The sequence below is a fragment of the Euwallacea fornicatus genome, chromosome 13 (genome assembly GCF_040115645.1).
Source record: "Euwallacea fornicatus isolate EFF26 chromosome 13, ASM4011564v1, whole genome shotgun sequence".
NCBI lineage: Eukaryota > Metazoa > Arthropoda > Insecta > Coleoptera > Curculionidae > Euwallacea > Euwallacea fornicatus.
Genome location: NC_089553.1, coordinates 38908 through 110737, shown reverse-complemented (window position 1 = coordinate 110737; position 71830 = coordinate 38908). Strand labels below are relative to the sequence as shown.

The window sequence follows — 71830 nt, the reverse complement described above, 5'->3', positions numbered from 1 at the left end:
TTATGGTCTACTATCTCCCATAAGTTCTCTATCGGATTCAGGTCGGGACTTTGGGCAGGCCACTGCGTTACATTTACCCGTTGCTCTTTTAAATATTTTTTCATTATTTTTGCAGTATGCTTCGGGTCATTGTCATGTTGAAAAATCCATGACAATGACATGTTTTCCTCTGCAAACGGAAGCATATGATCCATTAATATCTCCAGATATTTAAACCGGTCCATAATGCCCTCTATTTTTACCAATGGTCCCATTCCAAACCCGGGAAATGATCCCCACACTAATACGTTACCCCCACCAAATTTAATTGTGCCTTTAGTGTACCTTGGGTTGTACCTTTCATTTGGAGGACGCCTGACATATCGAATTTCATCCGACGAATACAAATTAAATTTACTCTCGTCAGAGAATAGCACAGTTTTCCATTTTCCGAAACTCCAGTTAAGATGGTCATTTGCAAAACGGAGCCGGACCATCCTGTTATTCTTAGAAATGCAGGGTTTTTAGCGGGTCTGCGTGCATTCAAACTTTTTTCTTGTAAGCGTCTTTGAATCGATCTTACAGAAACACCAAAGACACTACATTCCTGTGCAATATCAACTGCTGTTTTATATGGATCCCCTTTCGAAATGCTCACAATTTCATTGTCTTGAACTCTTGTTGTCTTTCGAGGACGACCTGTTTTTGGAGGACTCACCACACTTTTGCGAATCTTGTAGGCACTCAATACTCTACAGATTATAGAGCGATTAAGATTTAATTCTTTAGCAATTTTACTTTGGAACATTCCAGATTCAAACTTGGAAACAATTAATTATTTCAGTTGTACTGAGAGAGATTTACCACGAGGCATGTTTGCTGGTTTTCACTAATAATACTAAACACAATAACTCAAAAGTGTTTGTTAAAAAAAGACGTCAGAAGGAATATTTATATATTGTTGCTCTACTTTTGTCCGGCACATTTATTTGTTTTTGTTGTTAAATGCCTTGAATTCAGGAATAAACTTATAATTTTTTGCATTTCAGCGTTATTTCTAGATACCCTAACATCATTTTGATATTACCAGTTTTTGAATAAGTCGTACTACCAAACCTTGAATATTTTCAAGAATATGTTTGTTGCTCCACTTTTATCCGCTACTGTATGTAGCGCTTGTAAAAAGGATTGTAACACATTTATAAGTTTTATAAATCTGATATTTAAAAACTTATATGCTTACGTAGTATAACAATACTTATTATTCCGTATGGTTTTAGTTAAAAAAAGGCATTTAATGCATTATTTTCGAGGTTCATATTTTTCACCCGTAACCAGGTACCACTGCTAAGATATATTATTTTCAAATACAAGATACCCATTGTAACTTATGAAATGAAAGGTAATTCAATAAGGGATACAACTTTAACTCAGCGCTGAAATTGAATCTACAGTGTCCTTAAGAATTACTTATTAAATACAAAATAGAAAAACTCACTATTACATCAAACAAAATTTAAATTCCTCCGATAAATGTCCAAACTGGGCTTCAGAACACTTTGGCAATGACTCTGGCGTTCATCGAACTCCTATTGCATTGTCCAGTATTGTTTCTGTTATAAATTTTAATTCTGTCTGAATTCTAAGACATAAATCATTCAAATTTAGTAACCGAAACCTTTTAAGGTGTCCTACAAAAAAATTTTATGGGCGCAAGATCTGGAGATCGTGGCGGCCATTCTATCACGCCTCTTCTACCGATCAATTTTCTACGGAAAATTTCATCAATATACTCTTTCACAGTCGTGGCATAATGTGGTGATTCACTATCTTGTTGGAACCGAATATTATGGACTACTTGTTTCCCATTTCCTTCAGGAAAAATAGTGACAATTGGTGGAACTTGGTATTTCGATATGTAATAAGTGCAGGTATGATGCGTTGCTTAAGTTTCGTTCTATAAAAATGGACCGATAAACTGGTGGCCGATTATATACAGTAGCGACCAAAAGTTTGGAAACTTTTTTTAAAATCAAGTATTTAATAAAAACGCCATCGCTTCTTTTTTAAAATATTTTAAAAATGTAATATTTTTAAATAAAGATCAAGTATTTATACAAAAGTAAACAAATGTTTCAGTCTAAATATAATTACAAAGAAAAGTATTATTCCTGAATGAAAAAAGTTTGTAAACCATTTTCTAAAAACTAAAATACCAAATAATAATCATTTTAAAAATAAAAAATAACAATATTTCGTGACATATGCCTTGGCTTTAATCACAGCTAAGCATCGTTTATGCATTGATTCCAGAAGCTTTTGACAAACACTTACAGGAATTGCCTTCCATTTCCTTTGAAGAATTGCAAATAATTCTGCACTATTAAATAAGTCGGAATTACGAATTCTCTTTCCCAATTCATACCAAAGGTGTTCAATTGGGTTAAGGTCAGGTGATTGAGAAGGCCATTTTAAAACATGCATAAATTTTTCTTCTAACCAATTTTTCACTAAACGCGAAGCATGTTTTGGATCATTGTCGTGTTGAGAGATCCATTGTAGAGGCATTTCCCATTTTGCAAATGGAAGCATATGATTTTCCAATATTTCTTTATATTTAAACCGGTCCATAATGGTATCAATAGCTACTAGAGTGCCCACACCAGATGAAGAAAAGCAACCCCAAACTAGGACATTACCGCCGCCATGTTTAACGGTAGGTATTTGATATATTTTTTTAAATCTCTTCCTTGCTGGTTGTCGAACATGCTGTATTCCATCACTTCCGAAGAGTTGGAATTTACTTTCATCACTGAACAAGACAGTACCCCATTTTGCGACTGTCCAATCTAAATGGTCTTTTGCAAACTGTAAACGGGCTTTACGATTTTTGTTAGATATAAGTGGTTTCTTTGCAGGTCTTCGTCCAAATAATCCTAGATTATTTAGTGTTCTTTTTACAGTTGTTACTGACACTACGATGTTATATTTTGTGGATAATTCTTTATTAATATCAACAGCGGTCAATCTAGGATTTCCATTTGATAACTTTTTGATGATTGCTTCTGCTTTTGCTGTTAGCTTTTTAGGTCTTCCACTTCTACTCCTATTAGCAGTGGTATTATCATTGCGATACCTGTTCAAAATCTTGGAAATACTGCCTTTTGGTACTTGTAAATTTCTTGAAATGTCGATTAATCGCTGACCACTTAAATATAATTTCACTATTTTATTTTTCAAATCACTCGAAAAACATTTAGATTTAGGCATATTGCTAAACTGATCGAAAATAATTTGCGATATTAACCCAATACAATCGAATAATACTCTGTTTTTGAATACAGTTTCCAAACTTTTGTCCGTCGACAAACTGCAAATATTCAATAACAACATTCTTTAGAACCATAAACAATTTTTTTCTTACTGGTATTTAAGAATGTGAATTTATGCTTATCAATATTCTAAAAAAAATGAAATTGCCCTTAAAAATTTTGAAATAATTCAAAATTAAAAAAGTTTCCAAACTTTTGGTCGCTACTGTATATGTATACATCCAAACATTGAGTTGTTGAGGATTTTGTGTATGCAAAGTCTGCATCCAGTGAAGATTGTCTGTAGACCAGTAGCGACAATTATGTCAATGAATAGATCGATTTGTGCAAAACGTTGCTTTATCCGAAAATTTAAGTTTAGAAAAGAATTTATTATACTGAATACCTTTTTTAGATAAACTCTAAATATTTCTTTTTCAGATCAAAATCGTCAGGTGTCAACTCATGGCTAAAGGAAATTTTGTGTAGATAATTTTTTTCTCTTTTTAAAAGATAGCTTCCTGTTGTTGCAGATACATCAAATTCATCAGCAAGTTTCCTGGTAAACCGCATGGAATTTTCACCGATAGATAAAAGAATGTCTAGTGGTTTATCCCTACCAATTGCTTTTCGACGTCTTCCATTGTTGGAAATTATGAGTATATTTAGTGGAAATTGGGATTAACAAAATAAGAATGCAGTAACCGACTTTACTTATAAACGGCAGAAGCACTACTGCGGTACGAGCATAGTGAAAGATTACAAGAAATATTTTTCTTTTTATATACATGTGAATCAGCTTGGTGCATAAGTTAAGTGTTTGGTTCAAAATACAACTTTTTTAAAAAGATTTATTTTCATAAAATTTACAAATTGACGTTCTAATAGGTACGACACTCGAGAACTAAAGAAGTATTGCATTTAGGATGTACGTGCTTTTATAGACAAGAACATGCAAACTTAGCAAAATGCTTATTTTGGTCACTTTTACACAGTGGATACAAAGTAGCGATGAGGAATTTTATGGTACGTGTTTACTTTTGATGAATTCAAGGATTCGTTCCCATTTATTTGTTAGATCTGGTTGCCATATAACTCGTGCACAATATGACTCAACCATACCGAAATTATTATTTATCTATTACTATTTAGATTCGAGTTTTCTACGTTGATTTGTAATTTAATAACTTTAACATGCATGTTTTGGAACAGGTTTCATACTCTCAGTTTGTTAAAATACTTGTTTAATCCTACAATCTACACTTCTATCAATAGGTCGGTATGGATTCCATACCGACCTATTGATATATCCATACTATAGATATTTCTTATTAAATATGAGACATACTTCTTAGTAAATGTTTTTTGAAATCTTTATAGCCCCCCTCCCCCCCAAAAAAAATATTAATTTTTCGTTTCTCAAATAAACGATCAATTTTTTTGGTATTCTAATTGTGAAAGATGTCTAACAACTGATTTGAATTACTAGTAAATTCTATGAAAAGCAAAATTTTTTGTATCTAAAAAATTATTTACCTTGAAGACGATTTGGAATCTCTACGTCTTTTTGTAATTTTTTTAAGTCTCTTTCGAAGTAAAATAAGAATGGATTGTCTATCTGGGAAGCAAAAATGATTTTTTTTTTAAGATATGACAACTGCGGATCTAATTTTAGTTTTGAGTATATCGTTGTGTCCCTTATTAAACTATGTTCCATTTGATATAACTATAATGGGTACCTTTCCACTTCAAAATAATGAGTTGGTAGATGTAGCTGGTAGGATATTTAAAAATCGAAAATAATGCATTAAATGTTAAAGTTGCAGGTGTTTAAGTCATTTATTTTAAATATCAAGCTTATGAAAGTTATAAATATGTATGTTGGAATACTTTTTACAAGCGCTGTAATTGGAAGAATGTCCCTTTCATTAGACATTCTCTACGGTCCTATTTGTTTATCAATCAACCTTCGAACATTACACAATATCACGCATTGTATTATGTTCAGTTTATGGTAAAATTGCTTGTTGATTGCATATCTATTTTCAGAAAGGGAACATTTTTTAAATATGCCTTAAATGTTGCTTGCTAAATGATTATTCCTTCAGATTCTTCGAGGATCACGTTTCTTGATCAATTAATTTTTCTACTTCACACTGTATACCCTAATTGTCTCTATATCCGGCGTAGCGGCCACTGTAGTTTTCCTATGAGAGAAATAAAATTTTTATAATAAAGTTTCGGATTTGGCCTGAAAAATTATCATCTTGGAGACGTTTGCTGTGATTTTTTTCTCCAATTAATTTGTTAGTTTTAATCAATATACCAGTTTACTGTAAAATAGTGAATGTTGCTTTCCCCCAAGAGTAATATTTTTTCCCATTTACATCTCAAATTTTGCTTGAAAAACGCCTCTTCCGGCAAATTTTAGCTAGAGTTCACAGTTCTCAAGAATCAACTTATCAACTTCTCTCAGTATACTCTTATAAAATAAAGTCAATATGTGGCAAACTGAAGAATGTAGTTCTACTGTCAGAGGAATCATAATTTTTTAACTTTTGTACCTACTTTGGCCTGAAAACATCGGTTTCTTTGCAATGAGTACCATAAACCTGTCCCTCCATCAATCAACTGGTCTATTTCACCTAACATACTTTGTTATAGTGCCCTCCAATTTGTGACAAAGCGGTGACTGTTGCTCAGCTACTACAGGAGCAACAATTTTTCAAATTACGTCTAAAAATCGGTTTAACAAATGCCCTCTCCTTGACACATTTTTTACGACCCTCTTTTTGACTCAATAAACCTGGTAATTTCGCACGATATACTTTGTTATAGTCACCTTAATTTACGGCAAAATAGAGAGTGCAATTTTACTACTAAAAGAGTCTCGCATTTTTTAATTAGAACTTAAATTTTAATAGAAAAATTGCCCTTCTTTCAGATTATGACTGCAGCCCCGTTTCGTCGTTAATCAACCTGTCCATATCGTGCATTACACTCTGTTATAGGCACCTCAATTTATGACAAAATGGTGACTGTAGAGTTCTACCAGAGGACTAATAGTTTTTCTATCACGTCTCAAATGTGCCTAGAGAAATGTGTCTATTTTGAGATGATTGCTAATGCCCTGTGTGTGTTGTTTATTTATCGTCAATCAACCTATGAAATTCGCACAATACCTATACTTTATTATGAGGCCGCAATTGCCGACAAAATGATGATTGCCGTTTAACTACCAGAGGAGTAATAATGTTTTAAATAATAGCAATGTTGTGAATTTTATCTAGCAGAAATGTACCTGTTTCCGACAGCCGGTTTTTTCCAGCAATCACTAATAATGATGCATGTTATGTTCTAAGAGATGTGGAAATATTACGTCCAAAAATAGCGATTATGGTTTCAACACAAAATTAGGAGTTTAATTATATTTCAGTCAAATTATGCGATCTATTGACAAATTATCGCAATTCCGATCCACAGTACCAAATTTTTTTTGCTAAATTTAATATAGTCGGGCCATTTCAAGGGAGATGTCCCTCATCCGTCGACCGCCTCTTCGACCTTTCCCTGACCTCCAGCGTGAGCTATTGCCATCAAACAGACCTCAACATTCCTCGAAATGAGAATCGAAACATAAATTATTTGCGTCGTTCTTCATTAGGACAAATTAATTTTAAACTCGCCCTTTAGATTAACACGAGGGCCAAAATAAAATTACGACCCGGACGACAAACGGGAACGAATTAAAAAGTCGGACAGTCGCTTTTTAAAACAGATATCCGTCAAAACTAATTATGAAATATACGACGGACTGTGGAATTCGTTTTGGGGTGGCGGTTTTCAGGGAGGGGGCAAAAACTCACCATTATTGCATTATGTCGACTGAGAACTTTCCCGAAATGGAAAGTTTCCCGTAATTCACACTTTTGACTTTTTATTGGTTCTGCCTTAAAATTAGATCCATGGCCAATAAACAATCGGAATTTACACCGCATCCCAATTATATTTATGCGACACCGGCGCGGCATTAAATTCGGTAGCAGGAAAAACTGTCCTGCAGCCGCATCCTGCGAGGATTGGCCAATTGCATGGTTCGTTATCTATTGCTCCAGGCTCCAATTTGACCCAATGTTAATTGTAGCAGGGCTTAAATGGTCTCCCCAATCGAATTACGTCTGTCCAGATACGGAAATTCGGTGCCAGCACTGTTTATGACCGGTTTTAAATTAAAATTTCAACTGGGAATTGCGATAGTTCTGCTCGATATGGTCTCGCTTTTAATCCCATTTAATTTTTTAAATACCTCGGGAGCGTGTATGCAATGTAATATTGGTTTTATTATCAATGAATCGCTGATTATAGACATTCAAAAATCCATAAATTCAGGGCAGATATCAGTAATGTATTGATAAAATGAACATAAATCTGGAGCACAATTAGGAATAACAGTAGTTAATTGTAAATGTCTTGTCTTATTCATTAACAGGCCTGCTTCCGTTAGATGACAAATGTTCGACCTGTGGGTTATCTCTAGTTATCCTTTGAATGGTCTCATGCCGCCGTATGAGGTAATAAACCGTTTTAAAGCAAATCAATGAGAACGGAATATGTGCTCTTGGAAAGTCACCCATTATGAAAATTTCATGTTCAGGCTCGAGCCCATTAGAGCAGAGCACACACGAGAGGCGGTGTGCAATGGTAATGGCTCAATGGAAAGAACAGCTGGAATGAAAGATCAATACGTCGAAAATGTACACGGTAATAAATTACAGACTCTTAATAGGGTGAGAAGGATTGATCGTGGTCGTCTTTTTAGCATTGGATCAAATTAGCCGAAAAGATGAAAATGAGGAAATTTATATCTCGCCCGAGGAGCTTAAACTTATGGCAGAAGCCAAAGTACAGATTTATAAAACCCTGACCTTCTTGCTACTTAAAATTGGAGAACTGCAAAAAGAAACCTACAAACTAAAATCTAGATAGACGAACATGTAGAGAAGCAAATGGACATGGGCGCTCAAGCGGTGTGACTCAAAACAAATCATTCAATGAAGCTATTGAGAGGAACCCGCATAGTGAAAATACGTCTTGTAACAAAGACAGTGGTAATAAATGAAGCACCAACAATCGAAAACCTAAAACACCAATATCAAAAGGTTCTGTAATACAAAAAACAGTGAAAAAGCACGAAACATTTTATCACATTGATAATGTGATTAACGCTGGTGAAGCAATGAAGAAGTTCAAAGACTACATAAACATTAAGGACATCAAGGACAGGAAACAACAAATTGATCATGGACAGGGTATCAAGTTAATGGTTACATGGGAGCGGCGAGAAAACTGCAGCTAGCAGGGCCAATGTGGAAGATATCAATTTAAACTGAAGGAAGTGTTTATGCTAACTGAAAAATATTCATAAACAAATCAGTTGTAGGAGGAATTGGATAGGCCAATTAATGAAATTTTGGAAAAATAAAAATATTCAATAATTGAAAAATTGAAGATTGTCACAATATATAAAATTTTTCAAAGGAGAATCAGTTCAAATCACGTATCGGCTTATACAAGGGGTTAAAAATAATGGTATACATGAGTATTGCGTGCTAGAGGGTACAAAATAGAACTATTCGGATAGACTTGCGTTCTCCAAACGTTGCTTGTTTTAACTCTAGAAGGTCAGCAAATCATTAATTTCTAGACTTTGACGAAAAAAGAAGCTGTTTCTGCTCATTGCTGTAGCTGAGATATGGCGTTGGCATTGGTTGTACTTCCGGTAAAACCAAATGAGGAACGGTATTCGAGTTTGAGAAACGACTTATCTCTTATTTTGCAGGTTGTTCTTCCAACCTTAGGACAATGTTCTTGGTTTATGCCGTGTGACTGTCGCTCATTATCCTATATATGTAAAGGACACCCTAAATACGAATTTTCCACATGGATAGGTTGGTCGAGGTAGCGAACATCTGTGACCCCCGAGAAATCCCGATTTAAATCCATTAGATTTCTTTGTAATTATTTTTTAACAATTGGAATACAAATGCATGTCCAACAGCAAAGAGGAATAGAGATTATATTCGAAAAGGTATAAATATTAATCAGAAACAATATCCACGTCCTGTTCAAGGTGCGAAAACATTTTGGTGTAGGAATTCGAAAAATGTCTCGATGTAGTCGGTCGACATTTCGCACCGCAAACGCGAAACATTTATTATATACGAGTTTATGGTAGCCAAAAACCGCCCTAGGATCAATTTCAACTTTACAAATCAGAAACTGGGAGATTTATCCTCAACATAAACAACTAAATTATTATTTAAATATTTATTTTATTATTATTTCACTCCGTCCACCCACTAGTGAAATATTCCTTTATCAGATATTAGTAGTCAACCGGAATTTACAGTACTCCCAAGATAATGGTGTTGAGTATGAAGATCCCGTAAATGGTAAGAGATACGCTGTCAGTTAAATTGTGTCATTTGAAGTAGTCGAGCTACGTAGACATTTGAAACGGGCGCAATGCTTGTGAAAGCACTCAAAATGCAGATTTTTACAAATCCACGAATAGCTTTCAAACTCATAAAGATAAACATGAAAAAGTAAGGTTCAAACTTAAAAGAATCATGTGGAAAAGTGGAATTTAACAGTGATTTTTTTACAGAGGATTTGGGGAGCACAACAAATTCGAAAACGATCCGAGGGGCCCCAAGAACCGATTTGGACGAAGACAAATGGACTCGAACACCTCCCCGACGAACGATAAGGATATTAACAGTGTCTAGCGGGCATACGGTGCCCCACCTTATCATGCCCCTATTAAATTTCATGTATCTGACGGGGATCTGCATATAAATCTGCATTACCTCAAATACTGAGGGTGCGAGGGGTAATTTGCCCGCGAACACACAATAGAGAGAGAGCGAGTTGATTGTTTTTTTTTTTGGTCATCAGAAGTCCCAAACACTCTGTGTCAAATGTCTGAGGTGTGTACAGTCTCAGGCAATCGCATTCGAGGCAATAATGAGTGGATTTTAATGATCCTTCGCAATTTCATCTTCATGTAATTCAAACTGGAGTAAAAAGAAGCAAACCTCAGGTACTTACGATTTCTTAATTTGCAGCAAAAAAATAGACACGTAATTAAAGTGGAGAAAGGAAGCTAGAACCACATCCTCCGTGATTTTTTGCCTCCAGTCGCATAGATGAGGTTGGTGAGGCAAGCAGCCATTAATCATAAACTGGCTTGCATGTCGCGGCCAGCGAAAAAACACACACAAAAGATTTCGTTTTAATTCTTCGGCATAGCCTATTGCCGCTAAAATAATAAATTTATTGTAGCCTATAATTAACAAGCCATAATTCTGCTTATAAAGGCAGCGAGATTAAATTAAGATTAATTTACTATTCACCTCGCTTTAAAATAGAATTATATGCACGCCCAGATACGTACCTGAGACCTCTTTGGGGGTTGATTCAAGATTTTGGATCGACAGCACCAACGTGACACACGTTTGCATTTTGAACTGATGGTTTTTAATTTTGACCCAGAGATTTTATAATTAGCTCCCACTGCATTAAGAAAGAGTGAATGGCGACTGATGGAACTGTTTTGGTGGTGCTTGCAAAATCGAGTATATTGTGGTCGTGAACGCGATTCAATGGACGGGGTCAAAATTTTCACACACACCATCGAACAAATGGCGGAATTTTCCCCGGAACGTCGAAAGCGTCGACATGTGATTCATCCATCAGAAACATTTGATTCTTCCCTAAAAACTTCATCTACAATTTCTATAGGTCTGTTCCGTCCAAAAACCTTTAGTGGTTTCCTGTATAAGAAAAACATTTCGAATATTAATTTAACAACCCATTTGACTAAGGAAAATAATTTTTCAACAACTTAGAACACGACAGGAAGTGGCGTGCACAACAACCGATTTTCCCGATCTGACATCGGATAAGACGGTGATTTTTGAACAGACCTAATGACTCAATTGCGGGCAAGTTTCTTTCATGCTTAAGAAAATGATAGGTTGCGACACCGTTATGCCCTTAATGAGGGCTGCTTTAAAATAATCAAGGAAACCGATCCTAATGAAATACGAATAGGTAACTTGTTTAGCTTAATCAGGTGTTCGTGTAGAGTAAAGCACGCCACTGATTGGCGGTGTCGGGATGTGTCGATCAATCAAAAGTTGATTAAAATTTCATCCGATGCGTCAATAAAAACACCAAATTTGATCGGATCTAAATTAATATCTGGACCAATATTGGGTTTGGGATGGTAGGAAATAACTATACGCCCTCATAATTATGTTCTGGACCTCTTGTAGGTTTTACCGAATTAATAAGCTAAAAAGCTGTTTAAAAAGAAGTTTTTCCAGTAAGTAGAAATCAGATCAAAGGCGGTTTATCGATGAAGTAAAGGTGTAATTTGCATATCTAAAAATCTACAATGGTCTGTTAAAACATATTCAGATATGACGTTATTAAGCTCTTAGCATGAAAGCCTATCGATCCATGTGGATTATTGGTTACACTAACTTATTTTTTTTAACTAAAATTTCTTCATTTATGCACCGAAGTACTGAAGTGAGCGTATTGTCCATCACATAAATACCTAGTAAGCGCCGATTGTGATTTGTCAGGTACAGGTCTGTAGACCTTCGCGCTTATGAAAATAATGTGCGTTCACTCTACTACCCATTTTCTTGAGTTTCTATTTCGAATTTTTTTTTCTTATTTTCGCTATCACACTTGTTTATGTCATCATAGTTTAAAACCCGCATTTTTGTCCACAAAAAATGGTGATATTTGCGTCAACGGAGAAAATAAAACACAACAACAAATTTTATGGAATAAATAATGGATTTATTAAGTATTTGAACTATTGTTTCATATTGATATCAATTTGCAGTTTACCGCGCCCTTTAGGGTATTATAATGCTTCGATGTTGCAGTGAAAAATGCAATTTTCACCAAAAAATGGAACTAAACTAAGCCGTTCTCTATATTTCCCTTGTAAGTTTATGGTCAGCCGAAGAAATGTATCTAATTACACAAGGATTATTCGTGAGGGTATTTACACAATTTATAACAGTTATTTCCATGTTTTCAAACAGCTACTCTAGTTATTTTATGTGTCTAACAGAAGGTACTCTTTTACTCTATTTTTATAAATATTACATTATTCAAGGTGCAAGTTATCATTACATCCAAAAAAGCATTTCTATATTTACAATATAATGAAATAAATTATTAATATTAGTACCATCTTTAGGGATATGTGTTTGTACAAATTTACATAATTTACTCAAAAGCATTATAAATATCTCGTATATTACGTTACACAGATAAGTATCACAAAATAATTCTTACACTAACTTTACATTGAGGAAATGTTATTTAATCCTTTCTCTCAGTGTCTTGTCAGCCCAATTCATCCAAAAAACCCACACAATAAATCATACATTTATCACACAAAATGACATTTTCTTATTATTGCACAGTTATTGTTAAAATTACGCCAAACGTTGGATATGTAATAATCGAGTCAATTGAGTGTTACTTACTAATTTCCCGAAAGAAAAACAAAATGCCCATTCTAATTGCAACTATATACATTTACACTCAGAACTCGATTTAATCTCTTTAACTCCGTTTAATTAACACTAAACTTTCAAGTATTGTTATTCAGTAACGAATCTATGCTGAAATTAAAGGGGTTCAGTCGTTGCCGGCTCTTGTCGTCTTGCTCGTGCGCTGTCGACGACAAGTCCATGCCGTTATCACTGTTGTCGTTCAGCGAGGGGGTGAACCTCGAATTGTCACCGAAGTTTTCTGATTCGGCGCCCGAATCACCTACAACATCAATCTCACTGTCACTGTCCAAGGTGTCTGAACCCCGTTGAGCTAAGTATTCCCGTTTTAGGGCTACAAGATCTACAGGAATACCTGAAACAAAAAGTTAAAGAAGTCAGTTAGTTATTGCGAGAAAAAAATGAGTACATTCAAAAGTGGCGCCATCTTTTACTGAACACATAAAAAGAGTTGGCACAGATGCCCAAATCTATCCAAAATGGCGTAAGTTGGCCATTTTGCAATAGTTACATGTACAGTCGCTCAAAAAAGTATTCGTACAGCGGGAAAAAAATTCTGTGACCCATAATTTTCGACTGATTTTGTTCAAAATTTGTATAATGAAAAATCAATCCTAAACTCAGTTTAGGTGTTCGAGCAAGTTTTGAAAATTAAATTTTTAGAGTGCTTTTTATGGTCTTAAAAAAAAGTCCATTTCGAAAACTTCTTGTGCGGTGGAAATTTTTCAGTAGGATTTTAATGATCCTGTAGAGGAGATTTTTCTACGTATATCCTGAAAATTCGATCAAAGTCAGACCACAAATAAGGGAGTTGCAGCTGTTTAAATTCGCCAAAAATGTTTAATTTTATTATTTTGCGTGAGAATCGTCACTTTTTGGCGAATTTAAACAGCTGCAACTCCCTTATTTGTGGTCTGACTTTGATCGAATTTTCAGGATATACGTAGAAAAATCCCCTCTACAGGATCATTAAAATCCTACTGAAAAATTTCCACCGCACAAGAAGTTTTCGAAATGGACTTTTTTTTAAGACCATAAAAAGCACTCTAAAAATTTAATTTTCAAAACTTGCTCGAACCCCTAAACTGAGTTTAGGATTGATTTTTCATTATACAAATTTTGAACAAAATCAGTCGAAAATTATGGGTCACAGAATTTTTTTTCCGCTGTACTAATACTTTTTTGAGCGACTGTATGTCATTCATGTACATTGAAGAAGCACTATACGAAAAATTTGTTTATTAATAATATACCGAAGTTCTAAAATGGCGGGGGCAAATATCCTAGATGGTGTATTAGAACCATATGACAACTCGTCAAAAAAATACACATAATCCTTCATCATTGTTTCCTTTATCGCGTAATTCGTGATGAAAAATTGCTTGGATTTTGAGTGATTTTGATTTTTTATAACTAATGTGCCGAAGCTCCACTAGATGGTGTTACCGTCAGCAACAATACGTTTCGTAACCTCTATCCAATCTCCTGTTTGCTAGTCTTTGGTTTAGACTATATTGACAGTTTACACTGACCTTTAGCTCTCAATTTCCTGGCTTGCCTTTCCAGAGCTTTCTGAAGTTTTTTCCTGCGTCTCGCCCTCTCTCTAGCTCTGAGCTCTGCAGGAGGGATTGGCTCGCCAGAGCAAGATTGGGGATGAGCGTTGTGCGCAGGCCGACCCGGTCCCTTCTTGGTGTGCTCCTTTTTCCGCCATTTTGCTCGCCGGTTTTGGAACCACACCTGAAACAAAGAGAAATCATAATTAGGTTTGATCAAGAAGTGGTAGTTGATTTTTTGTGCTGTAGTGATCAAATTTGTCAAGGAAGCAATGGAGAAAGAAAAGGAAGTATTAGGAACGTTTTCTCGGATATTTTGGTGCCCTTTCAAATCTTCTGAATTGCTGAGAGTTGCTTTGGGGTTAGTTCGAGTCCTCTTAAGAGTTACCTAGTATGTATTTTTGAAAATTATAAAAACAGATTTGTTGTTGTTTGGCAATGTCTGGGTGTAAGAACGGTAAAAACTAATAAATATATATTTTTTTCTTTTTATGATCTGATCTAATAAGTATTTTGCGATTATTGGTGTATTGATTACTCATACTGCAAGATATTATCGTTGCAATTTCAGACCATTTTTGATGATTTGAGGTTCATATTTGGGTCACGTACCAGGGTTTTTGAGGAACAGTTTAACTTTGGTAAATGCACTTATCCTTAGAAACGTTTCATTTTAAGCTAACTGTATCAATTTATGTATTATTGAATAAGCGTTTCTGGTGTCGATAAGGATATGGTTAATATGAAGCCTTTTCGTGCCAGAATAATTCAAATATTGAATTCATGTTGGTTTATGAAATGTGGAAAAATTAATCACATTTCGATAAAAGACTTGCACATTTGCTAGTCTATTCTGACTGGCAAAGGGATTCCGACAATGCAGTAAAGCGTAGGAGGTAATTATACTTATGTCGACAGATTGGGAAGATTTTTCAGGCATTTTTTCAGTCGAACATAACTTGACCCTATGATGATTTCGTATATTTTGTCAGTATGGTAACTTAATCGTCGTTTTCTCAAGCAAAAGCTCCAACAAGGGCAAAAATCCCTAGTGATTCCTCTTGTCTCGGTGGTGTGTCATGATTTTGCTAACATTTATGAATCTCCTACTTACAAACAACGTTTGTCCGATTAAACATGAGGTCTTGCTCTACTGTATATGCAAAAACGAGAAAAGTTTTGAGTAGTTCCAAATTTCACAGGGATTTCTATATCGATGAAGTAGGGTACTAGATACGGCATGTAATTCGCTGCTTTATCACCTGAGTTTACTTTCAAGGTAAAGTTTTAAGAGCGAAAAGTATCCCCAATAACAAATTTCCAACTTTTTCTATTCGACAGTTCCTTCCGGAACTTCATTCCACCATCAATTCGAAAACAATAGACGTATCTGGGTAGGGATTTATCCCCCAAGATTACCAGTCAATATTGGAAAGTTAGCGTGTATCAAAGGCCGATCTGGCAGTCCGGGCAATCGATCCTTCGGGAGTTTGGTTTTGGCGGCCGATTCGGGGCTTTTTAACCCCCTCCCGACCTCGAGGTAACCCTTAGCCTAGACGCCCCAGGGGCGTAGGCCACTTTTACCTAGACCAAGAAAATAATTACCGAGCTCGGTAATTACGGTACCCCAAAACTACCGCAACCGTCGGGTTTTCGTGAAAGCAAATTAATTTTATTTTAGAAAAAGCCTGATATAATACCTGTTATTAAAAAAATGTTAGGCGCAATTTCGTGCGGTTTTAGAGAGGAAATCTGGGCCCAAAGTCGAAACTAACGACCCACTTAGGTTCGGCCTAATGAAGTTATTTTAAAAGGCGGGCGGTGGGCTGAAATCCTTCGAAGTGTTAGACCAAGTTTGATGATGTTGAAAATGAGTTCTTCTGCATATGCAGAAAAGGTTTTGGTCCACTGTATATAATGAGCCAGAAATTAAAGCCTAGTGGCTGTGTCAAGAGCGCGCTAATATTATACAGGGCGTAATACGAAAATAATTATAGATCCGTAGCGCAGCGTGGCCGAAAAAACGAACGAATTAATAACACTAATATGCTAACAAAAGCGGAATTGTAACAAAATAATCAAGTCATTTAAAATCCATTTTCCGTAAGTAAAATATACACGGAAAGGCGTGATAAAAATGCAAATGGTTTGTCATTTAAGATCGATTTGGGTTTCATGTTGTGCGGTTTTAATATTTAATATCCGTTCAATGCTGAGTGTTATTCCTTATTTCAATACTTTTCATGCGAATCGGCAACGCTGGATGAATGCATCATAAATGTCAATTGTCTTTTTATTTTTAACAGCGAGCCACTTATATTTTTTCGACATTAACAAATACAAAATCATCAGGCGCCCACATCAATTGTCTTGTTAATATTACACGATTCACGTTTTTTTGCTCTGTTGCCAAATTGTAATTTCGATTTACCGCTAACTGCTTCGACTAAGCGGTGGGGGGCATTACTGTGCGTTTCTTTCTCTGAAATTTTGCAGAATTGGGATTTTCTTATTTGTTAAATTAGACAGGTGTCATATAAAAAGGCAATACTGCACCATCAAACATACCAGTTGATTTCTTATTTTCGACAGCCACAGTGGTGCTTTGTTTTCTGACAAAGCAAGTCATCAAGTTATGTTCATTGCCTTGACGCTACTACGCGCTATGCCCTTTTTAGCGTATCGCTAACTTGGAGATTCTATTAGCAACTTTTAACGAAATTATGAGTTGCTATTTGAAATGAATGGGCTGTATGAGTACATATACGTATTTTGATATTTATCTCTCGAAGTATTTGGAAGTAATTATTGTATCATTCACTACGAAAATGCATTTTTTTTTGCAACAGCAAATCATCACCCCAACGTTATTATCCATATACAAAGAGCCTCATATTTCTAACAATACTAAGTTCAATACACAGATTGGGCTGAATAAAAATGCACTCTACAAGAATCTCCTAAACCATAAGAGATAGGTAGGTGGTTAAATTAGAGAAAAGTTGCAGCTCTTCATGTTTTTCAAATTTATAATTTCAGATTTAAACAATTCCGAATGGACTCGAAGTTATTTGAGAAAAACCGATTTTTAGCAACTCCGCTTTTATCGTTTTCTGATTTTATTTTAAGAGATACATATGTTAAAATGAATTTGAAATTTTCATTGCCACTTTTTCTCCTCTATAAGATAGTGTTTCGTTTCTTCCAAACCATCATCAACTTTGTTTTTTTAAATAGTTTATAAATTTTATTTTACGGTCATTACATTTTACTTTTTTTCTTAATCCAATGATACATCACTCTTATTATTTATCAAATGGATTTGTCCAAAAAGCCTCATTCTCCGTTTTCCAACATAACATAACTTTTATTCGACATAGAGGGTGGCTTTGAAAATAAACGCAAAAAAATGGTTTTAAATAATATCTTTTTATGTTCACATATTCCACTCTCATTTTCCAAACATAAATAAAACAGATTAACAATTTCTTCCATAACACTATTTGAAACCTCTGGAGTTATCTTTCTTATTACGTCGAAATGTAACCTTCAACTCATCAATTTGGGAAAGTCTTAAAGCAATCTTAATTTTTAGGGATCCTCAGAAGAAAAAATCCATTGGTGCAACATCGGGAGATTGCGGTGGCCAGTTTATGGGACCCTTACTAGAAATCAAATTATTTGAAAAACGGCCTCTTAAATATTTAGTACCACACCTATAGTGGTGAGGAAGGGCCCCATTGTTAGAACCACATATTGCGGGTAACTACTAAAAGAAGGTGGTCCAGAGTATTTTCAATTTGGTTTCTTAAAAACTGTCCGTATTTTTCAAAATTTAGAGTTCTGTGATAAATTATAAGTCCAATAATTTGTGTTCCCAGAATACCACATTATATATTAAATCTAAAGTGCTGTTGATATCCGGATGTTTGAGCGCGATTTTCATTTTTTGTGGCCCAATAATGATGATTTTTTCGATTGAAGATGTAATTGATTGAAAAATAACTCTCGTTTGTCCACAAAATCTGATAAGGAAAATGATAGTCTTCATAACATTGTCTATGTAACCAGTCGCAAAAGATTCTTCTATGCTCGAAGTCTCTAAAAATCAAACTTTGAGAGATGTAATACTTATAAGGATGGCATCTTTGCTTACGAAACACTCTTTGCGCTACTGTTTTGTGAAGAGCATGGTCATTTCCAATACTTCGAAGATTTACGTTATTCTGTTCTGCTACCGCAAGTAAAACCGCAATTTCTTGTTGAGCTTTAAAGCTTTTTTGGAACTGCAGCACTGGTTTACTAAATGAACCATATTTTTTTAAATTAGTAATTTATTGCTTGAATATGGACCGATTAGGTTGACGTCGTTCGCCATATTTTTGAAAATATTGCTTGGGAACATTTTTTGAAATTTTTAATATAACAGCAAAGCAATCGTAATTTATTTTCTTTGGAATAATGCTCCGTTGCTGTAAATTTTACTGCATGAAAATACAACACAAATCAACAACTACTAAACAATTATATTTTAATATAATTGACAAGTATTGGTTGTCACTAGGTGATAGATCTATACAAATTATTTTCAAACCACTTATCATGTCGAATAAAAGTTACGATGTGTTAAAAAAGGGAGAATGACAATTTTTGGGCTAAACTATTTAATAAATCGTGTGATATATCGTCGGATTCAGAAAAAAAGTAGAATTTACTGCGCGTGAAATAAAAAAAGTTGACTACTTAAAGAAACAAAGTCGATGATGGTTTCGAGGAAAAAAAACGTCGGATAGGAAATCTAAAAACATCATTTAGCAGAGAAGAAAAAGAATGGCAAATTTATTTTAACATATATTTTGAAATGAACTCAGAAAACAATAAAAAAGGAATTGAAAAAAATCAGATTTTCTCAAGTAACTTCGGAGCCATTCGGAATATTTCACATTTGAAAGAAAACAGAAAGGGGCATTCTCTAATTTAAGGAGTTCCTATTTCTTATGGTGTACGCGATTCCTCTAGAGTTCATCCGAAATAACCTGTATAATTTTTTACTAAATTAGAGAAAAAAGCAGATAAGAGAATTTTGCACCGCTCATAGCTATAATAAAATTGTAGTGAAATATACAGGGAGGCAAAAAAACGTTAACTTTATCTTCCATTTGATTAAATAAAGCTACTTTCAAAATTTTCTCTGAATTCTATGGTCGATTTTTATCAATTGCCTCATCGCGTGTTTTTTTCCTAGCACAGTTTTTGAGATAATGACGCCTACAAAATTTTAGATTTTTCTCGTTTGAAAAGTCGATAAGGTTGGTTCAATGTGTGCATTCAAAGTAACAAAGTGGCAAGTCTAAACATGCTATATTAGGTGTAATTAATAACGAAATCCTTGAACAATCAATTAATCTCTCCAAACAAACAATTACACACGGCCGTGGATTATTAATTGCGAATTGGCGATTTTGATTTATGTGTCAATCTAAAAGTAAAATCTATACGCGCAGCGGGTAAAATTAATAAACAGAGCGTAATTACAATTACCTACGATAATGTGAGCCTGCGGCAATTAGGTGCACCGATCATGGCGGTACTAGATTGAAGAGTGATGGTAACGTGAGTAAGGTAATAGTGCTATTTGGATAATTGCTAAATACTTAAATGAATATTATGGTTTTAATTAAACGAACAAATTGTTAGGATTAGATCAAAGAGTGATAAACCTAAACAAATTTGTTATTTCGTGTTCGATAAATTTATTCACTGATTAATTTGAAATTGAAAGCCTTACGAATCGAACGTTCTTCTTAAAAGAATCAAAGCTTGGCAACATTGGAGCCCGGTTTACATTTTCTCTGTCCTTGTCACACGCACAGGGCTCGGAGATGTGTCAGCCATCTTGAGCCATTGTTAACAAATGTTAAAATATGAAAAAATTTTCCTAAGTTTTGTAATTATGTATTGAGTAAATATTGTGTTGAATGTTAAGTTTAATTAGAAAATTTATTTTGCGTGAATTTACACAATAAAGAAAATAAATTCGCGCTCGCTTTGCAATGAATGTTATCAACCTCTGCCTTAATTACACTGAAAAGATTCAACCATCATGAAAGAAGAAATGACTGATGCGGGGATGCCACTTTTAAAAATGTGTAAATATATTCCGGAGTTTTACGATTAAGCATTATACTGTTTTGTTTACAGTTAGCGAATTAAGTAAATATTGTACCGAATATTAAGTTTCATTAGTGAAGAAATAATGAGTACCTCTGTTTTGCCTGAAGTTAAGCAATAAAGAACATAAATTCGCTTTTGCCTTGCAATACAGGAGATCAACCATTGCTGTAATTACTCAGGAAAGGTTTAGCTCTCTTGAGGGGGCAAATGACTGATCCGGGGGTGCCATTATTTAAAATGTACAAAAATATTCCCGAGTTTTGCAATTATGCATACTAACGTATCGATATAGGTAGTGAATAAAGTAAATATTGGATTGAATGTTAAGTTTAATTAGCGAAGAAATAATGAGTACATTTATTTTGCCTGAAGTTAAATAATAAAGAAAATAAATTCCCTCTTGCTTTAGAATGCATGTGATCAACCACCGCTTTAATTACACTGAAAACGTTCCTCAGGAGATTAAAATAAAAAAATAATAAAGATGTTAATGCTGCAACGCTTGATCTTAATTACTTGATAGCCCTTGTAGCTGATTGATGAAGACAAGGATACTTTGTCTTAGTACTTGTTTGCGGTATTATACAAGTGTATCACACGCCTAATAACACAGCTGCTAAACCGAATATAAAATAACAAAACATTCGATATTATAATAGTCCCAAACACTTTAAAGGCAATTTTCAACGTGGCAATTTATAACCATTAATAGCAGCGCTGCTTAAAATTCAATATCCAATAAATAAGGCTACAAATTGCGGGTACCTCCGAATGACCCTCAGTGTAGAAACCAATAAGATATTAATCAAGAAGCTTGGCTACTTGGTATAGGTATAACTGGGAGGACTGGTTGCTTGGCTGGCTAATGGTTAATCGTTCTGCATGGAGGATGCGTGTAATTTTGGTTTTACGAGAAGACAGGTAAAAGGGAAGCGAAAAGGATTTTTCTCTTTCTTGTCAGTGAGGAAATTGTGTTTAGCAAAAAATCTGAATGTTGACCGGTGAAGATTACGGGAAACTGAATATTGAAAGATGAACATTAAAAAGCGTCAGATAGAATTATAAAGCTACTACCTTGGCAGCATGTACATACAGTGGGGGCCATAGAGATAGGACCACTACTGGTTCAATTTTGAATATGGAAAAAAGTTTATTGCAAGTTATTCTATCTCGTTCGAAATACGGTCCTAAATTTCTACAAGGTTGGTAATTATGTGTGTCAATAGAAACCAGGGGAATTACCTTATACTAGAATTGTACCAGGTCTGTAAATATGAAACCGGAATTTGCCTCCAAATATCCCTACTGGTCAATATAGGTACTACCTTGTCGTGTTATTAGGGTACTACATCTCTTATTTACATCTGAGAATGATTTTCAAATCATAACAATACAGGTTCAATACTGCAGTACAGTTTGCAATGGCTTTGAGTATGTCGAATTTTGTGCCTACAAATTACGATTTGCGGACAGCATTGATTTTCTGTTACCACTTGAAAAAAACGGCTGCAGATTCACATCGCATGCTTGTTGAAGCTTACGGTGAACGTGCCCTTGGAAAATCACAGTGCTATGAGTGGTTTGAAAAATTCAAAAGTGGCGATTTTGACCTCAATAACGAAGAGCGTGGAAAACCAGCTTTGTTAGATGAGAACGATACTCAAACGCAACAACAATTAGCGAACCAATTAAATGTGACACGAGAAGCCATTTCCATTCGTTTGAAAGCTTTGGGAAAAATTCAGAAGATAGGAAAATGGGTTCCACATGAAGTCAATGAAAGACGGCAAGAAAATCGAAATACCACTTGCCAATTGTTGCTTACCAGGTATAACGGAAAGTCATTTCTTCATCGAATTGTGACTGGTGACGAAAAATGGATCTATTTTGAGAATCGTAAACGTAAAAAATCATGGGTAACTCCAGGCGAACCATCAGCATCGTCAGCAAGACCAAATCGATGTGGACGGAAAACAATGCTCTGTGTTTGGTGGGATCAAAAAGGCGTAATTTATTATGAGCTGCTAAAACCTGGAGAAACAGTTAATACTGAACGTTACCGACAACAAATGATGGACTTGCATCGAGCTTTGTGTGAAAGACGACCAGAATATCAAGAACGGCAACACAAGGTGATATTGCTCCATGATAATGCACCATCACACACTGCAAAACTGGTGAAGGAAACGATTTGGACGTTTCATTGGGAAGCACTATCGCATGCGGCTCATTCACCCGACTTGGCACCATCCGATTATCACTTCGATGGTGACGATCGATGGGACACGCTCTTGCAGAACGGCACTTCACCTCTTACGAAACAGTTCAAAAATGGCTCGATGAACGGTTTGCCTCAAAAGAACAACAGTTCTTCTGGCGTGGCATCCACAAATTGCCACAGAGATGGGAAAAATGTATATGTAACGATGGGAAATATTTCGAATAAAATATTTTTTATAATTATTGCGCAGCTAAGTTATGCTTTTTATTAAAAGATTCTGGTTTCATATTTACAGACCTGGTACTTCCCCTGTTTCGTTTAGACAGTCAAAATTAAGGTGGTCATAATAATAGGACCAGTGCATTAAAAACTCGTTATTTTTTAAAAAACCTTCATAATTGCTCATTCATTAGAATAGCAATTGAAAGGTAAGTCTAATTAATTATTTCGATGCATTTTGATGCGTTTTAATAATTAATATACAAACAGATGGGGCGTAAAAACTACTGTTCTTTAACTGAAAGAACTAGAATACAAACACTCAGAGATGAGGGCAATTTCCTTTGTCAAATTTCTCAAAAAGTAGGAAGATCGAAAACGTTAATAACAAATGTCCTTAAACACGAAGAACAACAAGAAAATCGCGGTCGTAACAGGAAAACAACCATTTTGATCGACCGCCGAATAAAGCGAGAATTCCCAAAAAACACTTTTTTAAGTTCCAAAGAACTTCAAAAGGACCTAAAATTGGAAATAAGTTCCAGAACTATCCGAAGACGATTGCAGGAAGTTCATTTACATGGCCGAGTGACTCGGAAGATACCGTTGTTATCAAAAACAAACAAATTAAAAAGAATAAAATGTGCGAAAAATCATCTTCGCTTTGAAAACGAAGATGATAACATAAAATGGTGCAAAATGTTCTTTTTTCAGATGAAACAAAAATTAATTTGTTTGGTTCGGATGGTCGACGGTACGTGAGGAGGCCACCAAAACAGGAATTGCTTCCAAAACATACTCTAAAAACTCTTGAACATGGAGGTGGTAATATAAAATTTGCTCCGGTTGCTTCCCTTGGTTCGGTGTTGGTCCTATTTATTGGATAAAAGGAATCCTGAACCAAGAGGAATACCTTAAAATAATGAAAAATATTATGCTGCCATATGCTTCGGAAGAAATGCCATTAATTTGGAAATATCAACAAGGCAATGATCCGAAACATACGGCTAGGCGAGTGAAACAATTTTTTCAAAATAAAGCAAGTTCTGTTGTGCCGTGGCCTTCGCAATCGCCGGATCTAAATCCCATCGAAAATCTTTGGGTACACCTTAAGGCTGCTGTGAGGAGTCATCAGGTCAAAAATAAAGAAGAACTGTGGTCCATAGTCCAACGGGAATGGGAAACTATTCCTGTGAGCTCTGCCAGCGTTTAATAAGATCAATGCCTAAAAGATTAAAGGCAGTGATTGCCTAAAAGGGAGAAGCAACCAAATGTTAAACTTTAGGCCATATTCAATTGCTAATTTTGTTTTTTTTTATCATGTTTTACCAGTCATATTTTTATGACCACATATTTATGTTGTTTTTATTGTTTTATTGAAGATTTTTATTTATTTTTCGTTAAATTATATTTTTGTATATTGTTTTCTTTATTATTAATTGTATTTTAGTTTTTTTGTTCTAATTTTTATCTCTTTACTGATAAAAATAAAAAATTTAAATTTTTGAAGTGGTCCTATTTCTATGGCCACCACTGTATATATATATTTGCACAAATATTTTGATAATTGAGAATCAGATAGCTGCCCCTCTTACAATTAATTTTCCTAAAATGAAAAAGATTCATTCTCAAAATTTCACCTTTAAAAGACTGCCAGGTTGATCCAAATTAATCAAATTTCTGCTTCAAACCTGAACTTTTATTTAATCAGCTAATCATAGAAGGTATGTTTGACGCGGTCAGTCAGGAAATAGGATCGGTTCCATTGAGCACTCTGTATGTTGACATTTGGGAATATTATGGTGTGAATTCCTCTGTAAATTTTCTAATAGCTAATTTTATTGGCTTTCAAGTTAATTAGGCCTTTATGAGCCATGAGGCCAGGATTTTAAAATTTTAGGAGTAATTTTCGCTATGTTTGGGTTTAGTAAATTGGTCATTCATTAACGCGAATTTATCTACAGAAGTGCTTATTTCTCTTCTTTTTCGAGCCAAACAAGGATTAATACAAGCACTTTTTCAGTGCTTTTTAAATAAGATTTTTGAAATAATTTATTTTAATTCCAGGTAAAATCAATTTTTCTCATAGGATACCCTGTATTTTATTGAATATTATCATCCTCAAACGACGTTTCTTAAACACACTTTCCTATACAGGGTGTTTCCTAACTACGTGTAAAAAACTTAAAGGCGTAATCTTCGACTGATTTTGAGTCAAAAATGTCTAATAAACATATGTCCGCAAATGCCTTGTTTCCAAGATACAGGGTGTTGAAATGTGACAAGAAAAAGAGATTTTATTTCCAAAATGACTCATTTTGGGTGTTTGAATTTTAGAAAAACACTTACCATCAGCAAGGCCGTAAACAAAAACCATATTGGCCATTTCTTGATTAGTGTAATTAGGTATTTGAAAAATTTTCAAAACTGAGGTATAATCTGATTTTTGGGACACAGAACTAAATTCTTTCACTTTAAAGAGTAAAACACCAAAATAACACTGACTATCTTGTTTACAGTAGTGGAAGTAGCAAAAAAAACTAACAATAAACAAGTTAGTAAATACCACCAAACCTTTAGAAACCTTTAAAACCTTTTTCAACGTCTTTCAGTCAACACCCTGTATCTTGGAAACAAGGCATTTGCGGACATATGTTTATTAGACATTTTTGACTCAAAATCAGTCGAGGATTACGCCTTTAAATTTTTTACACGTAGTTAGGGAACACCCTGTATAAGACGTGCTTTACGTATTTTTTTAGGCTAAAATATTTTCACACTTACTGGAAAATGGCAACATAGCAACTTTCCTTTGTCAGCTCAACATGGATGGCCTATTTCAGAAAGTTGTGGGTAGAAAAAGGATAGAGAAATGCGCGAACGTTTTTGTTGCGTTGCCACCACTTCAATTTCTTCCGCAGAACTTTTGAGGACCATCAGGAAGATACTTTAAATTTTTTGAAATAATATTAATTGAATCCTGTTCACTGTTTGTGTGACATTTCTATGTTTTATATGTATATTTTCCCAACATGCCAACGCTAACTTATAAAACCTTTGTTAGAAAATTTTTAGCACCCTCCTAAACAACCTTATTACCAACATTATATATTTTACCACCACCATCAAGTAAATACTAAGTTCCGAGGACTATAAATTTCCCAATCAATTTATATGTATATCGCTCAATTACGGCGCGGCAATAAGGGCTTTGTCGGGCCCTAAAATAGGGCCTAGGTGCGAGCAGGCTCGCCACTACACGCCATAGAGCCGGCTGCCAACCTGACGACCTCAAATTACCATGTTAATTACCATCGCAAACCTGGCACGGCTATGCAGGCCTGGATCGGCCCTTAAAGGGTCTCGTTTATCAGTACTGTTAAAATGTAGCGATGATTGGCAATTAAACAAAGTAGATATCGGCCGGCCAATCGAACTGTAGACCACGCCTCTGTATGTAGTATCGCAGGACTATAAAACAGCAGTCAAGTTTAACGATGATTAAATGGTCGATAAGGAAAGGTCACAGGATGTTAATAGCGGTCAAATTTAGGTGCTGATTTGCGTCGTCATCATGTCTTAAATTTGCAAATATTCCGTATCGGACTTTCCGCTATTAACTCGGAAATCCACCCCTGTTTGTTGGCGTGCAGGTAAGTAATATTAGCCAAACTGGCATGCTAATTTTCATTAATTCCTGCCCAGGTCGGTGTCTTGTTTTCTCTCTGTTTCACCGCCTTTAATGGCAGCAGTTATGGTAATGCCTCAGATAAAGACATCATAACACTTGCCGTAACGATTAAAAAACTACTTTCTTGAAATGGAGACGAGACCCTCAAGAGAACAGGTGCTAATTTTCTACACCTTCCGACTTGGCACGCCACTGAGCTTTTCTTGCTCGCTCTCCCGATAAATCTGACATGGGTTTTCTCCCTTTTTGGCTCTGAAAGTCTGACTTTATATTCGATTTGCGCAAATAGACCCTTTCGACGAGGGCGTTTCTATACGAGCCCTTTTCGCCATCAATTTGCTTTTTATTCGCTTTGAATTTTCTGGCTTTGCGATTTTATTTTTATTCAAATTTCATTGCCCACGAAAAGGAGAAGTTTATCAGTGTCTTTTGAGTTTTTATCCATTTCCTTTTTAGGATGAAACAAAGGTAAAGAAGGCTGGAATATCCATGAATGTCTAAGTAAAGTTGTGTTAATGAATTTGCGGACGGTAACAATCAGTTGGGTACTCCGATTCGGTACTTGGTACGCTACTGAATTTTCAGAAACCCAAACGCCTTTATTTAGAATTTCTTCTTCAGTGGTGAAATAAACTGTTTAACGGTACTAATTATTTAAGTTTTGGTTTCAGAAAATATTGATGATTACAGTGCATTATACAGTTAATGGGATAAGTCACGCCACTGCTTGATAGAGAAACAATTTGTCCATTCTGGCTTTAACAGGCACTTGAAGATTTAACACAACAATAAATGTCGTAACAGCCTCTTCTTACATTTAATATTCTCGTTTAAATCCCACTTTCAGAAAATTGTGAAAATTACATAATCGGTTCTAATACGCTTTTAATTTTTAAGGAATTAATTTTCTAATTATTTTTAATATAATAGCGACGTCTATGCTTGTGGTCTCACACGTGAATAATCAGTGGAGGATTAGGATTTTGGACTTAAAAAATATTAGTACAATAATTATTGTGTATTTCACAGTTTATTGAAGATGACATCCCAGTGTTCTTTACGAACAATTTGTCGACTTTCCTGAATATAACAGATATTTAATTTTTTATTTAATACAACAATCAATCTCGATAAATCCTCGTTTTACATAAGTACAATATTTTTGTTTAAATTCTATGTTGAGAAAAAATCAAAAATTAAAATAATTATCTAGTTAGAACTGGTACGCGTCTAGTTTTCAGGGAACCAATTTGCTAATTTTCCTAGATTTAAAAGACGTTTATACTTGTTTTCTTACACAAACTTGAATAGGATAACGGGTTCTGTTTACGAGTAAGATTGGTTTAATTTTAGTTTTACAAAAAATGTATAAATATTAGTTTGTTCTTGTCAGTTAATTGCATATGAAACGCTATTGTTCTTTAGGTAAACGAATTGTCGATTTTTTCATATAACGCAGACCTAGAAGCAATGTAACAATAAATGTTGGAACAGAGTCGTTACATTCATCCTTTACTTCGAGAATGCACGCTTCTGCTTTTAAACTTGTCGATTTTATTAGATTTAACAGACTCACACCTACAATTAACAACTAGAACAATGACTGGCAAAACAAGTTATTTTTTATACCATATTTTTGTTCAAATTCCACTTTTGAAAAACATTTTAAGTACAATGATAATCATATCAGTACGTCTCTGATTTTTAAGAAACTAATTCGGAAATTTTCGTACGTTTAATTAATCAATTTGCCTATTTTCCTGTAATTAACAATGAAAGACGGGGCTCTATTACTTTTCCGGGTTTGGTACACGTTCATACCTTCGGTGTTATGTAAAAATCAGCGGCCTAACAAATATTTTTACAAGCAATAATGTTCTTATACTTACAGCAACTCTGCTCTCTTTCAAATCCAGTCTCATCGCCAACGCTTCCCTCATGAAAACGTCTGGATAGTGACTTGCAATGAAAGCCCTTTCCAGTTCTTCCAGCTGCCAGCTGTTGAAGTTCGTTCTACTTCGTCTTCGTTTCGATGCTGCTGACTCTGAGTCAGCTTCTCCACTACTTCCTGCACCTGAAACGAATGTTGGTAAATAAGTTACTGAAAAAGAAGGTCCAAAGAGGATATTTGTATTTTGATACATCTTTAATTTAAAATCTGCTATGAAATTATACGAAAACTTTTATTATCAGAAAATGGAAAACGCAAAACCTGATACAGGTAACTTCCTGACATCTCTATCGTTCCCTAAAGGCTGAATTAAGCATTTCACCGGTATTGGCCTAAAAAATTGATAACCTATAAAGCTCCACACCAAATCACAGTTCTCGCCAAATTATATAGAATAATATTTTTTTCAATTATGTATTCAGGATAGAAAATTAATAGAGGGGACTTGCAAGTCGGTTCAAGCTTAACAAAAAGCTCAGATATGCGCTCCTTTGAGCAGTCACAGTGAAGAAAACTTAAAGCTCCTTTTAAAATTGGGAAAAAATGGATTATTCCCGATGGAATATAGAGGCAGAATTATGTTCTGCTCAATTCTTTAGGTTCATTATCGTAACCGTAATTCTTTTTTACACCACATGCCTCTAACGAACGCTGGCAAAGCTGTCCATCGTAATAGAGACGTTATAGACCTTTATGGTAATTGACGATGCCGTATCTTGTTATTTTGCATTTAAAGATCGTCAAAATTGATATAAGGCTCCGCAGCATTTCCAGTAATTACTATGTTTATACACTTTTATATGGATTTTGTTAAAGCCTCAATTTTCAGTAAAGTTTATTGATCTCCAAGATAACCGTTGCTTAACGGATGGTTTTTGTTGAATCTGCGCCCGAGCATTAAAGTTAAATTTAATCATTCTACACGAACACTAAACTGATTAGCATTTAAACGGCCATTACGTATTCCTAAATAACTCATAAACAGTCCGAGGATAATCCTGGGAACGTTATAAAGAAGGATTTTCGACTTAGAAAACGAGACTGACACAAAATGGCTTAACTCGAATGTGCTCGGTCTCTAACAATATCTTAATCAAATGTTTATTGGCCTGTTTATGACTTGAGAAATGTACACAGTGACTCAAATTTATAATCATCCAAGAAAAATATAGCAAATACTAATTGACAGCTTCGCCCGTTATAAATAAACATCGCAGTGTTACCCTTTACCGCTACCTAACTCACTTTCTTGTCATGAATAAACAATAATAATTATTGGTTGTAAATTAACCAATCAGCTTAGTCCTTTCCAATAATTGGAAATTCGTCACGTATCGAGATAATCGATAATGCATAATTTTGGGAAATTTAATTTCACCACGATTAGCATTCGAAGCGTGTCCCCAGCCATGACATGTCTCTCTTTGAAACGGATATTGGAATTTACGGTATTGTCGATTCTCTCCAAATTAAAACGCCATTGTAACTGCTGTAATTAATGGAAATGAGCACAGAAGATTTATGGAAAATTGCAGGTAAAACAGGGACGTAGAAAGTACAAAAATTTGCGCATCTTATGAAAATAACTGAACGTTTCAGGTAGAAAGAAAAAGAATCTTTTCCAGAGTTATGAACTATGGAATTTAATGTGGTTCTCCATGTTATATTGATCGAAAAGCATTCGAAAAATATATGACAAGATCCACAAGAAAAATAAAAAGCAGTTCAGGTTAATTTCTCAGGGTTTGGCAACATTGCGAATAGGGCTTGACCTTGGTTCTTTTGAGCTGTCTTTGTTGCATTCCTGTGTCATTGCGATATGGGAACTGCATTTCTTCTGTTATATGGATATTAACAAGTATAACTTTTATTATGTTTGAACTCTCAGTGGGGGGTTTGACGGTAAATAAACAACCTACTTCATACATATTGAACATATTTGGGTTAACCATGTTTCAAATATAGGGGGAAATGTGATCCGAACATATATTTCCGATGAGGTCGCAAGATATTTAATTCTTCGATTTAAATGATGTCTACTAAAACCCGATTTTCGGTACCCCAAACGGCACAATTAATTCAAGTTAATTTCTTGATAAGGAGATGTTTAAATAAATTGATGAATATAAGAAAAGATGTTAACATAATAAATATATGTGGAACTACGTATAAAGTTCAGGGAGAAGAATGACTTTGAAGATAGATAAATTGACTCCCCGGTTTCAGAAACCGCTAGGAAATCAATTTCAGCCGCCTCAGAAGCATATGTCAAAAAATTAAGAAATTTTTGATGAAAAAAATTATATGGCTTTTGTTACATTGCAAACCAAATTATTTCAGCACAACGAAATTTTTTTATGGGAAAAAGTAGTAACTAAATTACAAATTTCGAACGTAGCTTGTAAAAGACAATTGATTGATAACAAATATAGTATCAGTTACGTTCCTAACTGCAGAATATTTTTAATAGGTTTAATATTATTTTATTGGGACTCCCCCATGAAAGTTAAACACAACGAATGCGATACTAGCTTTCCAAACGCTGGAAATATATCTGGCATGTTTAATTTCTCAGGAGAGAACGTTCATTTTTAATCTTTCCAAACCCCAAAAAGGTGTCATGAGCAAGTTTTAAAAGACACTTTAACATCGTTTAATCTTCAGGGCCGCCACTGGCACTCCTGCCGGCCAAAAAAACGACTTCGAAGCAAGTGAGCTAATAAAGCCATTGGCCGAAGAAAAAACAAGAGCCTCTGGGATATAATCAAGCCATCGAAATGTTGCCATATTTAACAGCTAACTCTTGTTTATGGTTAAAAGAACCGCGACTTTAGTTGATTATGTTGTCCGTGTAATTATCCTCGGTTTGCATATTTGTGGCTCGTTTCATGACTTCAACTGCAACCATTACTTACAATAATCATTATTGAGGCTGTGTCTTGTTAGTTATTGTTTTAGAACGTAATACTTTCCTTTCCGAGATGTTATCGAGGGAAGCTTTCAGTCAATCTGCCTGTTTACAAACCGTTGTCGCTTAATACGTGTGCTCCATCAGAGTTATTAAATTAATGGTTAATCGACGGCAATTTGTATCTCGAGCCTGATGAAGACACTCATTAATATTAAATAGTTAAATTATAAGAGGGAAACACTTAAATCTGGTAAACGCCGCTTGGGATATTATAACGCAATTTTTTATCTTGGCTGGTTGGACAGGTTTCAGCGCTTGCGAATTCCTGCTTCGAAACTGCTATTAACCCCGAATAATTCCGAGCAGAAAATCTAATAATCCGTCATTAACTTCACACCCTCTTACGCGATCGTCCCCCAAATCCCGGAATCAAATCTCCAGAACATCATCAATAGCTAATACAACAACATATTTACCGCAAAACAACCCTCTGCCCGAAAACCAACCTTTGGGACTCTTAAATCCCACTGCGCTTGAGGGTTTGCTTCTGGACCCTTCCCCAAGAAGCGGCTACCACGCTGAAGACTACAGATTACCGAAGAAGCCCCCGATCAGTGGAATGCCCCACTCTAGTGGCGAAACCAGAAAAGAGCAGACCTCAGCCTCTTTATTCGGCCATGATTTATTTTCGTTATTAAGCCACTCTAACAGAGCTAACCTTTTGATTTGTTCTATACAATAATAATAGAGACTGCCATGGAACGAGGCCCGAGGGGCCCATATCTCAAGCGCGGCCCTGGGGCGACGCCCCAACTCAATTTGACGCCACATTATATTCGGAGCTTTGGTTAAACTCGACTCAGACTTAGGGTGAATGCTAATGCAGGATGTAGGTGATGTGTCACTATTTTTTCTCGGTATTATTAATTTGTTAGTTTTTGTTCTGTTTTTTTTTTCTACCCTCATAAAAGTGATTGCTGATTAGGGGTAGGCGATTTGATGTGGGAATCCGACGATGATTGAAATCTCAAAGATGCAGGCATTTTCATTTCCCTTGTGTGTTTGTTTGAGGTTTTCCTTAATTAAAAATTATAATAGTGATTGTCGAGGCACTCCTTAAGGCACGTTTAGCTACTGTAGTACTCACACCACACTATAAAAATAATTTAAGAAACATCCGATATTTCTTGCGTTTTTACATTGATTTTTAATTAAAAAAAATATATAATATAATAAATTAATTAAATATATGTACTGACTATTCTGGGAATCATCAAGTTTTCGAAATATTCGGCGTTTTTCCAAGCTTTAGGGATTTTTGGCTATATCCACGTTAAGACCAAAAACTCGTTTTTTTTTTAAATCGAACTCCTTGAATATTTCAAAAGTTTTCAAATCGAGTTACTTGCAGGATGAACTTTTTATTCATGTTTCTATATTTACGTATAAAGGTTTTTCAGATGCTATTTGAGGGTTCAACAAAGTGGTGGGAATATTTTACAATGTCTACGTTTAAGAATCCGCATCGCCATTTTTTTTTAATGATTATCCTGTATAATTATGGTCATCTTACCATCTTGGTATGAAGATTTTTCTCAACAGCGAAGGCTCGTACTGAATTGTAATGAGTGAAACCGATATCAAGTACCCTGGAAAATGTTCGACGGCCTTTTCTTGCTCGTGTTTCTAGGCAGCAAAAGTGGTACTTTGATTTGCATACTGCGGTTCTTCGGCTAAAATAAGTGACACGATAGAGAATGTCCAAAGAACTTGCGTCTCCATGAAGTTCTATCCGCCAATTTGGGTGAAATATTTTTGAATTGTCAATTTTTTTTCGTAAGATGAGTTTGGTAACTGAGTAATGGGAGCTATAAGCACAAGAAACGGTTTGCTAAATTTTCTAAAGTCTCCCGCTGGATCCATAAACTGTCTGATGCTCGTCCAATCCTGACACTTAAATGTTTGCAAAAGAGCATCCTCGTGTTCCAATAAGAGCGTTAAGGCGCAGATCAATGCCATGATTTCTTCGGACTATCTAAACTAGTCGAAGACGGCTTATAACTTCCCATACTATTAAGGCGCTTCTGGAATGTTAGAATAGGGCATAACAGCGATATCCATTTAACCAGCAAAGTGCATCTTTCCAAAGCAAGGACCGCGACCATATCGTCCATTACCATTTAAGTACGAGCGAAAATGGACTTTCGTCATAGCGAAATTCAGTTTTAAGCATTGTTGACATGCGTTGATTCCATTCTTGTTCCAATAATCGTTTTCTTCGTAACCTGTTCCTTACAAAAATGGCTCTCGTTAGTAATGTTCGTAGACGTGATTCTTCTCAGTTATTACTGAATCAGATGATAATTGTTAGCATTCGGTTTTCTTCTGCTCTGTTTTCTACAATTCTAACATCTACCGCACAAATTATTTTCTATTCGACAGCATTTAAGTGGATTTGAAGTGTTGTCGTTTCGATTTAAGGAATGAACTCTACGTTTACTAGCTTCATGGCACCTTAATACCAGAATTAACTCAGTTCGGTTAGCAGGACTTTGTAATCGAACGTTCTCACAAACGGTTGTATTATTAATTCCACCAATTAAAATAGATAAAACCTTTTTCCAAGTTAATTCGAAACGAAAACAGCAGAAATCCATGATTTTGATTTCAGCTAAAGGTCTAAAATCGGAACACATTTTAAATAGGATTTTATGCACTCTAAGTTTACTTCTCCCGGATTCATGTTCAGGAATCATCTCTAAGAGATCTTTTTGGAAGCCAGACCAAGTTAGTGGTAGTGCAGCCCAACCCTTATAAAATCGACGACCCTCACCGCAAAGACCTTTTGCTTTTAATTTTAACATCACCAAGGTGGCATCCTGTTGATGAAGAGTGACTTATTGCGGACGTCACATGGCAAAATCCGAGATTCGAGACATCCAAATATGACGATTGGACCCAACATACATGTCTTAAACCAATGTTGCTTATTTCACAATTACAGGGTGTAAATTTTATTTTAAAATTCCTTAATAACTATTTGTGTTTTGGTCTAATTTTTATGGAGCTCTTAGAGAGCGCTAGCTACAATCCACCGCTTCGATATACATATTTAGTAAAATTTGTTTAAGAGCGTAATTAGGTCACATTCTATGCAATATAATGAAATAGCATCTATTTTCTACTCAAAAAAGGTATTTTCGTTTAATCACAATATGTCTCTTCGTTTACGAAATGATTCTCTATGAGCTAATTCACGTCGTATCATTTCAAATCCTTAATTGACTTTAGAAAATTAATTATTTAAAAAATTAAATTTCTCAACCATTAAAAAAAATTGAAAAGCCATTAGCAAATAAAAAATAAGTCTTCTTATAAAATTAATTGGAGCGAGAACAAATCTAAAAAAAAGTCATTATGCTTTGGCATTTTTACTTTTAAATTGCAATGTTTTACTTAAAAATAACAACTGACAAGAAAATAGTCTAATTACATACTTGGATTATCTTAAGTAACAATAGCTAAGTAATGCGTTGCCATGCGAGTGAACCACAGCCACTGTCGTTGAGGATTTGAAATGGTACGACATGAATTAGCTTATGGGCGAAAATCTCGCAAACGAACAAAGATATCGGAATTAAACGGGAACATCTTTTTAACATAAGAAAATAGACGGTCCTTCATAACACTAAATAGAATTTGACCTTAGTCGCACTCATAAAAAAATATGGTCTAAATACAACGAAGCGGCAGGTAGTAACTGGACACGTAAAAATTAGACAAATAATCTTAAATTTAAACCTTTAACACCCTGTAGTTTTTGAAACACGTAATATTGATATAAGGTGTGTTGGGTCTAATCGTCATATTTTGGTGTCCATTATATCGCATTTTTCCATATCTCATTCCCAATGGATTTCCTCGTATTTATTTCGAACTCTATTTACTTCATTAAGCCACTTTTGTACTGGGTAATTGCTTTGGTTCAGATCGAAACTTGTGGAACTAAATCACAAAGGTTCCCTTGAAATTGCTAGTGGTTCTGCTGAGTTAACATTAGTTACGACGGTTTTATTTGAGGGGGGCGGTCAATCAATTCATTATTAACTGAATTATCTCAGAATTTAGTTTTAATAAAGCAGCCTGCATACTCATCAAAGAACTTAGTAAAGTGCCGGTATCCATTGCCGAACGTTGACCAATTTTTCATCTCACTCGTCTATGAGGCGGTTTTCCAAAAGTTCAAATTCAGATGTATAAAACGTATTATTGGCGGAGTTAAGACCATCCGAGTTTGTGTAATCATTGGTTACATACAACCGAGCACCTTAATCTTACAAAACCTATCGGTCAACTGTCTTAGAAACAGCATAACGTTTCAAAAGCACCAATCTTATCCATGCTGTTTACTATAACTATCATGGGCTCAGCCCTCTGGGTCCATGTTTATGTTAACAACATATCCATTAAGTTAATGTAACTGATAAATACCGCTCTAAAGTGGCGGTGACACCGCAGGCCGTCTCGCACGAATAGAAATACAGGTGGTTTAATGTTGTGCGGTAAAATACGTGTCCCTATATCTAGATATACATACAGCGTGTTTTAATATTCAAGCGTTTTATTAAACTATAGGGATTTTCAGCAAACGTCATCGTGCAAGGAATCAAAGCCCGGGTATCTAAACACCCTGTATACAGGGTGTTATTATTTACGTAAGCAAACTTCGAGATGTGATTTTTTAAAGTTATTCTAAGGAGAAAAGTTTAGATATACATACGCCCGGTAATGTTTCGTTCTCAAGATACAGGGTGTCAAACATTTTTAAAAAATTGTTACATATTAAAAAAACTGCTAATTAAGAAGAAGTTGCAAACTAGTATAACGTAGAAAGTTGGTGATAGTTTTAAATGTAGTACAAAGGATCCTTTTTTTAACTTAGAAATTGCGTGCCTGCCTTTACTAGTGACGCGCACAAGAGTAACGCCGGAAATTTAAGTAAAATCAAACAAAAAAAAACTTTATTAAAATAACATTTAAACAAATGGTACGCATTTTTTTAAAGTAAAATATACAGTAGTGGTCATAATTATAGCAAATTTTTTTTATATATTTTTATATAATTTTAAATAAAATGTATCTGTTCGGCTAAACCCAATATACGTTTTTATATTATTTATCTTCCACAACCGTTGATGTTTAAAATGCATCCAAATGAAATAGCAACAATTCCTATAAGAAACTATGAAAACATATTATATTTTTTCAATACCGGACAAAAATATAGCATCTCTTGGAATTTTAAAATTTCACTTGATTTACAGAATTGTGTGATTAGAGACGTTTTATATTCTAAATTAAATCGACGATTTTCATTATGGGTCGAGGTAAAACGATCTCATTATAGATCAGGAAAATTATCATTGAGCTGTATTAAAGTGGCGAAGGGCAAAACGAAATTGTAAAGAGTTTGGGTGTGCATAAGTCAATTGAATCTCGAATTATTTACAAATTCAGACAAACAGGAAGTGAAGCAGCTGCAAAAAATTCAGGACGCACAAGGAAAACTACAAAAAGAACTGATAAATGGATAATTCGAAAATGTCAAAAAAATCCATTTCTATCATCCACTCATATAAAATCACATTTAGAGGAAACGGGCGTGACTCATGTCAGTTCCAAGACCATAAGAAGAAGAGTAGTGGAAAATGGATTATTTGCTAGGCGACCAGCGAAAAAACCATTGCTGTCTAAGAAGAACGTGAAAGCCCGACTTCAGTTCGCGCAGAATTACCAACACTGGACATCTGAACAGTGGAAATTGGTAGTTTTCAGCGATGAGTCCAAATTTAACTTATTTAAAAGTGATGGCCCATCATACGTTAGAAGACCCAAAGGCGCAAAGGTTGCAAAAAAAGTTTGTTTTACCAACCGTAAAACATGGAGGAGGTTCGATTATGGTTTGGGGCTGTTTCACTGGTTTTGGTATATGTCCGCTTCACAAAATAGAAGGTCGCATGGATCGGTTCATGTACCGAGATATCCTCAGGAATCATTTACAACCATATCTTGAAGAAACCATGCCACTAAGAAGCATTTTCCAACAAGATAATGACCCCAAACATAAATCGAAACTTGTTTCAAAACTTTTTAGAGAGGAAAGGATAGAAGTTCTTGCTTGGCCATCGCAATCTCCCGATCTCAATTCCATAGAAAATTTGTAGGAATATGTGGATAATAAAATTCGGAATAATACATATTCCAATTACAGGATTTATTTCAGGCACTTCAAGCAGCCTGGAAGAGTATTGAGAACAATTACATTAACAATTTAATTAATTCAATGCCACGAAGATGTGCAGAAGTTATTCAGCAGCGAGGGTATTATACAAAATATTAATTATTGAACAATTCTTTTGTAATTTGTTGAAGTTTTATTACTCTTTATAATTATTTTGGAAAAGTTGCTATATTTTTGTCCAGGTCGAAATAAATATATTTTTTTATTTTTGTATACAAAATATTATTGTTTTATTGTTATATACTTCTATCGTCAAAAGTAATTGTAGAATCATATTTTCAAAATCTATTTTGAATTTAGGCCGTTGAGTCTAAATTATTTGAAATTTTAAAAAGTTGCTATAATTTTGACCACTACTGTATATTTAACAATAGTTGATGAAAATGCCTTTCTTCAACTTCGATGCAAACATTAGCTCGTCTTAACATCGATTGCCAAACACGTTGGAATATTCCGGGTGTATATCTTATCTGATTACATGAATCCCGTGTCCGTTTTATGAATTATTATTCAGTATTGACCGGAGTTCTATAAACGAAGGATTTTACATATCTCTCGAACAAAAAATTCAAACCAATTTAAATCCGATGACCTGGATGGTCACGACTGCGCATAATGCGAAAAAATATAAATGGTATAAAAAGTATACGTAACAATAATAACAGCAAATAATACGGGCCAATTTCAATAAAATCGGCTAAAGGATTATTAAGATTTTTACAAAAAAAAAACGATTTTTTGAGAAGGGTTTGACACCCTGTCTCGAAAACGAAGGATTACTGGACTTACGTGTATATAAAATTTCGTCTTAAAATCACTTAGAGAATCACCCCTCGAAGCTTGACCACATGGCAAAATGGCACCCTGTATATTTTTCATTTTCATATCTATTAGTATGCCAGTGAGTTTATCCCTTATTAGCCCTAAAGGGGTGTTCATGAGTGCACCAAAAAAATCCCCCGATATCCCATAGCTTTACTTTATTCTGACTTCAAATTCATCTAAAAGGACTGTCAAGCTAAATCTCACCATTAACACTTAGCTACCCAAATCCGCATGTCAAGCCCTCAAATCCCCATCATTCCTCATCCCTTGAGCGAGAAAATTACCGCAAATAAATATCATCAAATGTGAACGCGGCGTTACAAATGCAATCTGGTAGGGGAGCAAATAACCTTAATTTCTATTCCTCACCCGTTTGTACGCGGTGCAAGTTAAGTGGAAACCCCCCCTAACTTCCAGTGGAACTGCGATAATCCTCCTCATAACCGTTTTCCTTGTATCCAGGAGTTTGTTTGGGCTTTCTGTGTTTTACGGTGTTAAATCCCGTTTCGGGTGGTGTGAAAGAGAGAAACGAATCGTTTAAGGGATGGTTCAGACGAGGGCGAAGGTCGGTTCATTATGGATTTCTTTTGGGTAAACAAAACTAGTTTAGTGCAGGTTGGTTATGGTTTGGCAGAGTCCATTTTGATCCAAAACAAAAGAGGACAGATATAGTTAGAATGTTTTCACATTTTAATACAGTGAAAACTCTTTTAACGGGCACCTCCAATAAACGGATACCGCTGCTGAGAGGATACTTTTTCACAGTCCGAAGCTTGGTTGCACAGAACCTCATATAAATGGCCCTCCCTTGAAAGGACACTCCCTTGGGCGGACGCGGACGCGATAATTCTATACAAAACGCGTTCAGAACTCTCTCTTGAACGGACATTATAAAATTAATTCAAATCTCTTAGATCTGGACAGCATCGCATCGGCAAGGTAGATTGGCAGGGAGTTCCCCGGCTACAAATATGTTGTTCACTTTGTACAATTTTTGCTCCTTGGCCTCTTTGGATATTTATTCAGTGTTTAAAATGAGTGGAAAAAATGTTCGGAAACCGTCGCACGTTAATTCTTAAAGAGAAAATTGACATAGTGGAAACATAGAACAAGGAAAAACTTAGTATAAGAAATTTGTCAAAACGTTTCAGTATAGGAAAAATACAAGCTGCTGGAATTGTTAAGAGTAGAAACGAATTATTACACAATTGGCAGTTTAATGATAATACCCAGGTGAAACGAAGTTTTATGAAACCAATGGGCCTAAATACCGATAAGTTTTGTTGTGATCGATTCGTAAAAGCAAAGAACAAACGCATTCCTTTGTCAGGTAAATGTACAAGGCGGGGGTGTAATTATTTTTTTTAGTTAAATTTTTCTAGGGTCCTCAGTTCGGGCTAAAGCAAAAAATATTGCACAAAGTTTGGGGTACAAAAATTTCAATGCGTCATCTTGGAGGCTTAAAAAATTCGGCAACAGGCATCATATAATTTTCAAAGCCACATCTGGAGAGACTGGAAGTTTCAATTCAGAAGACGTGGAAGGGTTCTTAATTAAGATTAAGTCATTGATGAAGGATTATTCATCAAGAAAACTTAATCGTTATCAAAGTATCTTTACCGCATACGAAACAGATCTATTTTTTTCGCGCTTTACTGCACAAAACTTTAGCGTTTAAACGAGAGAAGTGCACCAGTGGAAAATTATCTAAAGAAAGACTTACTACTCTGCATTGTGTTAAAATGGATGGAGAGGAAGAAAGAATGCTGGCAATCGGTAAATCAAAAAATCTAAGAGCATTCAAGAATATTAATGCGAATAATTCGCTTTTGTATGGAAAAGTAATAGAAAAGCTTGGATGACATCGGCTATAATGGAAGAATGATTAAGAAATTTTAATAGAAAGATGAGAGCAAAAAGAAGAAAAATTTTGTTATTTTTAGACAATGCGTGTTCTCACCCTAAAGGCATTCAATCAGAAATCATTCGACTATTTTTTCTACCACCAAATTGCCCGTGAGTAATTCAATCTCTAGATCAGGGTGCTATCAAACATTTCAAAGTTTCTCATAGTTCAACTATGGTTAAAATTTGATTATCGAAAATAGAATTTGTGATAGTACTTGAGGGTTTACTAAAATTATGAATATTCTGGACGCTATTTATTTTTTAAAAACGACCTGGCAGAAGGTAACAGAAGAGACAATTAAAGATTGCTTTCGTAAAGCTGGAATGACACGAGCAATTGTGAAAATAGAAAACGGAGATGATTCAATAGAAGATGATCTACCTTTGTCTGTCTCATTCAAAATGTTGCGAAATTGTGAAGCAATAGGGATTAATAGCAATAAATTGGACGACTTTATTAATATTGTCACCGACTTAATATTGGAACATGATGATGGAGGTTTTACTGTCGATTTTGTAACATTAGGAGAAACTATGCACATTTTGGATGGCTCGGATGCAGAATCGAATATCAGTGATCTAACAAGTTCCCAAAATTTTCAACAAGCTATTTGTTTGGTCACACAATTACAAGAATTTGCCAAAAATAAAGAAGACACAGTAACAATGAAGATGTTGTATGATTTAGAATTACATTTCCAAGACAGCAACATTAAAACGAAAACTCACCATAGTACGTTATTAGATTATTTCAGCGTAGAACAATTAAATTTGTACATGGATTTGTTTATATTTTACTATCCAAGTCACGGAATATATTGATAACTGTATTATGCTTTATTACATATGTTTCAATGCAGTAGGTTTTGTTTTTGTTTACAAATTTCCATAAGCGGACACCTCTATTAGCCGAAGATATTTTGACAGTCCCGACGGTATCCGCTTATGAGAGATTTCACTGCACATTCAAAAAAGGAAATAGTACATGATTCTGACAGAGAGAGAGAGAGAGAGAGCAAGAGATGTTTATTGAAAACTTGTTTTTCTATGAAGTCTCAGTATCTTAAAATCCTAGAGAAAGTCATAGAAAAATTTACTGTCAAAATTTTTACTCATTCAAAAAGCAAAGTCACACACAAGGTGTTCTATTTGCAATAATCCTAATTTGTTGTTGCAAAAGAAAAAAGATGCAAATGCCAGATTCTACGAATAAATAGTAATGACCTGGTTGTTTATAATTGCCAACGACCAAATCTTCAAGACCATTTGTGTATTCTATTCGCAGTTGTCATCTTGTCATCATTCTGTGTTAAGATGTACCGATAATGATTGTCATGTAGAAGTGTTGAACTCACGTTACCGATCAACTTAGTTGTGTATTCAATTTATATCTTCGGTGATCGTAATTTGATTTTTAAACCTGCTTTCTGAATATAAAATGGCGTACCCGTAATTCCCAATTCGGGGAAACAACAGCCATTCTCAATATTCCGCATTAATACCTTGTCAATTCCCACAATTGAATCGGCTTCAATTGTTAGTTGATTTATAACGACCGTTAATCGCTAACACGCGATTGGTGCGTATTGCTGATCCCGTTGCCATTTTGCGAAAGGATTGGATTTAGACGAGCGGAAACCTACTGAAAAACTATCTCTCTACGTCACTCTCAAATCTCGTGGGCAATTAATTATTGTAAATTTAAACCATCCATACATAACATCAATTTGCTAAGCATCTAATAAAAGTTCGGAAAATAATGGTTTTAAAGCGACTTGAAGGTTTAAATCCGCTAGTCTAATACCAGATATCGTCCATACCAGACAAATCAATGTATTTAGTTGTTAATTCTAGGCCTTTATCAATTTGTACCGATTAGTTTTAGCACCGTGCCATTAGCTAGACTAATAGTTTTGTTAGCTTCGTTGGTTCGGGCTTTTAACATTGTGGAAACTGATCGTTTACAACGTGTCGATTCTAATGGCTGTCGTTTGTTTTATGGATATTTTATAGGAGGTATCTAAAATTCGTTTAGGATATACTAGAGTTTGCTTCTGGTTTCCGCTGATGCCACGCTGCATCGATAAAGAAACTTGGAATAGTCTGGGTAATACGAATTTTGTCGCGGCTCTGAGATAAGGGGTACGCCACTGGTTTACATAGACTCTAAAAAATCAAAAAGCTATTTCTAAAATGCGCGAACTTGTAGTTGACACTGAAACAATCAGTGTCTTAAAAAGGACAGTTTGAAAATCTGTCGAGAACACTGAGGAACCATTATCTTATTTAGTAAATTTATCTTTCTCCCAGAAACGAGGTACACCACTGATTGTCTAGACTAAGAAAATTCAAAGAGCCATTATATAAATTCGCACACAGGAAAAACTCAGAAGGTTTCACTCAAAGTTTTCCGTAGATATTGCAAAAATTAAGGTCGTGTCGCAACGAGGAGAGATTGAAAATGACTCTAAAATCAGTCGAAACGTCTGTTCCTAAACTTTATTCTACTTGAAAATAAATTAGCTACGAAAAATGAGATACTCCACTGAATTTCATGCACACGTAAAGCTCGTGGTTTTTTTTTTATATTATAAGAACTTTCAATAGCATTGGAAAAGTTAAAGTCGCCCGAGTCACAATTGGCAAGCAGCTTTAAAGATTAATAGAAACGTCGTCCTTGAACTTTATTCTATGTAAAAACAATTTAGAAAGCAAAAATGAGGTACGTCACTGAACTTCTTGTATTACAAATTCTCAAAGAATTAAAAATCAGGGTTGGGGAAAGCCAGCGATAGGTTGAACACAACTCTGAAAATCAAAACAAGTTTTATTCTACTTTACGACAATTTAGATCAATTTTTATTTCAAAATCCACGTTTTTAACGGATAGAAAATAACAAAAATGTAATTCCCGTTATTAATTCATCTTCGGTCAGTTTACTTCGGGAAAATTGCTACACCACTGGATTATATTTTATTCATTTAACTCCGTTATAGCTTACAAATTTTGAAATTGATTCAGTTTCTACATACTTCTTAGACCCTCTCTGAGGACTTGCTATCTTTGCCCACAATCTCCAGATGAACGAGCAAATTCCGCGTTTAATAAAAGGTTAGTTCAGGTTAGTCATGTCGAAAGTGTAGTTCATAATTTAAAGTATCTCCTGCCCGTTTAACTTTGGTTCCCTCCACCATTTTCTTGTACTTTTTCGCAATTTCTTCCAAATTAGCTTCAAATTCAACCAAGAGTGTTTTTGCCTCTTTCATTTGTCGACGATCAACAGACTCCGTCTGCTAGGTCTTTGCCCAAATGCGATGACATAATACCCTCTTCTCTTGGAGGCTCTATTGAAAACCTCTGATAAGATCATCCCCCGGATCATATAATTTTATATCCGCAGACATTCTGCGAAAATAAAATATGATAAATAGAATCAATTCGTCTCGGAAAATAGAATTTTCCAGACGGACATAAGGAATATGACTAGGGGATTCTTATCTCGATAAAGGCAGGCACGGACTCGGCACTGGAAGCCCCGGGGATTATTGGACACCGAGCGGTCAAGTCCAACCCTGCTTTATTCGATTATAAACATCTAGTCTCGGGCTACATCTTTTGATTTATTCAATTTTTGGAATTGCCGGGGCCACGGAGATATATGCCAAAGATAAAATCCAGTTCCAGAAAGGACATCTATATCTATACTCGAATACATACTCGAGAGATAAGGAGATTTATTGTTTTTGGCAGAGTTGGAATGGGAATTTTTAAGAAAAAGTTGCCCTTTGTTCCCGAATTTGGCAGCTACTCGTGAGATTATTAAGAGCAAAGGAGTTAAAATATATTTAAATGATATCAACTTTCGCTTTTCAGTCGTTGTTTAACATCAACAATCTATCGGAATCGACTATCCTTGAAAGGTGGATTTAATGATTTGCATATAAAGTTAATTGAAAATTAGAGAAACGAGATTTTTTAATTATGATCAACCAGGCAATTCAATTTGCTCTGTTCCGTTAAGAGGAACAACAAATCAACGTATTAAAGTCAATGGATGTAATTTATGCTTATTGCCTTATTTATGCCTTTTTCATTAGTTATTCAAACTAGTTCCTTGCGTTAATTATTGTTTTTATTATGCCATTGATAACCCAAAATGATCTCACTCCAGCTTCAGTATTTAACTTATGTAAAACTTTTAAAACTTTTGGGGTTTGTAAATAGGGCAAAGAGCTCCGGTCTTGAGGAATTCCATCATCCTCTTGAATTATGCATTAAGATTAAATGCAGTAACTCTTCGTGAGGTTTTTTTTAACTTGATCGCTATGTCTGATTTTAGATAGTAAGCCAAGAATATTATAGATAATTTTAAGTGGTACTCACGTTACCTTATTTTAAGTAGTAAAATGCATAGTTATTGAGATCTAATATCGAAAATAAATGAAAAATTACTTATGCAAAAATTTCGAAAAGTGCTCCTTGAGCGATTCTGATGATGTCAAATTTAGAAATCAATGCGTTTTCGTAACTCAAACTTTCGAATATCCAAGTAATGATAGTTTATTAATTTAAATCGAGTCACACCTATCATAATAAAATTAATATTAAATTTAAATTTACTAAGGCAAGTGCTCGAAGTACTCGCCATATTGCTCCAGGCTTGCATGTAATCGGCACATAAAATTGATTTCCTACGACTGCCATAAAAGTAACCAAAACCACATTAATAATATATCCTGAAAATTGTATATAGCAAACTGCCAACAACGGATCATGTAGGCATGCACGTGCTTTGCGCACTCCTATGAGTGTAGGAAGGATACTTTTCACATGCTTATCAACGCATTATAATATTGCTTCTTTCCAGATTAAAACATTCAATGAAAGACATTACAATGTTATAAGCCCCATGGGACAAGTGTCACCAAAACTTGAGGAACTGCCATGCTTCGTGTCTTTAATTTACTTTTTGTATTTATATCTTGATTTTGTTACAAAGCTGCTTTTGGAATATACATTTAAAATATAAATGAAAGTACAGAGTGTCTCACGTAATGGGGCTATTCACCAGTCAAAATATAGAGATTTGAAAATATTCAGATACCTACCGTATAGTAGCGCAAAAGCTATCTCATGTTGACACTTTCTCTTCTGCTTTCCTAGAAAACGAGAGGAGTTAGCGCTCTTCAGAATTACAGGGTGCCCAGATAACCCGTATTCCATGCTCTAACAGATACAGTAGAACTCATAATAAGTTGATTTAACTAAACTTGCGTTAGTACAAAAGTTGATAATAACAGAGCTACAGAGTGTCAAAGTTGAAAAAAGATATCCGGTTTTGTTAAATATCTTTAATAACTAATTTCACAAAATTTCGTATCTGGGAGTTCTTTTGGGATAAGAAATTCAAATTTGTAAACGATTTTGTTGTATCTTCTAGAAGGTGCTGCAAACGACCATTAGGATACTTTTAAGCCGTCAAAACTTGTTCTGCCACGGTGTATGTCAATTTCGGGTAGAAAAATCTTTCACCCTATCTTTTTTGCTTAAAAAACATTTAATTATTAAATGTCGTTAAAGTCAACTGTTTAAAAGGTATTAGCGATTTTATTAATAGACACAATTAGTTTAAGGCATTTTATTACAAAAATTGCAGAGCAAATGCTCAAAATGCGCATCATTTTTTTTTTTTTGGTATTGTGACTTAGGTTTTTTGTTGTTTCTATGAAGACCTTTAAGTAAACAAATTGAAGTAACACTGCTCATCTTATTTCCCTTTTGACGATATTGAACTGCTGAAGTTTTATTAAGTCAATAACTATCGGTTTTTCACAATGAATATTTGCACCTATAATGAGAAATTTGGCATGTTATCGGCTTATGGATTTTGCGAGGAAAACGGCTGAGAAAGTGTTCGAATTTGCAATAAAAGATTTGCAAATAGTGAAACACCTAATCATTAAACGTTTGCAAATATTGAAAAATAACTTTGTGAAAATGGAAGTTTTGACAAAGTTTGACAATAATTGACGGGCGTCGAATTTGGACAACTAGAACAGTAGGCAATGAAGAAGCTATTTTAAACAGAGTCGAAGAAGGTCCGAAAATTAATATCACACGATTAAAAGACAACTTAGCAGTTCCCAATAGTACAATTCACGAAGTTTTGAAAATGCAATCATTATACCCTTTCCATATACAAAAAGTACAAGCTCTTTTACCAATCGATCTTGGAAGACGTATAGCTTTTCCTGATTTTATTCAAAATCAGCAGGTCTATAATCGGAATTACAGTAAAAAAAACTCTTTTCACCAACGAAGCTTGCTTTACTAGATCCGGGATAACGTTCATAATGAACATGTTTATAGTGATGAACATCCGCGCGCCTTCAAAGTATTTATCAACATTCATTCAACATTAATCTATAAACCAAAATAATTGGCAGTATTATTCTCGGGCCTGTTGTGATGCCAAATCGATTAAATGAACAAAGTTATTTGCACTTTCTTCAAGTAACTTTACCGGACTTTTTAGAGGACGTACCGTTATTAATACGTGATGGCATGTGGTTCATACAAGATGGGGCGCTTCCGCATTATACCCTCAATGTTAGACAAAGTTTAAATGATGCATTTCCTAGGCGATGGATCGGAACGGGAAATGATGCTCTAATACAATGGCCTTCACGATCCCCAGATTTGACGCCATGTGACTTTTTTTGTGGGTCTTTTTGAAATCAACAGTTTATTCGACACCAGTCAAGAGTTGCATAATTGAATTTTCAAAGCAGTTGAAAATGTGAGAAATAAGCTGGAAGTTATGCAGAGAGTGCACTTTAACTTTTTGAAAAGAATCGATTTGTGTGTGCAAGAAAATGTTGCGCATTTTGAGCACGTGCTATGAAATTTTTGTAATAAAGTGTTTTAAACTGATTGCGTCTGTTAATAAAATTGCAAATATTTTTTAAACCGTTGTCTCTAATGATATTTAATAAGTATCCCTTTTTTAAACAGAAAAGATAGGGAAAAAGATTTTTCTACTCGAAATTGTCATACGTCGGAGCTCAAAAAAAGTTTTGACGGTTTAAAAATGTCCTAATGATCGCTTGTGGTGTCTTCAAAAAAATATAGCAAAATCGTTTACAAATTTGAATTTCTCATCCCATAAACACCCAGATACAAAATTTTGTGAAATTAGTTCGAAAAAGTCGAAAGCTATTTAACAAAATCGGATATCTTTTTTCAACTTTGACACTCTGTAGCTCTGTTATTATCGATTTTTGTACTAACGCAAGTTTAGTTAAATCAACTTAATATGAGTTCCACTATATCTGGAAGAGTGTTGAACACAGGAGTATCCCAACACCCTTTTTATTGGCATATCAACATGTGTTTCACTTTGTCCTAAATTTTATAACGAAGTTTCCAAATTTTTAAGGTAGTTAATTAAGTAGTTACGCATGCAGGGCCCTACCTTCAGTGGAAGGTTCGGGCATGCCGTATAGATGGCGTCGCCGCGTTAACGTGCCTTGTTTTCCGCAAATATAACATTGAAGCAATCAGGAAAAAGCCGTCAACTCGACTTCCTAATCTAACGAGCATGTCCATTCCCGCATGCCACTTTAAAAAGTGGTTGTGCACCGTGTTTCCACACTAAGACTGAGCCATATGGTCAGTTATGTACTGTTGCATTATGACAATTTAAATAATTTTTCCACTCATCTTTTCCGAGTTCGAGTAAAAAAGTTCAACGGATGAGATCTCATGCTGTTTGTTTTTGAAATTATAATTTTTAAAATTAACTATTTTTTAAGGTAGACTTCGCGCAGCGGTGAATATTTTTCAGTGGATTATTAGCTTATCGAAGAATAAAACAATCTTCCAGCAGTTCTTGAGCCAAACTGCCCTCAAAAGTACATATCTTCCAATCAGCGTGGTTTGAGAAGGCTAATTAAATCAGGCACAGATTATAATCAGTTTAGTTAAATAATAGATTCAATTAACGCGTAATTTATTTGCAATGTCCTGAGAAATTACCGGTACCAGCAGCAAGGAGTAACTTCCTGAATCCCATCCGTACCGCCCATTAACGTATTATCTGATATTAATACTGTCCTGTCCCATTTAAATAAAATCATCTCAACCATTAACGTTATCGTCCCGATACTGCGTTGCTGCTAACCAAAGTAAGTAATTAATCTTTGCAACACACTCCTTCATTTGTCCATGCATTTACATCCTGTAATACGTTTACTCATGCCCGCAATGTCTATTTTTTCTGTTATTGATCTTAGTTATTTAGTCCCGTAATAAACCCGCTATTGGCATCCTCGTGGTTTCTGCTGGTTCTTCCTTTTAATTCAAAGGATGGTATATGAGATCTACAGGAATCATGGAATTAAACCAGGTGCATTACGGCTTGACGCACCATACCTTCGATTTGAGATATTTCACGACTTTCCATTAACCTGAATTAACGAGCGAGATAACTTGAAAAATTCTCTATGATAAAACCGACTCGTTAAAACTATTTTTCCATAGTTTTAGAATTCCTTGATCGTTCCGGTTTCACCAAATAAATATTTCTCAGGAATCTCAATTAGTCTGACCGATTTCTGCCAAAATTTGTCATCGACCTTGAAACCATTACAGGGAGAGGTTCCCTTGAAAAATTCGTTAATTAAATTGAACCTCACACTAGTGATAAATATGGAAATTAGTCATTACAAAATGGTTAATTTGGATTGCTCTATTTGAGCGTAACTTATAGAAAAAGAGGACTATTTCCAGTGCCATTCGGAATGCTCTCTAGGAATTTATATTCACAGTCATCAGTCGATATTAAAAGCGGCCTAGGCCACAGGAATAATGATAGGATTTCCAAAGACTAATCCGCTGAACTTAGTCCGCGGATACACACTCCGTGGGAACCCGACCTACGGCCCAAAGAACAATAATTAAATAATGTTTGATTCCATCTGGATTTAATAGAGTGTTACATTATATTGTATGCTTCAGTGGGAAACAGACATAAATACTTTTGTTATGAGTAATTCACCTAGTGGTAATGAATTTATTCTTGATCGAGGATACAGGCTGTTTTATGGTAGAGGCAATCAGCCGTCTTATTAAATTATTAAATTTCAAATTCTTAATCTTTAACTTAACATTTTAAAAAATGGGCAAAAATAGCGTTTCCTGGCTGCGCACGTAAGTTGATCAAAAGTTATTAGCGTTTTGGGGATTGAAGAATACAATAAGACCATTATATTAGAAAATTATAAGCCCATTGTACATAAGGCAATTCTCAAGAAAACCTGCCGTTATTTAACTATTTCAGGAGCTTTTTACAAACATCTGGTCATAACCGCGCCTAAAGTATATTCCTGCCCAATTGACCAGAAAAACCGTAGTCGCTTTCGATTCCATTGGGTTTTACGTTAACTTGGATTTATATTCTGAATTAAAGAAATGGTCAGACTTTTTTAATTTACGTTTATAACATTAAAAATAAATTAAAAAATTCGGAATAAACCTCTTGGCTGAAAGATCTCACTCCCGGTTCTAGTTAAGATTCAATTTAAGTCTTGTTTACACAAGTTAATAATTTTAATTTCATGGTTCATCTTGACTGAATGCCGCAGAAACCGCTAAGTAATCCTGTGATATTGTAATCATCTATTCAGGGGCTCGAAAAAATTTGTTACCAATTTCGAAAAAAACGAGTTTTTGTGGTCGTCCAATTATCTTGGGTTTTGTGCGTCTATATGTTGGTCTGTTGAATTTTTTTGGGGCCAAATCATAAATTTGGATTATAGAAAGCAACCTGCAGTTTGCCTTTTAAAATGCGAAGCGGCGATTAACGCCTTTGAAGTTTCTATCTGAATGCTCTGGGTGTTTTATGCATTTTTTATGCATAACAAACTTTTTTGGCATATAAAGCTGGTTTACTTAGATATCCGTGACTTGAAAAACGACATCTACACCATTGGAATTTATCGCCACAAGAGAAGTAGCTGTAGAAGATACTGAGGAAAAATATTCAGATATGCCATGAAATTCCAATGGTGCTAACAAATTCTGATGTTCACGATTTTTACCGTAGGAATCAGTAGATAAGTTGTTGCTGGTTGCTGCACGAAAGTTGTGTTCACAGTGTGAGTACGTCCCTGCTTTATTGGATTAAAATGCACGCCTTCCAAATTACAAAGTGGTCTTTCGGCGTTCAATATACAGGGTGTTTCTAAATTATGATTCCGAATTGATATGGGAGGTAGGTTACGTCATTTTATCCCGGAAACTCTTAAAAAATGTGTGTCCATAAATGTTTAAAAAAGATACGTGGTGTTGTATGATAGTCTGGAAAACATACTTCTATCATTTTCTTCCAAAGGACGTTTGCAATTTTATTAAAAGTTGGGGTGCACAAGATGCGCCCGTCAGGTGCAACAATACTTGATGAATACATATTTCAGTTCTTATGGTAAGCAAATATCACGGGTGAACTTCCCTGGGTAAATACAAGTAAACTTAACAAATACCATTACAAATTGTTTGAAATGCCTTCCACCAACACGAATACAAGCTCTGACTCTTTTGAGGAAGTTAAATTGTACCTTCTCCGTTCACCTCTCATTTTGTTTTATCTTCGCAAACACAATCTCAATTCTTCGCTGTAAAAAGTTTTTATTGCGGATTGGCCTACTGTACATTTCCTTATCTACATTACCTTACAGAAAAAAATCTAAAGGATTTAGATCGAGGCTTCTTGGTGGCCATTTCTGTGAAGCATCCTGTCAACGACCAATCGATTTAGGAGAAAAAGTATTAATTGGATATCTCCTGACATTTCTGGAGTAGTACCATAGTGGATAGGCCACATCTTTTCACGCGTTTCCAAATTGATATCTTCCAGAACTTCTGAGCACAATTTAGACTTTCAAGTAAACTAACAGGGCCGAAAATACCAACTAGAGTGCTTTTTTTGTGTATTTTTAAAGAAAATAAAAAAAAAACTGGCCTAATATGCATTTTGCCTTGCACAAAGTACCTCTTGGAAAAAATCTTTAAGCCACTATTGCTATTTGTTTACCATAGCAACTAAAAATAATGTACTCATCGATTGTTGTTGCACTTGATGGACACATTTTGTATACCAACGTTCAATAAAATCGCAAAAAGCCCTTTGAAAGAAAATTCGAGAAGTAAGTTTGTCCAGGCCATCATAAAACATCCTCAATCTTTATTATTAATAATTTTTGGACACATTTATTTATATAAACTTTCCGGCATAAAATGATGTATTCTTCCTCCCATATCAATTTAGCACTATAATTTAGGAACATCCTGTATAATAAAGGCCCATTAAGGAAACAGCACCTTTGCAGCGTTTATTGCAGTGGTTCGATTTCTTTGTGGTGCTGACTAGCGTAGCACACTAAAAAGCTAAAATTTTGACTGTGCAATTTTCAAAAGAAAAACCAGTCAGTACAGTTCTAAATGCTGAGCGCTTGACCGCTGGACACTTCCTGAATGCGCTCTATGTCATTGGGGTTTCAATTTTCCGAAAAACCACCGACGGATTTGGTTTTTTGAAGTTTTAACAAACTCTTAAAATTTAAAGTGATGAACTGTCATTTATTTTTCGAACTTTTATTTATTTTTCTGATCAAATTTAAACTTAAAATTATGATCTTTCAATATTTCTCAAAATCAGTATCTTTTATGAATTATAGGAATTTCCACAAATATTGTTTATAAAATCGGTTCATGTCGAGGAAAACTATTTTTTTTTAATTTTTTCAATGCCTGCTTGGTACGACCCAAACGTTTCCATAGGAATATCGTCAAATTAAGAATAATGTTCCGAATAATTAGTGACATTCTGCACTTTTCATAGCTTCTATGAATTTTAAGTGGTTACAAATAACTTTCTCTCTTTGGCGTTTTCAGTTGCGAATCAAAATTCTTCGTTTAGCAGAATCGTTACGAATTTTCAGTTCAGTGAGCGACGACTTTCCTTGATGTTTTGCTTTTCGTAATTCCTTTCGGTACGGCCCTAATTTTTTTTTTGCCACTGCTGGGTTTCACCTTAAAATTGTATTGTAAATGCCTTTTTTATTGCTTCAAATACAATGTTTTTCATATTCGCGAGATTCCTTATGGCAATCAATATTCAAAAGGTCATTAGCGTGCCATAATGTTTTGAGGTCCAGCATTTTTTCAAAATCTATTTTTTATATATTATTATTATATATAATTTTTTTGGTCCTAAAATTTTCATGATATGCACTCTAAAAAGTCGTATTTTCTGCTGATTTGAAATACATATATTTCAAATTACAGTACAAACTGCCTTGTAATTAGTGAAGCATCCAGTGGTAAGGGGCAAATGGGTACCTGGACGCAGATCGGTTTTATGTCCGTCGTTCTAATATATCTAGGAAAGCTGAATTTAATGCTGTAGCTTTTCATTGCAATCACTCGAAAGTTGTCCGGAAAATTCGAGGGAAATTAAATCGAATATCTTCGCAAAACGTCACGGAAGTTGTTTAAATCCTAACCAAAAGTCACTCATTACTTATAATTATTTGAGTTGCATTATAATGAATTGCCCCCTAAACTAAACCTACCTTTACCATTTAATTCGCTGCCAGAGTCTTCCGACGGAGGTCCAGGCGGAGCTCTTAACCCGTGCCCCAAACCATGTGGGTACCTGGGCCTGCTCAAAGGTGAAAAGGCCCCTGGAAATTGCCCCAACAGCTGAGCTGCTCCTGGGAATTGCAACAAAGGAGCCCACGGAGGCCTGGGACTGAGATGGGCAGCTGCTGCCGCGTAGAGTTGCAGAGGCGGAGGTAGAACCCCCGTCTCCAAGACCATCTTGTTGACCTCTTCGGACACTTTGGCGGCGGTAACACACTGCGGGTCACTCAGCGGCAATTGTCATCTCACTTTCAAAGTTTCACTTGTCGAAATTTCTGTCTAGAGACTCACTATCTCGTCGAGCATCTCCTTCTCGAGGGAGTCCATTACAGAAAACACTCGCGTTTTCGTAATTCGTGTTGTATGGTCCAACCGTGCCCGGCACTGTTGAATCTATGAGGCTCAGATGCCCTGAACTTGACGTCCAACTATTTCAAAACCAACTGATGTGTTTTCTTTGGTGTAACGGGCCAGTGCTTCGTGTCCGAGGGGGCGTTCGCCGCCTTTAGCCCTCTCTCTTCTAGGCAGTTCGCTATTGGTTCGTGGCAGGGACGCCTATGGACTCGCCCCGCCCGAATGTAGTCGAATATCATTAACGGGGAAATATAAGGTGATGTCAATATGTTTCGTTATTTATCGCGAAAATTGATGGACCTTTTCAGGGCTAGTTGAAATTTAGCCTTTATTATTTTTTGATGGATTGGCGGCGTGACGCGACTGTTTTTCCGACATCAGGGGCGCAACTAATTACTGGTGCTGCCGACCAGGGGTGGCGCATGCGGTCGTCGCGGAGCAAGCGGGGGCCACTTTATATAATTGGGGATTTAATTTAACATGGGACCATTAATTATTTTATTAGGATGGCGCGGAATTTATTTGCGGCGATGTGGGTTAAAATACAATAATTCATCCGCTAGAGGTATAAAAACTGTTAAGGGAACGATTAATTAAAGATAATGGATAATGGCAATTTGTTTCCACAATGGTACTGCGTATCGATGCCAGTAAGGAGATATATACAGGGAGTTAATAGAACTTGAAATCACTGCATCAATATTTTCTTCAATAGACGTCCTTGCCAACATCCAGAAACAAGTATATATTTCAAGAATTCCACCTTTCGTGCTTACAAAACATTTTTGTTGTTAACCCTACAATATAGTCTTAACAAAAAAACTTTCAATTAGTTCAGTTCAGTTCGAGTTAACCTGAACTATACAATAAGTCCCATTTATGTTGACCCTGTCCACGTAAATCTTTAGTAAAAGGAGAAAGATCTATTCGCTTTGAAGAGAGTTCAGGGTGGGTGAACTTGAACCAACCCGAACTAACTTGACGGGGGGCGCTGTATATGTATGCTACAAAACGAGTCCGTCAACTGATATTATATTTCAACGTTATTGTCAAGATTAACATGTTAAGAGTGACATGTCAAGAGTGCCTGCCATAACACTTTACAAACTTTTAGTGTCAGCGAAAGATCAGAGAAATCAAAGTAATCGGTGGTGTTTAGAGTATGACGAAGAATTTTGGAGGTAGAGATTAATCAGATGGAGAATTTTGGTTTTGGATGACAAATTATAGAAGTAACAAATTCAAATTCAGCATCAAAAATTTCGACGTCTCTTCTAATATAAGCAGATTACCACGTAATCAATCTCTTTTTCGTTACCTATAGAGTTACTTATTTATGACGTGCGTTTTGATGTGAACGTACCGTGAATACCCATGAGCAAATAAGTGACAATATAACTGTTATTTTAATTTAAAGAGAGACACGCGATTGGTTTCCTAAATATCATTCGTTGCGCCTGTCATTTTTACGCTTGCCATCATTTTTAATTTTTATTCATACATGTCAAAATTTATGACTGATTTCAATTTATCAAACTGTGAGATACTTCATGTTATATCTTCAATGAAAGGTTTTTGAAATCTGAATTTCTCGTCGCCGGTAAAACTTCGGTGAATTGATTTCGTTTGGCAGCGGGTCAAACATTTCGAATTCTTTATATTATCTAATAGAATTATGTTTCACGTCGTAAGAGAACTTTTACATAACATTACGCAAATATCATTCAGTGCCAGTCTGACAACTTTTTCATCGATCGGGTGGTTCCTGTCAGCTCACTTACCTCAAGATCCGTTTCTGACTAAGATATAATTTCCTAAAATTTGAAATATATTTCAGGCCAGAAATTACTCAATGGTTGAAAATGTTACAACACTCGTGAAGTAAGACCTAGCAATAGCGAAAAAAAAATAGAATCATTCCGTCATGACAGAATTGTGGAAATTCGTATAGGCTCGAAAAACGAAGGACACCGCTGATTTTCGGGGATGAACTATATAAACTTCAAAATTATCAGTTTTACATGAATCTTACCACCTTAGATTCGCCGCTGACTATTAGGCAGTAGTCGCTGTAATTTGAAAAATATGATTAAAATCTACCGATATAGAATTTCTTCAAGCAAAGAGGATGGAGGAAAAAAATTGCAAAATTACTAAATCCTAAAAGGCTATGATACGCCAATTACTTTTTGAGTGCGTGCTATGAAATGTTTACGACAAAAAAATAAATAAATAAAAGAAATAAATTTGGAAAATTGTCGAGTCTCAAAACATTATGATACGCTAATGACTTATTGAACATTAAGCGCTCTAAGGGGTCTCCGTAATGGGTCGTAACCGAAAAGGGTTATAAAAGGTAAAGGTCATAATAATTGTCGTAATATTGAAACCTCAGAATAAAATTAATTTAATATAAAAGAAACGAGGCTTTAAGAAGCCGAAAAGATGGAGACTAGCAAGGAAAGAGTGTGCGTTTACTAATATAAACTCCACTGATTGCCATGGATATTGATGGCTCAAAAATTCTAATTTAGGTGCACTGCTTTTTTTTTAAGTCGAGCTTTTCTTGGTAGGAATATGCCTGGTATTTTACTAAATCCTTAAAAATTTGTCGAAGCTCTGAGAAGCGAAGGAGGCACACCACTGTCCTTCGCAAATATTCAATATATTTCACAATGTGTCAAACACGAAAAAAACAGGGGCGTACGTATAGAGAATTGAATATCGTCATAATGTCAAAGACGTTAGCGTTTGTGACACCCTGTATATGAGTGATACAAATAAATACTAGAAGCTTTGCGCTCACAGATTTAAAAGAACAGTCAGGGAGAAAGATGAGCATGGGATGTCCAAAAACGTTCCCATATCGGATGCAGTCGTTCGCTTAATCCTGGATCTCTTTAATCCTGTTATCTGGCATACACATCTCTAATAAATTGCATTGGGGATGAGCCATATTATGTGGGAAAAAGTGAGGAATACGTTAGGTATTAATTTTTGACAGTCATATAAGGGGATTAAAAAGGAAAGTCTCACGTACGCATCTCTGTGGAAAAGACGAATTTAATCGGTAACGGAAATCTCATACCAATTATTGTTCACATTATTTACAGGAAACTTCGCTGACTAACGTATTTTTTGTGGTAACTGGACTTTAATACCTTTTCCTCGTAACGCCTTCATACCGTTAAGTACGTGTGAAATCAAATATAAATTAGGTGTAAAAAAATTATTAATTAATAATTCATATGTAATTATGAACTGATACGAGTTTTCTTCTTCATTCTGCCGGCTTAAAGTTTAAATTGATGACTATTTGGTAAACTAAGTTTATAGTCGAAAAATGGCAGTTTCGACAATCAATTTGTGACAAGAATTGAGAGAACTCGATCATTAGAATTTGCACAAGAAAACTCCAGGACACGTCAGTTTTACTTTTAAGAGGCACATTTTCAGATCATAAATTCATATGTCTAGAGTCTTGGGCAATGTAGCAACCCTTTCGAGAATCTTAAATGGCAGGGGGGAGGTCAAGTGGCACATCAAATTAAAGATATTTTAATTCTCTTTACGAGTATGTTGAAAATTTTGTGCTCCGGTTTTAGACATTGTAAAAAAAACGTTTTTAAAACATCGGGGAAATAAGTCGAATTTCTGAATAATCTTTTATTTAATTCAGTGTTCAAATTGCGACCTATTTACTTCTATACAGTAATAAAGCCTTTGTTCAACTTTTTTCCGAATGTTTTGTAGCATTTCGGGAGTCATTGCACCACATGCTCTCACTGTTTCGTGGCGAAAATCTTATAAAGAGGTAGATTTCGTTTTATGAACAACAATTTTTACCCTTTCTTAACCCCATAAGAAAAAGTTCCATAGCGTCAAATCAAGCGATCTCGGGGGCCATTCCGAGAAACCTTTTCTGCCGATCTAGTGTTCGGGAAAATATTGATCTAACGTATTACGTATAGAAAGTGCACAGTATGGCGGAGTGCCATCCTGTTGAAAAAATATGTTATTCTCTGGGATCTGATCGTTTTTTTCAAGGATATCCACAATATGAGGGTAGATGAAGTCTTGAAGTAGAAGGAGGTAAGATTTACCTATCAGGTTATTAGGTAGAAAAAAAGGTCCAGCAATGCGATTTCGCAAAACTCCAGCCTATGTATTTAATTTTTCTGGACATTGTGAATGCTGTTCTTCTATAATTCTAGAATTCACATCATTCCAATACCTGCAATTATGCCTGTTGACAAAACCATTCATAAACAATATGCATTTTTCAGAAAAGCATGTGGAATACAAAAAAATGGAATTGATCAAAATGCGTTTTCACTCATTATCTCACAAAATTGCATGCGTCGATCTGGATCATTTTCATTGAGATCATGAATGAGATGCATCTTATAGGAATGGAAATAATGCTTTTTCAAGGTCCTCTGAATACTACAACGTGGAATACCTGATGTTTCTTCTAATTCTCGGGTGCTTGAACTATATGTTTCTTGATTTACATGATCCAGTTCAATATGTTCCAAAATTGCGATCTGTGCAGCTTCATTGTTTTTTTGTTACCAACGGATTCACTTTCCATGAATTTGAATATCGAGTTCGTCTCGTAGGGATGCCTTCTATTAAAACGTTTTACAATTTCTCGGGCTATTTCATGGCTTTTGAAATAGATGGTGATAATTTCGATTCTCCCTATAGTGGTGTAAATTACGATGCTTTGAATCTTTGGATGAATCGACAAATTTCGCGGTACAAATCCGATCGATGTAAAATCGAAACAAAGTACCCTTTCAATGTTAACAAAACCCATCACCTTATCTTAAGAATTCGATGATAAATATAATTTTTGTAGTATTAGCGACATTATTATTATTAAGTTTATGCCATTTTTTTAAATTGATTTTACCGATGTTTCAAAACGTTTCTTTTACAACAGTTAAAGGCGGAGCAAAAGAAATCAGCATACTTGTAGAAAGAATTTAAATATTTTTGATTTGATGTGCCACCTGACCTCCCGTGCCATTTAAGATTCTTGAAGGGGTTGGCACCCTGTTTGGGGGCATGACTCCACACCTACGAATTCATGATCTAAAAATGTCCCCCTTAAAAGTAAATTTGGCGTTCCTCTGGATTTTGCGAAGAAAGAAATTCCATTCAAGATATTTCGGGTGTACTGTTTTAAATTGGCCACCCTGTATGTACGATGTTTGAAATGAGGTCAGTTAATATTGTTCTAAAATTATAACGAAATTCATTCAAATTCGCAGTGTTGTCGCCAGAAAAGCAACTTTCAGCATCTAATCAGAGACGCATGTGGCAACTTTTAAACAATAAAAATTGGGAATCCGCGTTAAGTTAACATTTCTTCGAAATTCTCTATTGGCGAGAGCAACAATTCCCCACGAGTTTAAGTACATGCGGGAGAACTGACTTTGTCTAAATTTTAGAATGATTGTCCACAAACGTATTTTGCAAGTTCTTCTGAATAAACAAAAACGATTTAGGATATATCGAAAATTTCTCACATTAAAATTGATCATTGTACGTAGGAGCATGTGCGCCACAACAAATAATGAGAATTCAGGATTAGCGTGAAATTCCTTATTGCTCACTTTTGACATTTAACATGGACATTCACCACCGTGTTTAAATATACATGCGTACTATGTACAAGCTCTTGTATTTTATAAAATAGAAGAACCATCACCAGGAATATATTTCGATCCTTAATGTGGAATTGGCTCGTGGTTGATTTTCACTGATGGAGCCCCCAAAACTGAAACGAATCACCCTATGTTCCTCTCCCAAAGGATAATTTCTACACCTTGTTACCTCTCCACGCATAAAACAAGCTGATACCGAAATTACCGACTTCCTATTGGCCTCCTGCCAATTACCGCACATTATTAATATGTTTTAACTTGACAGCTTTCTTTTTTCGACAAAGGTGCTTTTTAAATAAATTATTTGCCTTACACAACGGTCTTAATAGAAAGCAATTTCGGTACTGCCATGGGTAGAATTTTTTCAATCAGGTCGATTCGTCGCGGGTTATTTTCAAGATTCTTGATTAAAATGCCGACCACAATCAACCATCATCGCTCCTGGATTTGTCTTTTTATAACGGATTTTTTTTTTCCGTAGCGGTCTCATTATCGCTTCAAATATGTAGTTAATTATGTGTACCGTATGTGGAATAGTGAAGGGAAGGCTCCTGAATAATTGACTATCCCGATGTCCCGCAAAAATAATATTCCTCCACAGACCGCAGTATTCCCGAGGTCTTGAGAAGGGCCCTTTTTCCGGCCCTTTTCACAATATTTCGCCCAAATTAGCCTTTTTCCAGTCTCGGCACGTTTGGATCAAAGTGAGCGAGGGCGACGGTAATGCATGGCCAACTAAGACGCCCGTCGTTTGTTTTATTGCGATCTTCGGTTCTTTTTTCAGCTACCGGGTGCATGCGAAACAAATAGTGCGTAACATCACACAAAAGTCGATTACCTTTTCCCACCCTCGCACGTATCTATGACCGGCTGGGAAAGAACCATATATCAGAAAGCAATTACCTTCTAACAGGTTGTCAAAAAAACCATGTAAAATGGTTCTGGGGCTCGGCGTAATCGGTCGTACCGGTATAATGAATGCGTACACGTAATAAACATGTAACCTGTCAAATAAATCTGCTCGAGGTGCGAGGAACACTCAGAACTAACGTTTCAATCAAGCTACTCATTTCGTTTTAAATTAAATTAGCTCTCATCCTTTTTGTTTTTTTCATCTCTGCATTCTAAAGATTTAACGAGGTTATTCTAGAGCAAATTTATCTATGGCCATATATTAAAATTAGGCACCTCTAATCACTCGGAAATTTTCGGGAAAAATTCGAATCTTTTGAGATGATGTTTATTACTCTAATCGACGGAAGCGGATTCTATTTTGATCTTGGATAATTCTATAGAGGCTTTGGAATCTTAAAAATACAATTTGAACAATACTCATTTTGGGGGACTTTAAAACTCGAGAAAATCTTTATTAATGTTAGTTCATATCTCGGAAATCAAAAGAACCAGAGCAACCAGCGCAGTACAAGCTGATAGAGCTCATAAAGCAATTAATTTAAACCGCGTTTTTAACGAAATTTTTCTTTGGGATCCCAAAAGACTGCCGTCTGAAATTTGATAAGTGGTTAAAATGTTATATCTCCCGCTCTTCCCTTTTCTAAAAAAATTTTTGACACATGATTTCTGTTTCGAGGCTCAATGCCTGCAAAATAACATTAATTAACTAATAATTACCGACAAGGTAATTAAAAAAAATTTTTTTTGTTTAGTAAAAAATTTCACAAATGAAGGGGCAAGTAGTGGTAAAACTCTTCGTTATACAAAGTATTATTAAACATAATGCCATAAATTCAAGCACGTATTCTAGGTCCTTAAATATGACGAAAATTTCATATAAAGATATTCAAAAGGCACTTCAGTTTAGATATACAGGGTGTGAAAGATTGATTCCTGAGAATGGTTTTTTATTAATATTTTCTAAAGATTTGAAATAAATTAATGAAATTTTGAACTTTATTATAACTTTTTGTGCTCTTTTTGAATCTCTGAAAAATGTTTCACAATTTTGTAGAAGTGGGTAATAGAGAAGGGTAATGCTTAAAAAGTACCTAAACTGCTTTGCACTTAACTTTATTGACGATTTAATAGGAAATATTTTTGATATTGAGGTTTTTACGTAAAAAATATTCTGTTTGTAGAGAATCGAGATCTCCAATAGTTTTCAAAAAAAATTGAGATTTAGCAAATTAGAGGAAACTATGTTTTATTAAATAAACATTAGATTTAAAACCCAAGCGATCTTGACATGAAGCGAAAAATATTTTTGATACTTCCTTAGATGACATCATTTATTAATGAAGTCGGATGGTTTTTCGTTCTTATCGGGACAGTTTTTAATTACAGTTATTGCTAAACAAAATGAACGAAAAGGGGTTTTAGACGTGCTGTTTAATTAATAAACATCCATCGATTTGTTAAACCTCAATTTTCTCGAACACTATTGGAGATTTCGATTTTCAACAACAGTCCCTTTTTTATGAAAAAATCTTCAATTAAATATTTTCCTTATAAAATCATCAATAAAATTAGGTGTAAAAAAGTGTAGGTACTTTTTAAGCACTACCCCCATATTATCTATCTCTGGAAAAATGCGGTAACTTTTTGCAACACATACAGAAAAAGCACAAAAACTATGATAAAATATAAAATTTCATTAATTTCGCATGAAACGTTTCGAAAATATTAATAAAAAATTATCTTCATGAATCGATCTTTCACACCCTGTAAATCATAAACGAAGCGTCTTGATATATGTATGTTTACATGAAATTTTCGTCATATTTTAGAACCTTGGATACATGGTTGTGTTTATGGCATTATGTTTAGCCACACCTTGTATAATAGAAAAGATTGCTCATATCAATGAAAAACAATAACAGTTTAAAACAAATCTAGCTTTTGTTAGACCTTTTGGTGTACAATGCTACGGTCGGTAAAACTTTGTTTGTAGGGTGTGAAAGCCAGGTTTGCCTGGAACATGTAAATTAAAATGCTTCCTTCAAACTTAATTCGTTTCACATATGATGTTTAAATACAGAAAATCAAAGTCTTCAACTATATATTTCACGATTCACCCATCAAACAAATACCAACAAAAAACCTATTAGCCCTGCTGAAACCGTGTCTAAAGCATCCGAAGCCATCCACTTAGTTCCGCAAACAGAGACGGGCGTCGGGCCGTAATCGCGCCGAATCTTCAAACGATAAATCACCGGCGACATCTATCAGAGAGTGTCACGTGACACACGTGTGCGGTCACGTGCCGGATTAGGCTAATAGTGTTGTTAATCCGAAAAGAGTCGAGACCACCCCGCCTTGAGAAATCCTCCATCGAAACGGGTAGTCATCCCCCGTTTGGTTGCACAATTGAGGTTGTAATTCAGGGTTGATAAAATGCGTAGGATTAGCGTGATATTGTGTTAGTTTGGTTTTGGCAATGAGAGACAGAGACAAAGGAGGTGAGAAAATAGAAAGAGAGAGAGAGAGAGAGAACGAGAGAAAGAGAGAGAGAATGAGGTAAAAATTAAATTAAAAATATAGATTAATACATGTTTTCAAGACGTTGTTCAAGCCTTCGATGGAGAAGCAAAAGAGCACAACGAAAAATGTAGATTGTGTGAAGAGCCATTCGTTCCGTTTCTCATCCAGTTTAAAAATATCTAATACCTGTGGTTATTTTTCCTTATTTATCCTTTTTTGTTAAAATTTCGGTCTATGATTCTGATGGTTTTTCCAACATACCGATGATCACTGTGGTGGCTGTAAGGGAAAGATTCAATATCGCAAATAAAATCAATGAAGTACATCACTTTAATTAAAATGATGGAGGATCAAGGATAAAGGATTTAGAAGGACTGGATGTAGCATAAGGGCGCAATTATTGTCGGAATTGTACTAAAACTGAAATTACTGGATTGCAATTTGCATACTTATTAATTTACAAAACTCGACATGATGATCTTTGAATATTCGGAAACGCAGTGGCGTGTTTTCATGGTTTCACATGTCTTGGTTAAGTTCATTTTTTATCGAGTGGTCATTCAAATATTCGATGATTAATACTTCACTACCCACTGTGAAGTTTTTCTTAATAGTTACCAGTTATTTCGATTATTTAACAGTAGGGATAATTCGGTGGCCGAGGAGACATTGAGAGCGAATACAATTTTCAGAGTACTCGCAGTGTAACCAACTTTTTTTTTGGATGTCTGGTGTAGAATCAGCTGTCGAATGTCCTGTAAATGGAGAAAACAAGAGGATAATGCACTGTTTTATTCATCGGGTTAAACGGACGGCCCAAAATGAAAACAAAAAAAGTTATTCGGGCCGTGACAAAGAGTAATGATGGCGTGAGTCGCCTGTGCCTCGCACCAATTTCCTGCTAATTCAATGTCTTTCAATCCAAAGATACGGCGTGATTGATCGCCGCCACTGCCCCGCCTTCTGGCGGCTCTTTTCGCACGAGCTACCCGGAATTAATTCTATCATTTCCCATTTTAGGCCACTGTTTCAATCTCGCAATAAGGAACAAATAATAGCACCTTAGCGAAATTTTTTTATTCCTCGAAAATGCGACAATGTAAACACAGTCACGTGTGGGAGTCAAAAAAATTATGTGAAACGATTGAGGATCTCCCGTTAGGGCTGCAAACAACATGAGTACGCGAGAATCTCTTTCGCGTTGTTTGTGGATTAATAAGCAAAAAATCTCATTGAGGAACATCACCACGATAAAAATATCGAATTTATTTTCGTTATTGCAGGGTTGCCGAGTCTACTTGAAACTACGGACTTCATAGGCTTTTAGAAGGACTGGCCGCGCACTTGGGCGAATGTACACACAACCTTAATCGGTGAAAATTCCAGTAAAATTTGTCATTTTAAGGCTCGTATTTGAAATGAACCCTTTTCGGAGAAATTATCTTGAAAAATTGATATTTTCACTTTTTTCTATAGAACGCAAGCCATCCACGTAAGACAAAAATTATTACCTATCTTAATTTTTTTGATTCCTTGGTGATACATTAAAAAAAATATATATATAATATATATGCAAAATTTCTTATTATTAAGTATGTTTTAATTGTTTGTTTATGTTGAAACTACCACCATTGAATCAGTCACTGAAAACTAGAATAAGAAAGCGTAAGACATTTAATTCTAACGTGGGGGGCTTCCGTTTCACAGCTTTGTAAAAATGAAAATTCACATTTTCAAAGTCATTTTCTCAAAAATCGCCAATTCTAGAGGAACATTAAAAAAGTTTCGAGTAGAACTAGCAACGCTCCAATCAGGAACAAGTTCTTAAAATATTTTTACTGGGTATATGCTAGCCGGTACCCGTTTCCTTATACAGGGTGAGTCGGGAGGATCGTGCCAAACTTCAGGAGCGTGTTGTACATGAAAAATAAATGTAAAAAAACTCAAATGTTGTTATCCGATTTTCGTTTGTTTACAAGTTATAGCGTAAATAAAATTAAAACATAAAATTTAAAAAATTTAAAAATTTCATAAGAAATTCCATAAATTAACGTTTGGATATCATAGTAAATGTTCAAAAATATCGCCATTAACTTCTAAACATTTTCGGCTTCGTCTATGAAGAGCATTCGTTGCGCTCCTGATTGTTTCATGTCTTTCTTTAATAGCAGCTGCAGCATTTCTAATGCGTTGAATTAGTGCATCTTGAGTGTCCACTTTTACTCTGTACACTTCAGTTTTAAACCAATCCCACAAACAATAGTCTAGTGGTGTGAGGTCTGGAGACTTTGGAGGCCAACTAATAGGGCCACCACGACCAATCCAACGTCCAGGAAACGTTTCGTCTAAATGTTGCTTAACCTTTATGTTTTAATTTTATTTACGCTATAACTTGTAAACAAACGAAAATCGCATAACAACATTTGACTTTTTTTACATTTATTTTTCATGTACAACACGCTCCTGAAGTTTGGCACGATCCTCCCGACTCACCCTGTAACGAGCGGTGCGGCCTTAAACTAGGCTCCGGATTCGGACAAGAACATTTCGCCTCTTTCTAAGTAAAATGTGCTCGACCATGCACCTTTAACAAACGCCTGCACAGCATTAGTCATAAATCTCAATGGCCAAGCCGAATGCGAAATATCCTGGATGCAAATCCCAATACAGTTTCCAAAGTCGATAAAATTTTCGCAGGGTAAGCCCGAGGTGGCCAAGTCAAAAAGAATCGGAAATAAAAGACGATCTAAAGCCGCAATTCGCCAGTCAATTGTCACGTCACAATACAATCGCTCCGGGTCCAAAACCCGCTTGTTTCGTTTATTTTATTGGCCTCCCTATTTATTTTATTGCGTCCCCGGGACGATCCCTTGAAATATTCGATTTCGAATTGAAATGGAATTATGACGAAATACGAGCGCCGAACGGGATTTCGATGGGGAGGTTGGAGAAATTCCTGGAAAATACGTGTAAATAAAGCGAAGGGGTGCAGCGAGATAAATAAGGCGCCACACAAGGAGCGTATATATTTATAGATGAAAATCCACAGGATTTAGTGTGATGCCGACTTGGCAAAGTGGCTAATGATTTTCCCTCTTTAATAACATATCTACGTAAAGACCTGATAATACACTTAGCTAAACGTCTTCTAATCACTCATAAATACACAAGTTCAAAGACTGGAAACTGCGTATCTGCTAATTCTTTCCCGGCACACATTTCACATAGTCACCTGTTACTGTGTAACATCTTCATATCACGTGAAAAAACTGTAACAGGTGAAAACCGCGCCAAGGAGGCTTTGAAAAAAGCTGCCGAAAAACTGAAGTCACGTTTTTATAACTCATAAAAACCTAATCAAATGTAAAGGGTGATCATTAAAAAACCTTAAGTAGGTGGTGAAATATGAAAGGCATGTCTTAAATAAATTCATCTCTTACCTGATGTCAGTCAGATGTTCGATGGTGAATAGCAAATGGCTTAATCAACGCCCTACGTTTACGGCTCACCGCCTACTGCGAGTTTTTTTAACGACTACCAGGTATAACGTTCTCATATTTAAGTTTTTGTTTTGGTGGGATGGCATTGGTGGTTTCAACATTTAAGCCATTTTTGGAACATTTATAAAACATTTTTGTAACATAAGAGTGGAAAAAATGATAAAAAAGCTATCTTACCAATACACTTACTTTGAACGAAAGCGAGAACAAGTTGTATTTAAATTTGTCTTTAGATTTAAGGAAATTCCCTTCATTTCCAGATTTGCAAATTTACAGCCGCAAATTAAGCAAACTTTCCATTAAAATGATTTATTCAAAATAGGTCTCCAATACCACGGACATGCATATCTAGCAATTTTAAAAATGTAGTGTGTTTATATCAGTTTTTAGGGAATGTTCTACATATCACAACGTTACATGAGAATTAGTAAATTCTCTGGGTTTAAGTCATTTGAGTGACTCGTAAGGTCTGGAGTCATCCCTATAGAAATTTTGGAAAAACAAAGGAATCAAATTGATTTCGCACCAAGGAAAATACGCTATCGTGCCCATAGAAAATTGATATATTTTAGGGATGGGGTTTTGTCTGATTTAGTTTTACACTTATAGAAAAATTGTTTAAAAATTCTTAAAAAGAGCTTTAGTTCCTCTCTAAATATTTGCACCTTCGTTCACTTCAAACCAGCATTTATACCTTCGTGAAGTTTTGCCTTCTTTCATAACCTTGCCTGAACTAATTTTCAAATGAAAAACCGACAAAATGCATAAAATGCAAATATAACGATTCCATGTTGGAAACCATGCTCAATCAAATTTCGGCAACCAATATGTGTTTTCCATCGATAAATCTTCATAGTTTTCTATTTGCTGTTTTATTCTCTTTTGAAAATTCATTACGGAGTTATAGGGGGAGCTATTTTTCCACGGAGGTCGCAGTTTAAAGCTTTATTTCCTTTTTTAAATAGAAACAAATGCGTTTCTGGAAATTCCATTTCAAACTTTTAAATTTCTTTTCTAGGTCTTATTAAACTTTTGTTTTTTAAAATTCAGGATTTAAACGTAATACACTGATTGTTGGATGTTATAAGGGATAGTAAAATCCTCTTTTAGGCACTTTATCTGGATTTGGTTTAAAATTCCCAAAGAATTTAAATAATCGAAGTATTTTTCTGCTCGTTTCTTTCTGATGGATCGCAATGAATACGCAACGTGATACAATTTTCAAACGATACCTTAGAACCATGGAGGCTGTATTGAATGGATAACTTGGGGAAATTAAACCCCTTCGGTGAGCCTCGCAATAACATTTTTGTCCGCAAAGAAATTTTGCGGCGAGGTCTTGGTTTTAGTTTTTGCTCGTCAAAGATGGTTTTTGATATTGCTTCTTCCACTCGATGTTGCTTCGACAGTTCCGATCGGACCCCTTATTTTGATGTAAATATAAGCAGAAACATCAAGAAACCACTGAGTGGAGCGGTGTTTTCCTTCAGAGCTGCGTCAGCGAAAATAAATCGAATAAAGAGAAACGTGCGAAACTCATTTGAATTCGAGTGGATCCGGCCATTTTAGAGAACCTCACCAGCCGGAAAAATCACCGGATTTTCCAGATTAGGTTAGGTTTGAATAAAAATGAGCTCCCTACTATATTCAAGTGCGAACGAGCTTTTATCCAGGGAAAAAGGGGGTAATTAATAGCGTCCTAAAAGGGCCAAATGAAAACAATTGGTTTTAATTGTTCGGTTTTGTTCCGCGAAACAAAAAGATGGAGATAAAAGTAAATGGAAAAATCTGGTCGGAGAACTTAATTAAGTCACATCAGTCAAGCCGGATGAAGTGGAACGGGCCGCAGACCATCCAAAGTAATCCCCGAAGGAAAAACTTCCGGGGAAAAAAGTTGAAAACGACACCCATTACTTGAACACTTTCATCATCAACTGATTCACAGTGTTAATAATAATTGATGATAGGAGATGGAGGGAAGATTTGACAAGAGTCTCACTAAAGTGAGCAATTTTAAAACAAGTGCTGAGCACAAAGGAACATCGTCGCAGGCGGGACAGCGGTGACAGCTCACTTAGCGGCATGATTGATGTCACTTGTTTTGTGCTGAATATTTATGGGATTCCAAAGGAACATTCCCGTTTTGGGGCGGATCAATGCAAAAAAAGCTCGCGAAAGTGGCCGATGTGGTGTAAAGCGAAACTAAACCGTAAATCCGGCATTTTTCTGGCGTGGCCATAAATCCGAGAGAACAATAAAGGTAATTTCCCCGAAACGATGTAATAGATCATCAAAATAGATATATAAATTCGCAGTAAACTATTGGCCGGCCATATAATATAAAATACTGTCACTGTTCGAAATCCCGAAGGACCACTCGTGTGTGACCGGGAATAACGCCGGCAGGCGCTTGATACACGGCCAAAACGCTTTTTTGCTCGCCTGTACACATTATTTTAGACAAATTGCACTTCCATACGGGAATTTAGTTTCGGCAGGAGCAAAAAAGAACACCCCGAATTGGGGGGTAGTTAGTTTTATGAATGTACGAGGCCCACCCGCAGGTGCGAGCTAATCAACTTGACTCCGACGCGGAGCTGCTGGCTGCGCCTTATTTGTCCGTTGGCCCTTGGACAAGCCCGAGACAAGGGAAGATTTAATAATTTAAGTGTTTTCGACGAGAAAAAAAATCGCTTTTTTTGCGCTCAAGTGTCGAAATTTCGATTTGTTCCAGTCACAGTACCCGTTCAAATCTCTTAATAATCCGGAAATTCTTCGAAAATATTAAAAACGCGTCTCGAAAAACATTCGGAAATCGCCAGATCTGAGATGCCTAGACCAAAATAAGGGCGCACTAAGAAGTTTTGAAAATCAGTTTTTTCAATAGACGAATGATTAGTACTGCAGACGCTCCGTAAAGTAAACCAATTCGACCAAGTGAGGTTTTACATTATCGAAATGTTCACACTAGCGAACGCGATTTAAATGATAAACGATTTATCAAAGAATCGACATTTATATCAAACACATCGGTGAAAGACCGAATATTTCTCAATATTATTATACATTCCGACCTTCGCCGGTAGATGTCTACAAACAAAGATAAGCTCTGGGGAATGTCGAATGAGAGGTCTGAACAGGATTATCTCGTCATGCAGCCGTCGTTCTACCACGTAACTAACCTGATCTAACCTGCAATAAGCCTGTTAAACGTTAAATCACAAGAATTATATTTTTCCGTCATATTCTGGGTTTTATTAGAATCACCTACCTTTAGATTTATTGCTGATATTATTTTAGATTTTATTTTGGAGTGTACTGTTGGTTTCAACTTCAATACCGTAACTATATTACGAGGTACTGTTTAGACCTTCTCCTATTATGTATTTTACAATAAATCATAATATACAATTTTTTTTTGTTTGAATTAAAAGAGGCACAAATATGATTTTTTCGACATTCGCCATTAGTGAATACTGATTGTCGGCACTCCCCGATTTGAGAAATGATGATGTTTGGCAAATAGTTCGGACATACATTAAGCGATTCTGTGAATGTTGTCATTTACTGGAGGATGTCGACATTTCCCAAATTTCGGACTTACACGGTAACATATCTAACAAAACAAACAAATATTCCAATGGTGATAAGTACGTATTCTTTAATTAGAAGAAGAATAATCTGCAATTTCAATCGGCATAAATTGACGTTTAGAATTGCCTTCCAATGCCTGCACCCGTAATTTATAAAGAACTAAAATATCCGTGTATGATACTTCTTTTCTATCAGCCCAATCTAAAGCTTCGTTAAAAACTTGCATAGCTTGCGCGTCAGTCACCACATTTCTAACTTCAATGGGAACGTCCTCGTCGTCCTCACTGTCCATACCGTCCCTCCTATTAACATCATTCGTCTGTTTATCTCCGTTCCACGAGTCAATATCAATTGGAGTGCAAATAATGTTGGGATTCACTAGTTTCAATAAATCAAGAACATCCAATGACGCACTGACAACATCAGCACTGGATCGCAATTGTTCCCTAATTATGTTCAAGGGAACATCGTGTTCATCTTAATCATTGGCACAAAACAGATTGTTCCAGCATTTTTTAATGGTTTGAAAATTAAAGGCACTCCAGGCCATGTGCTAATTTCAAACAGATTCTTGTAATATTACCAGTTTCAAAGTTTCAGATATATTTTCAGGATTCTTTCATAAGACAGACGAAGCTAAAAATTTTCGGCAAAATAGTTTAGTGAGTCTTATTACATTCTGGTCCATGGATTGAATAAATGGAGTTACGCTGGGCGGCATGCAAATGACAAAAAGTGACTCGTCCTCGCTCCTCATTTGTTGTTCTGAAGGATGACCTGGAGCATTATCTAATAGTAACAACGCTTTTATCGGAAGCTTCCATTTTTTTAGGAACATTTTTAGCTAAAAATAAAATAATCTTCGAATTATGAACGCTTATGTAAAACATTTATGATTACAAATTCATTATCATATCTCAGGGAGAAAGCGCTTATGGAACCATTTCAGGAATATATTGCTAGTCATCTAAGCAGTTTTTAAGAGTTATAGGTAACAGGAATATGACCATTTTTAAATGAGTGCGGATTTACTGCTATTCCTATTATCATTGGTTTTATATCGTGAGTCGCCAAGAACTGTTTACATTATCGAGCGCCTGATGTATTCCAAAAGAAACACAGAAGAGATGACGATCATCGGTTCCACTTACATATAGCAAAATTAGTCGTTCTGTAGCGACAGGATTAGTGATATGCCAAGCTCCCATTTCTATATATTAAAGACATTTTTGTGTTATTAAACACGTATGGTACTGTTCCGCCACTGGATTTACATTTAAATAATCGATTTGGGTCTAATTTTCATCTACAAAAATTGATACATCAAATCGGGAAAATATTGTGGAAGAATTATTTAAGTTAAAAAAATTTATGATTTTGGGAAAACAAAAAAAGTTCAAAAAAAGTCTCGAGCCGATCCTGATTGGTAGATGCAAAAATAGATTAGACTTTTAGTTATACCTCAAAGAATTGGTAAATTTGTAGTAGCAAAAACAGGAGCGTCCTACGTTCAGATTGCAAAATATTATGAAAGAATTTTTCTTCACTTATAAGTATTAATACCTTTGAAAATTGTAATGTTCAAAGGTACTCCAACCGTGATTGCTACATGTATGTGACTAGGTTTCGGTCGTAACTACTTCTACAAAAGTTGTTAATTGTAAAATCTAACTAACTAACCTGAAGCTCACCAATCATGGAGTTCAAAAATGCTGGGGGAAAAAATTAAACGACTTCCGCCACCGATTTTTGAATGAAATAACTATCCTTGGAATTCTTGACGAGAATTGAATGGTTATCATTCTGGAATGTGTATTAAGCCGTATTAAACGAACTTATTAACTAACTGGAATTGAAGATGTAAAATTCAGAATTTTAAATTATTTTAAATAGGGACAAAATTTTGAAATATCTAAA

At 35.3% G+C, this 71830-nt stretch overlaps 1 protein-coding gene and 1 non-coding gene across 3 annotated transcripts; both read right to left on the bottom strand.

Moving 5' to 3' along the window:
* Positions 1-12145: 12145 nt before the first annotated feature.
* LOC136343058 (homeobox protein unc-4-like) lies at positions 12146-53782 on the bottom strand. Of its 2 annotated transcripts, none has more exons than XM_066289430.1 (4): positions 53283-53782; positions 28643-28827; positions 14428-14632; positions 12146-13250 (listed from the first exon to the last, which is right to left on the bottom strand). In XM_066289430.1, exons 1-4 carry the CDS (start codon positions 53527-53529, stop codon positions 12976-12978), a joined length of 912 nt encoding a protein of 303 aa, XP_066145527.1. In that variant the 5' UTR covers positions 53530-53782; the 3' UTR covers positions 12146-12975. The 2 variants fall into 2 exon arrangements, with proteins under 2 accessions (XP_066145527.1, XP_066145528.1); XM_066289431.1 differs by having other exon boundaries at positions 53289-53782.
* A 762-nt stretch (positions 53783-54544) lies between these two features.
* Positions 54545-54658, bottom strand: LOC136343215 (U5 spliceosomal RNA). The gene has a single exon (XR_010732757.1). It is a non-coding gene; the product is annotated as a U5 spliceosomal RNA (small nuclear RNA).
* Positions 54659-71830: the final 17172 nt, after the last annotated feature.

Excerpts from the sequence above, each read along its gene's own strand:
- LOC136343058 (XM_066289430.1), bottom strand. The coding sequence starts at position 53,529 with ATGGTCTTGGAGACGGGGGTTCTACCTCCGCCTCTGCAACTCTACGCG. Across the intron at positions 28,828-53,282 it reads CAGCGAATTAAATGGTAAAG|GTGCAGGAAGTAGTGGAGAA; the intron begins GTAGGTTTAGTT and ends CATTCGTTTCAG. Across the intron at positions 14,633-28,642 it reads TGAAAGAGAGCAGAGTTGCT|GTGTGGTTCCAAAACCGGCG; the intron begins GTAAGTATAAGA and ends TCTTTGTTTCAG.